This window comes from Oryzias latipes, chromosome 3 (genome assembly GCF_053564925.1).
Source record: "Oryzias latipes strain Hd-rR chromosome 3, Olatipes_Hd-rR_3.1".
NCBI lineage: Eukaryota > Metazoa > Chordata > Actinopteri > Beloniformes > Adrianichthyidae > Oryzias > Oryzias latipes.
In genome coordinates, this window is record NC_136239.1 from 11579850 (window position 1) to 11644866 (window position 65017).

Sequence of the window (65017 nt, forward strand, 5' to 3'; positions counted from 1 at the left end):
CCTCTTTTTTGGCAAGCAATAACAACAATGTCATTATCATTCATACTTGAAGAAGGTTTTCTCCTGCTCCCAAGTCATCAGGTATATCACTGACTGGGTAATTACTTATGGATGTTGTAGAGTCGCAGATCTGTTCATTTTAAGGATTACTGACATTGGGTAAGTCATCCAGCCTAGGACGTTTTTCCCGTCCCGGTGGTCTGAAGCCGCAATCACTGTCAGCATCACTGTCTGAGCTTGTATCTGGAATGTAAAAATCTGAACTTGAAGTGGAGTTGTAAAGCTGATCAGGGTCCTCCAGATTCAGGTCTTGGAGCTTAAACAAACAGAAAGTTCAAGAGTAACAGTGCGTTCTGCAACAGCTGCGCTAAAGCAAAATAGAAACAAATAATGGCATTCAACTTTCTGCTATATATAAGGGGAACGTGTTAAAAAAAATACATAGCTAACCTAAAATAGAAATAAATGTCTAGAAATGTGAAATTTAACATTTTATAATTTTTTAAGCCAACAGAAATAGAGTTTAAAATTCACAATGACACTTTTAGCTCTTCTTAATCGTGGGACAAAAATCTCATCATCGTCAGGGTGCATCACAAGTATGTAAGTCTGTATGTATGCACAAGGGTTAGAAAATGTTAGAAAAGTTTATAGTATTACAAAATTGGTTACATTGTCAGTGAAAGCTTTAAATTTCTTATTCATACATATTTTTTATATAAATTGAACAAGACTAGACTAGCCGGTTGAAAAAAATAGTATACAAGAATAAAATCAACTTTGGGATATAGCAAAAAGCTAGATTTAGACACACCTGTAAATTTACATTAAGAAAAAAGAAAGTTTTACCTCAGATGAAGATGTAATGTTCGATTCACTGGCTTTATCTGACCAGGGAACTGGCAGTGTGGCCTTCGACTGCATTCATGTGAACACGATCTGTTGGTGACTGCAGGACATTTTTTAAAATGAAAAAAAATTATAAAACTTAATGTTTAGTGTAAGAATAAAAAGATGCTAGATAAAAAATAGAAGGTGTGTTAGCTTTAATTGTTCATTGAAAAAAGTGTTATGATATAAGAATTAGATGCTTTTTGATAATATGTAAATATTAATAATTTCTATTTTGAGTTATTGAGAACATTTGCAAATTATGGCCAAGACTACAATTTTACACACATTGGATTGTACACACATCGTGGGGACCAGCTATATTCATCACAATCATCCATGGTATTTCCTTAGAAACCTGTCTTTTGGGGACGTCGTCAGAGTCAAAACTAAATTCAAACTAAAATCAAAACCCTACAAGTCTAAATGTTCAAAATCACAATAAATGTTTCATCAACGACCATTTATAAATTGCATAATCCAAATCTGTAGATAGCCACTTTTACTCAAATGTAACACAACACATCAGCTGGTTAGGCCCTCTTAACTGGTCAGATATTTCACAAATGTGAGCAAAAAAGGGCTAAGAAACTTTCAAATTACAATCTAAACACAAACAGAGCTGCACCTGAAGGAAAAAGCTGCACAGTCCACCGGCATCATCTGTCTGGATCTCTGGCAGTGTTACAGGGTTGCCTTGTTAATTAATGAAGTCTTCTAATTTTTTTTATTAAAAAATTGTTAATTTTTACCAAAATGTTTCCTTTTTTAGTATGTTCTAAGTTATTGGGAAATTTTTTTAACTTTCGCAAAATAACATTTTCCCATCTCGGGCATTATTTTTATTTTATAAATTTTCGTTATTGCTAGTTTTGGTTTAAGTAAATTTTCAACCCTGTTCGTTCACTATGGAATCTCCATGAATGTTATAATAAAAATTGTTTATTAAAATGTCAATATGTTTAAATTATTCACATGTCCCCTGTTCTAATTAAATAATTTCAAACTATAGTTCTCATAATTTTAGACAAAAGTCAACAACCAATTATGTACTATTATTATTTTTATTAATTAATGTTATCTGACAATTGTTGTGTTCCATCAATCCATCCATCCTTCTCCACTTATCTGGGACCGGGTCGCAGGGACAGCAGTCTAAGCAGAGATGCCCAGACTTCCCTCACCCCGGCCACTTCTTCCAGCTCCTCTGGGGGGACACCGAGGCTTTCCCAGACCAGCCGACAGACATCAGCCGCGGTTACATGGGCAAAATATCTTGATCGGATCAATGGTCGGGTTAAAATTCAACCGTGCACATGGGCCCAGAAAACCTTTTTCCGATTAGAACAAACGTTCCCATGGCTCACACTTTCGGTCGGAATGACTCATCTGGGCATGCGCAGTAGTGTTAAAAAACATGGATGAGGAAATAGATCCCGTTCTAAACAAACAGCTGCCACTGACATTTATTTTATGCAGCAGCTCGGTAATAAACGAGACGATCTTCCAAACGTGCTTTTATTAATGTTATGAATGTTATGAAGCGCCTGTTTGCTCATTGTTTTATTTAATCCGTGTGGTCAGTGCTTTTTTTGTGGAAGAATTGTGCTGGAAGAAGGGTTAAGACAGGCTATAAACATGGGCTAACAACATTAGCCTGATGGACACAAAATCCAGGACCATGTGAGAAACGCAGCAATCTGCGTCTTGGCTGCACGTAAATATGTGGGAATAACATCAGCCTTTATTTTGTTGAGACACGACTGGAAACACAAATCCACGTGATTGTTCGAACAGTTTCTAAGGACTGAGCGACATTTATGTCAGCTCTGAAAAGTTCACACACATCGTCCCAAAGCAGCGGTATGCTGGCGGTTCCTCCCGGGTACTGCAGCTGCTGACCCAGAGCAGCGGGACGGCTCGCAGTCTGAATTCTCCCACACAACTAAACAACAAAACGCACACGTAACAAAGCATCCTCCTCCCCTCAGACACGAAGTTATTAATCCAGCTGCTCTGCTCACTCAGGTGCCAGAGGACCGAGTGAGCGTCGGGGGGCACGATACGCTCCTTCACCGCATCTCCCTCTTAAAGGGTGTAAGAGAGGCGAAGAGCCAGCGGGGTGAGAGCGGAGCGGCGCTTTGCACGGGGCGTCCGCAGAGCAGCTGGTCGGTCCCGTATGCGCTCTCAGCGAAACGCCATCTATGCGTGACGTAAACCAGAGCAGTAATGACACACGATCGGAATGAACTGTTTACATGGCCAACGATCGGATAAACGATCGGTATAACCCACCTATCTCGGTCGGAAAGAAATTTTGATCCGAACGAGTCTGATCGGGGCAGAGTATTCTGAACGGCGTGTTTACATGACACATTTTCTTTCCGATCAGGCGTTCTTTCCGATTACTTTTGCCCATGTAAACGCAGCTATCGTCTCTCCAACGTGTCCTGGGTCTTCCCCAGGGCCTCCGCCCACTGGGACATGCCCGGAACACCTCTCCAGGGAGGCGTCAAAGAGGCATCCGGACTAAATCCCCTATTTACAAATAAACAACCAACAAGAACTAAAAGTGAAGCTAAAAGGCTTCAGGGTGAACCCAGGCCAAAACAACAAACAAAACCCCAACTAACTGCAACATGTAATCTTACCTGCAAAGAAAGAAAAGGGAAATCAAAGACAGAACGCTAACCTCCCTAACCTAACAAAACCAGGAGAAAACATGTACTAAACAAAATGGCGGTTCACCCCTACAGCTTCACTTAAACAAAATCATAAACCAAAGGACTAAACAGAGTGGGCACAGACAAAACTACAAAGAACTACGAAGTGCAACACAAACTAAAACAAGTGGAGAAGACATAAACAAAAATGGAGAAGAGTGCCAAGCTGCAGTGGAGACTGTTGCAGCAAGGCTCCCTTCCCCCATCAACTGGCTCCTTTCAATGTGGAGGAAAAGCAGTTCTACTCTGAGCTCTCGGCGGGTGACCGAGCTTCTCGCCCTATCTCTAAGGGAACGCCCAGCCACCCTATGGAGGTAGAAATATTGGGCATGCAAAATTATTCAGCCCCTTTACTTTCAGTGCAGCAAACTCTCTCCAGATGTTCAGTGAGGATATCTGAATGATTCAATGTTGACCTAAATGATCAATGATGATAAATAGAATCCACCTGTATGTAATCAAGCCCTGAGAAATTAAAAAGCCATTTCCTAAAGATATCCATAAAAAGTGTAATTTAAAGTTTGCCACAAGCCATCTGGGCGACACAACAAACGTGCTCTGGTCAGATGAAACCAAAATCAAACTTTTTGGCAACTATGCAAAATGTTATGTTTGGCGTAAAAGCAACACAGCTCATCACCCTGAACACACCATCCCCACTGTCAAACATGGTGGTGGCAGCATCATGGTTTGGACCTGCTTTTCTTCAGCAGGGACAGGGAGGATAGATAGAATTGATGGTAAGATAGATGGAGCCAAATACAGGACCATTCTAGAAGAAAACCTGATGGAGTCTGCAAAAGACCTGAGACTGGGATGGAGATTTGTCTTCCAGTAAGACAATGATCCAAAACATAAAGCAAAATCTACAATGGAATGGTTCACAAATAAACATATTCAGGTGTTAGAATGGCCAAGTCAAAGTCCAGACCTGTATCCAATCGAGAATCTGTGGAAAGAACTGAAAACTGCTTTTCACAAACACTCTCCATCCAACCTAACTAAGCTCCAGCTATTTTGCAAGGAGGAATGGGCAAAATGTCAGTCTCTCGATGTGCCAAACTGCAAAAGGTGCTACAAAGTATTAACTTAAGGGGACTGAATAATTTCATATGCCCATTTTTTCAGTTTTTTTATTTTTATAAAAAGTTTGAAATATCCAATAAATTTTGTTCCACTTCATGATTGTGTTCGACTTGTTGATTCATCACAAGAAAAAGGAGTTTTATATATTTATGTTTGCAGTTGAAAGGTGGCAAAAGGTTAAAAATTTAAAGGGGGCCGAATACTTCCAATTAATACAATAAAATTAATACAATTACATTATTTGTTACTTTCATTTTCAATTTGGTTGTATTGACAAAGAAAACAAAATTCAGTTTTTGTTCAACAGCTTAGTATTTTTTGGTAATTTTATTTTATTCACAAATTACGGTTTTTGAAAGAGAGTCCCAACTTTGCTTTTCTAGAAATGAGTTTAATCTTTTATGGTAAATATCCCTCCTGTTATTTTGTGGTTCAAATTGACCCGTTTTAAAGTTTGAACATCTAGGAAAAATAGTTAAAAGTATTTTTTCAGCATGAAACTTCATCTGCTTGCCTTAATTAGTGTAATCAACATATATTATGAAATGGTTCATCTCACATATTTGCAACACCCCCCCCCCCCCCCCCCCCCCCGCATGTTTATATCACATAGATACTGTTCGGGTCAATTTGACCCAGCAGTCAAACTGGAGGTACAAGGATGTCTTATTATATAATACTTTTATTACCGACTCAGATGCGGTCCATAGAGAAAGATACAGATACAGCATACATAATAAAAAGCAAAAAATAAAAATTAAAAAGAGTATAATCGCTGTATCCAGTGTTTCCTCAGGGTAGAATTGTAGCGGCATGAGCTTCTTTTGGGATCAGTCTGTCATGACTGACTAGGCTTGGCAGACCCAGATGCTGGAACCCGGAAGGATGACAGGAGGTGAGTAGTGCTAAGTAAACGGTTTATTAGTTCCGCTAGTGAGGCTGTCTTGATGCGGCAGGGAGGGGACGTGGCTGGAGAGAGTCTGTGGATCTGAGGTGAAACAAGAGGGCGTCGAGGACTGGAAACGTAGCATGAGGGTCCGGCTAAGACTTTGAAGATGGCATGGGTTCCGACAGCGCTCCACTGAAGGAGGTGAGTGAGGATGGTATTCTGCTTGGCGCGTCTGCTTGACTGTCCACTCGTGGATTAGGATTTTCCTGGAACAGGACAGAAAGTCGTGAGGCGAAGTGCAGGAGATAATTAACATGGGTTTCAAGAGGCTAGAACATGCACCATTAGAGGCAACAAACTCGCGTTGAATCCTGGTCGTGGAGCTCCTTATGAAGGTCTGGCAGCTGATGAGATGAGTGGCGGCAGCTGAGGTGAATTAGGCCAAGCAGAGAGGAGAGGGGGAGGAGTCTGACAGAGGCACCATGACACAGTCAGAGACATGATAATTGAGTTCTTAGATTTGTCCAGGCGTTCCATGAGGCTGTATGTAAGCTTACGTAGTAGTGCTTCACAGGTGGGGATGTGAGCATCCACAAACAGCTGGCTGTCTCTGTACCACCTGGGCACCTGTAGCAGAAGCCTAAAAGCATTATTATAGACCACTAAGAATTTGTGGAATGTCCCACGTCCATAGTTCCACCAAAGAGGAGCCGTTTACAGAGGTGTACAGTAAGCTCTGAACAGCGAAATCTTCACTTGTATTTTTGTTTTTGTATTTATTTATTTAAGGGACAATGCATACAACAAACATTGTAGAATACTCTAAAAGTAACGAGACTCTGTAAATATGAAGAGAACACTTACTGAATTTTCTCATCAGCATGTTTGCCTGGGCATAGAGTTTACAGTACTGTCTCTGAATGTCTCTATCATCCCTCCAATCATCAGTAATGAAATGTCCAAGATATTTGATAGTTGAGGTTTATTCCAGAGGCATTCCACAAAGCTTAAAAACAGGAAAGTTTACATTTTTGTCATCTTTGGTCCTTGCAATCATTACTTTGCTTTTAGAGGGATTGTATTTTTTATCAAAGTCTCTGCCATAGTCAGAACAAACTTTTAAAAGTGTTTGTATCCCAGCACTATAGGGGCAAAAATGACAAGGTCATCAGCGTACATAAGGTGATTAAAGGTTTGGCATCCAACAACACACCCAGTTTTGCACAAATTCAGATTAGTGGATAGATCATGAATATATACATTGAATAAAAATGGAGAAAGGATCCCTCCCTATTGAACACCATTGCTTGCATAAAAAGGCTCAGATAAAACTTTGCCCCATTTGACTATCATTGTTTGATTAACGTACCAGAAAGCCAGGAATCGTACAAGATATTTCCGCACACCTCGATTAATTAGCTTCTGAAATAGCTTGTGGTGGTTCACCCTGTCAAAGGCCTTAGTGGCATCAATAAAACACAAAAATACAAATGTATTCAGATGCAGGTATTTCCCGACTATTTCCCGTAACGCGTAGATACACATATCAGTGCCGAGGCTTTTTTTAAAACCAAATTGATTCTCACTTGTTAAAAGATGCACTTCGAGTCTAGTCAATAAAACATATACTAAAATTTTTGGAAATTTTGCTGGCAAGGGCAATCGGTCTGTAAAATCAACAGACTATTTAAACTGGCAGTCTTGTCTTTAATGACAGGAACCAATACAACTGAGAGAATTGAATCAGGCAGGACTCCATGTGTTAAAAAGCCAGTGAAACACATGGCCAGCAGAGGCAGTAATTTAAAACTTGAATATTTTAAATGCTCGACTGTAATGTCATCTCGACCACATCCTTTTCCTTCTTTTATCTTTAAAATTGCATCTTGAATCTCACTTGCACGAATTACCATCGTGTCGGTAAGATCCACATTGTCAATTGAAACTGCATGACTTTTTACAAAATTAAGCAGGTCAGAATAATGCTTTCGCCATAAATCAGCAATGTTATCTGCACCACATACACCTTCAATGTTGGATGGCAATGAAGTTTTACGATTATTCATAGCATAAACCTCCTTCCAGAATTTATGGTAATCCTTATTTTGTAAACCTCTGGCCAGAGAGTCTGCTCTCATCATGTTTTCTTGCCTTTTGATAATGCGAAGTGAATATTTGAATCTAGCAGTAGTCACTTTCTTGCTCTCGAACAATGCACCTTGTCGAGGTTTCCCAGCTTCATGCCAGAGTGTGAAAGCATCCCTGGCTGCAGCATGATGTTCAGCTACAAAGTCATTCCAGCCTGGCTTGACAGTCCAGCTTTTAGGACTCCTGCTTCGTAAGCAAAGACTACTATCTTTTACAGCATTGACTTTATTTTCATAGAGTTCACACAATTCATCGCAATGAGTAGCATTTTTACAGTTTGGATCACAGCATGCTAGTGATTCCCTGGGTATTTTTACAGCCTGCAGCTGAGCATCAGAGGTTGCTGTGTATTTATTGATGTCCTCATTTGTAACTTTGGACCAATCAAGTTTATCTGTAAGATCATTATTTTCTTTCGTCACAAGAGATGGTATATTTGCCACATTTAAAGAGAAAACTACTGGTATGTGATCTGAGGTAGCCAAATTATACAGGATTTCTATATTTCTCAGAGAAGCATGAGCATCTGCAGTACAGACACAGTGGTCCAGCCATGAGGTGGAATGCCAGGCATCACTGATATAAGTAAAGCTTGTATCTGGAAGAAGTATTCTACTTGATAAGGTGAGATTATTTTCTTCACAGTAAGAAGTTAAATGATTACCAAATATTGATGAGTCATCTGATAGATCAGCATTAAAATCTCCCATAACAAACACACAAGTGGAGCTGCAATCCTCAATGTATGCTTTTATGAATGCTAATTTGTGTAAGAATTCCTCCTCCAATAGATAAGACTCATAGGGCATGTAAACATTTAGAATTGTAAATTTCTTGTCATCAATGTTAATTTCCAAACCCAACAGCCCAATCAACATTAAGCCTCACAACATTAACAGCAGCATCATACTTAACATTCCAGAGGATAGCCACACCCCCAGGAATTCTACCTCGAACAATTCTTGTGCTCAGATACTAATACTAATGGATTCACCATTATTAATATTATTATTAGTATTATTCCTTTATTTGCAGCTGTGATACATATTTCACCCCAATCACACACAAAGACACACACACGCACACACACACACACACAGGTGCATAGGTGTTATGACTTTTGACAGGAACCATTTATGTTCTAGCTGGAAAACTCACATTCAGTGGACATTCAACAGGGGAGGGGCAAAACATATAAAAGTTTCTCTGCATGGGACAACATTACACTCTGTCAGGCAGAGCTTTACAAAATGAGCAGCAGAAGCAGAAAGATGACAGTCCAGGAGGCTCTGGAAGTCATCACTGATCATGATCAGAAGAAGACTATCTTGAGCTAAATTCTGATTCTAATAGTTCTGATTATGAACCAGATGAGGGAATTGCTATTCCTGTTCCTCTAAGCAAGACATTCATATCAAAGAATGGTGAAGTACATTGGTCTTCATCCCCAAATATGCGTCAGACAAACCTGTTTGCAGAAAACATAATAAAGACAGTGCCAGGGCCCACTAGGATGGCAGTGACTCATGTGACTATGTCAATTCAATTCAATCTAATTCAATTCAATTCAATTTTTTTTTGTATAGCCCAAATTCACAACAACAGTCATCTCGATGGGCTTCGAATCGGTAATTGAAAAAGTAAAACATAAAATTAAATCATGAATACATAGAATTCAATAGGAAAATACTAAATTGAACTAACAAACTGACTAAACTAAACGGTCATCTCTTCCCTTAGACCCTCTTTCGAGGTAAGGAAAAACTCCTAAAAAACTGATTCCGGAAAAAACAAAGAAACCTCTTTGGTGCCCACATGAAGGAGGGATCCTCCCCCAGGACAAACAGGCGATTTAAGAGAACTCATAGAGAAGAATTAACTTATCTAACTCTAAAACTACATATTTAAAGTCCAGCAAATGAGCTTCATCCAGATGGAGTTGGGGGGACGGCCGGGGGCGGGAGTCGAGCCGGAGACAGGATCCAGGTCTAGACAAGCATGACCTGTGCGAAATGTGCAAAAATAATTTGCACAAAGCACAGTGTGATGACTGTTCACTCTTGTGCTGTGTAGATATACAGACATACACACAACTTCATATTGCGATTGCTTGTCTGTTGTATTGTGATTTTTTTTTTCTGGTTCACAGTGCATGTATGTAAAACAAAATTTCAAGATTATATTTCAGTGTTATGTAAAACTATTGTATTTTACATGTTAGTCTTTCAAAAGTAATACAGTAGTGAAAAATTTAATTAAAAGTTTGAACACGTATATTTGTAAGAAAAACGAGTGAATTATCTAATAATTGAACCACTACCTGTTTGAGGTAAGGAACGCTATTTCACTAAGTTTTGATAGAATAATTAGTAATGAAGTTAATAATGAAATTTTCACACTGCTTGTTAGGATTTTTTGGGTTTCAGACATCTTTTAAGTAATAAAACATGCACCGGGTCAAATTGACCCAGGAACATCATCTCTGTTCCTCACAAATGAACATAACAGGAGGGTTATAAAGGTTTAAAAAAAATTAACTCATATGCTAGTTCCTTACCATTTAATTTAAGTTGGTTTCTTTATTTACCTATTTAATTCATGTCGCTGAAAAAAGTTTGGGACTTTTTTCTTTTCATGATGTTAATTGTTTGTTCAGTGTCATAATTGTTTTTTTCCCCTAATGCTTAGAGTTGGATTCATTTCTTCATATAAATAATTTTGATAATTGTTTTTTTTTCCCCTCATACTTAGAGTTGGAATCATTTCTTCATATAAATAATTCTGATATAATGACATTCTTTGCAAAATTAATATTTTTTAATTTGTCACTAAAAAAACAATACGTCCGTCTTTCACTTCTCCATTAACAAAGGAGTTAAACAAGGCTGTCCCATCTCTCCTTTACTTTTCATCATAGCAGCTGAAATGTTATCCATTTCGATAAAACACTCAAAATTTTAAAAACGTAATGCTTTAGGCCAGCAAATAGCAATCACTCAGTTCGCTGACGACACAGCTATTTTTATGAAGGACAGCAGTCAGATTTCTGTGATCCTACAATTAATAAATTTTTTCTCCAGAGCTTCCGGTCTGAAACTCAATCTGAAAAAATGTGAATTATTGCCAATTAAATATTCCACTTTAACAACAATTCAAAACATTCCTGTTAAATCCCAAGTTATATGGGAATTCACCTAACCAAAGACTCCAAATCATTGGAGGATCTTAACTTTTGGAAAACTTTAGATAAATGTAAATTAAATCTAAATCTGTGGTCCCATCGAGATATTTCCATTCTTGGTAGAGTTTTTCTAGTAAAGATGGAATCTCTATCAAGATTAATCTACCCAGCATATTCTTAATCCTTCCCTAAATCTGCAATTAACGACATAAATCAAATTAATTTTAAGTTCATTTGGAAATACAAAACTCATTATATTAGAAAAGTGTGATGTTAAAGGATTATGAAGAGGGAGGACTTAAAGCTATTGATGTTGAATGTTTAGACGGAACGATTAAAATCCACTGGCTGAGATCTTTCTTAAAGAACGAAAAAGGTTTCTGGTTTCAATTCCCCTCTAAAATATTAAGGGATCTAGGTGGAATTAACTTTCTGCTTAAATGCAACTATGATCTAAAAAAAACTGCCAATCAAACTTTCTGCCTTTCATCAACAAATTTTATTGTACAGGAAACTAATTTATAAGCATAACTTTAGTCCGCACACCACGCCTTTCTGGAACTGCCGTTATGTGTTACGAAGAAACAAATCCTTGTTTTACAAAAACTGGCTGACTAAAGGGATATGTTCTGTTCTGCATCTACTGGATCATTCTGGAAATATTTTGACATTTGAAAATTTTAGTTCTGAATTTCAATTATTTGATAGGAAACAATATGATGCTGTGATTAAAGCTCTTCCTCGGTCGTTGATCCAATTATCACAAAATCTATTGTTAAACAAAGTTCCATTAAAACTTCCTTCACTCCTATTGGACGGACAGACGGTTACAAAGACAGAACTACCAAACAGCTTCATACGAAAATTGTTTGTGAAAGAACTCTTCCAAACATCTCATCAGAAAAAAAAAAAATCTAAACACTTCTCTAAAGAAGAGGTCATTGAATTAAGGTTGAATATCTTTAAATTTTGTATTTTACCAAGAGACATTCATTTTAAAATAATTAGTGATGTTTACCCATCCAAGGAATTTTTGAGACTTCGTTTTGGATTTGAGGAGAATGACTGCAGTTTTTGTTTAAAGGACATTGAGACGGTGGATCATTTATTCTTAATTGTGGAGTCATAAAAACATTCTGGGAAGAGTTCTGCTTTTGGTATTCTTCCAAAATTGCAATGACAGTTCATTTAGAGGCAAAAAATGTTTTATTCGGGGTGGTTTCACCTAATAGACCAGAAAATATGGTCCTTAATGTCCTGATAATTCAAGGAAAGTTTTATATTCACAAGAATAAATATTTGATGACCAAACCACTTTTTATTACATTTCATAAAGAGCTCTATTTTTGTTTTCAATCACTTCACTATATGAAAAAGAAGAATGGCTTGAAATTGCCTAGTTTTGTTCAAAAATACAAACTTAATGAGTACCCCTGACCAATATCAAACCTTTTGGATGGATTTATGTTATTTTATTTTTTATTTTACTTATTTATTTTAATTATTTGTGTGTGTTATGTTCATTCGTTTTTTCTACTTTTTATGTTTATATGTTATGTTTGGCAATGGTGATTGCTATTCTAGGTAATGTTGATTATATAGTTACTGTTCGTTATGTTATGTATGATACCTCAATTGTCAATAAAGTTTATAATTTTTTAAAAAAAACCTCTGTCTTTCACTTCCACTTCCGGTGGTGCTGCTACTTGTCGGTGTCGCTCATTAGTGACGTAACGCAATCTTCAGAACGAGCTGTGTTTACTTTTGTGTGTAACCCAGGGAAAATTCTGCGAAATATCTGAGGTAAGCAGCCACATGTTTTTATGGCCAGCAAACTGAAGAAAACAGTAACAAATGACGTCGTTGTTTTGTAACAGACGACACACAGGCATTAAATTTAAATAACACGTAACGTACTTACTTGGCAGCTGTTTTGCGTTTTATTTCCTTCAAGTTTTGTTTAAAATTTCAAAATGACTCAGTCCTTTCTTATATAATCATGTCGTAATTGAAAACCCTTTTTTTATTTACCACATGGATGGGTAGGACATAAAACTAAAGCACTGAAATGTGAATTCTGGGGGGAAAAGAAACACTACTGTTGAATTCTGACTGAGCCCTTATCTTCTTAACCTTTTTCTTTTTATTAGTGGAGAAAGGGTGAATTTGACTCCAGGGGCTTTTACTTTTTGCAGACAAAACTAAACACTGACTGGACTTTACCTGCTAAAGTTTTAAGACAGAAGTCCTAAAGGAGCTAATCTTGGTGGAAAGGAATATTTAAAAAATAAAGTCAGTAAGTCCATCTGTGCTGTTATAATGGCCGTAAAAATCTGTTATTTAAACTGAGTTTGTTTAAATAACTAATAATATGTATAGTAAGTATAGTGTCATTTAAAAAAACTGGAATATTTCTCTTAACATTTCAACTTATTGACACTTTTGAACTCACTGCATACTTAAATTTGGGGAGTATTTTGATGGGGATTCCTAATTTCCCACATTCGGAGGAAAACTCCTTTAACCGTCAACAGTTCTTGAGAAGTTTAGCTCAAAAACAGTTGTCTTACTTTTGCGATGATTGGAAAATGTAGGGAATTCCCCTTTTATACAAGCGCTCTCATTTAGTGGACATGAAACAGTCATGTTAGTGCCACCCCCATCCAGGTGTCAGTTAGGAAATAATCAATTGTCAAAACTGGTCTGTTTCATGGCAGGAGATGTCAGCTCTGTGTGACCCTAGCAACGGCTGCCAAGATGCAGGACAAGCAGCTTCAGAGAAAGAGGCAAGTATGACATCATGTAGAAACTTTGGTGAATGTTTGGTTAAATCTGTTTAAATGGAAAATCTTCAGAATACAATCAGCACTCTGTGTGCACTCCCCAACCAGGTGGATGAGATTTTGGTTTCTGCACATTGCTTCAGACTGACAGGGTTAAGCTCGTCCTTGGATTCATGCGTTCACAGCGGGCATGTGTCGTACATTTAAGAACATGCTGAACGAGGGGTTCTTGAACGCTTTTACACTCAACTGTCACTACCCGATACTATCGCATGCATCTACAGTTGGACGAGGCTTGGTGCGAAATGTCAAAGTAGTGCAAATGTCACAACCATTGACTGTAAAAACAATGGACACCTCCCTTCTCGTGTTCCCAAATAGGAAGTACCATTGCTTCCTGATGCGGGCGCCGCCACGTTGAAACGTATCAGGAAGGGAGGAGAGCTATGGGTGACATCATACCTCGATTCGTCTGTTGTTTTTACAGTCGATGGTCTCAACTCTTGCTCCAGGCTTTTTCTTTCACAGCTCTATTCTGACATATTATGACAGATTTGGTGTTGTATAATGCCGTCTAAGCACAGACCTCAACTATTCATTTATCCTCCATGATCAATTTTCAAAGGGTTGGCATTTCAGTGAGTGAAAAAAGGACGCTACCCATATGTGGCTCCCAAATCCGACACTCTGATTGGTCAAACATTTAACGCGTGTTCAATGGCTGCACGCTTTATTTAAAGAGCCCGAAAACAGACTTAAAATCTTGCATGGCGATGCGTTAACGTGAGAGTTTTGAACGCGGAAGCCCGAAACATGCATATGTACCGTACATAGACTTTTTATTTGAAATGGTTGCTTCAACGCGCGTTGCTAAGGCCGGTGTGATCGTAGCATAAAAGAAAAACACAAATCACTGAAACTGTATGAAGATTTTAAAACATAAGTCATAAAGTCTGAAAATAGATCAAAAAAATAACAGTCATTTACAGAGACTGTAGCAGTTCATGCTAATTGTTTGAGAATTTGTCACCTCAGATTAACCAACCCATATGAAAGTGGTAACAAAGTGGTTATAAAATTATTTGTGAACATCAGACCTTTTAATAATGTTTAGTTTTTTGTTTGTTTTTTTCTGACAGATTTGGTCTTCATAACCCTTAGCAAAAAGTAGTACACTTGCCGTATCTTTGAGTAAAGCAAGTCTACTATAACCTTGTCCATGAAGTATAGGAAGCATACTAACTAAATACTTTTAAGACCACATTTGAACATTTTTTGGCAACTTGAAGTATTTAGGCTGCAAGGGGGATACTTTGGTGCAGCGGTAGGGCAGTCGAAGAAGATCTGAAGATTGCGGGTTCGATTCTTACCTTGATGTGTCTTTGTGCAAGACACGGAACCCCACATTGCCACTGGTGAAAGGTTGCCGCCATTGTCCATCAGTGTGTGAATGGGACTGTGACTGTAAAGCACCTTGGGCCTTCATGTTGTTGACCAATCGGATGACCCGCCTCCTTGCCGCACCTCTTATGTAGACTAGGATCATTTGGAGTGTAATTTAAGTTATTAGATGACTTTATTAATCCCACAATGGGGAAATTCATTTATCTGTGGCAGCTGCGAAAGTGTAAAAAACATGTGATCCACTGCAAACATGTGATCAACTGTCAAAAACACGTAAAACTTTTTTTCTTTTTCTTTTCTTTTTCTTTTTAAATACAAAAATAAGTAAGTAATAAAGTACACACCAAAACAAACAACCGTTCAGGAACAAAAACTATTGAAAACTGCAACAACTGTAACAAAAGTAAATGAATAAATGAGTAAAAGAAAGAAAAAACACCCCTGGGTTCGTGGAGTGTCACTTTGACACGGTGTTGTACAGTCTGATGGCTGTGGGGAGGCATGACCTGCGGTAGCGCTCCTTCTTGCACTGTGGGTGCAACAGTCTTGTGCTGAAGCGCCTCTACAGTTTGGTGCAGGGGGTGGGAGGGGTTATCCATGATGGATGTCAGCTTAGCCAACATTCTCCTGTCCGCCACCTCCTCCGTGGACTCTAGTGTGCAACCCAGGACAGAGCCGGCCTTCCTAACCACTTTGTTAAGCCTCTTCATGTCTCTGCCTGCACTGCCCCCCGCCCAGCACACAACTCCATCAAGGACCACTGAGGTGTTGTTGACTGGTTATGTTGACTCTTATTTAAAGTGAAATAGAAATGATGTTTTTGTTTTTTTTGCTATTTGTGCATGTATCGCAGGTTATATCGTGATCACAGTATTGATCACTAATATCACAAATTGCGAGTTTTCCTTATATCGTCCGGCCCTAATTGTAGTTTACTTAAATCGACTACTTTTTGCTAAGGGAAGCTATATAGTCAATTTTACACGATACCTAATGAGCTGTAAAAATGCAGTTTGTTATTGCAGTTCAAATGACACAAATGATGCATTTTTTTAAATGAGGAAAACCACAGAGTGCATTAATGTAACTTGAGGAAACAGTTTTACTTCTGTACTTCTGCCACGGTGGTGCAGTGGTTGGCGCTCATGTCTCACAGCCCTGGTTCAAGTCCCAGCTGGGGGACCTTTCTGTGTGGAGTTTGCATGTTCTCCCCGTGGATGCGTGGGTTTTCTTCGGCTTCCTCCCACCGTCCAAAAATCATGCTTCATAGGTTAATTGGTCACTCGTAATTGTCCATAGGTGTGGATGTGAGTGTGTACATGTGTGAGAATGTGACCCAGAGGATGCTTCCTGCCTTCACCCGCAAGTGGCAGGGATAGGCTCCAGCAGCCCCGTGACGCCGAAAGGGATAAAACAGAATAGAAGATGAATGAATAGACGATTAATTTCTGCCAAACAGCTTTTAAAACAAGAGTCACAGCTGCTACAGATTTTGGCAGAGTGACCATCAGGAAATCAGTTTGGGTGACAGAAACCCAACTGATGTTTCACAGGGTTTCACTGGCCTTTTCCCAGCATTCATAAAATGGGAGCCAAAGTATGCTTGTCTGTTCACGTTTTATTTTTAAGAAAACATTTTCCAACGTTCTTTGTTCCAAAACTATGGCTACCCACTTCAGTGACTTGGATGTGGTCGTTTTGAAATAGAATAGTCCAGCATGGTGAAGGCTCAAACCCAGAACCCAGCCAAGTTCTGGAGCTGCTTTTAAAGACCAAAAATGTCAAGAGGCTTTCCAAAATGTAGCCTTTTTCTCAGATGCATCTGATTTGACACCACACTGCATTTGAAAGGATCTGTTCTGCAACAGAGGAATATTTGGGTTGGTTTTTGATCCACCCCCACAGGTAGAATCAGAGCTGGAACTGAACTGCAAAACAATAAAAGGGGAAAGTCCGAACATCTGAGGATTTTCTCGTCAATTTCTTTTTATGAGCAGCAAATATCCTCTGTTTAGTATTTATATTGCTGTTAAAATGAACACAGCTTCAAAACGCCTTCATAATATCAATAATTTTGCATTCACATGCACACTATCAGCTTTTAAATGTAAAGTTGTATCGTGATTTATTGGGACCTAGATCATTTTCTCCTATTTAAAAGGTAAAGAAGTTGGAGTCTTCAGTCATCCATACAAGGGGCTGGTAGATAACATGTTATGATGGGAATATGCTAACTAAAATGATGCCATGGTGGATTTTAGGAACAATCAAAAGATGTTTAAAACTACAAATGAATACAGAGTCATCATCACACACTCAAGTTTTATATTCTGGATCTTTTTCAGGAGAAGGAGCATCCCCGCACACTCATTCCAGAATTATGCCGTCTCTTTTATCAGCTGGGATGGGTGACAGGAACGGGTGGTGGGATCAGCCTTCGGCGAGGGTTTGTATTTTCATTGATTTCTTCCAAAGACGCATAAACTGTCAGAACTAGGACTGTATATATGCTTTGTCACTTAGTTCCACTCGTGAGCTTAACATCAATTGTTATCGAACTGAAATGTCTTTTAACCTCATTCAAAATAACCAACATATCCATCTTTAGGTGTGCTGGTTTTAACATACCAGCCAGCGTTGACTGAAAGTATTAACAAAAATAGAAAGTTCAGTTATGGTAGTTGGAGCTCAGTTAGCTTCTGCTGAAAGATGAGACCTACATTATAAAATTCTAATGTGAAGGTGAAAGTTCTGAAACTTGGCAGAAATGCCTTGAAGGCTTTGACAGGTCAGGGAAGGCACTTTGGAAGAAGATATTTATTTTAGAGTTTACAAAGAAAAACACCTGTTATAGGAAACTTACTGAGCTGCGTTTTATCTGGGAGGCATTTGAAAACATTCCACAAGATGTTAGCTTTCATGGTAAAAGTATCAAACCTCTACAGGGGCCTGAAAAGTTTTCAGAGTAGGAGGCTACTGGGCGCAGGGGTCCTCCCCCAGGAACATTTTGGCTGCATTTACACTGCAGGTCTTGATGCACAAATCGGGTTTTCTTACTATATCCGAATTTTTTTTTTTTGACGACCCGCTTACATCATTTTTTAACAGTGACCCGTATCCGATTTTTGCATTTACACTATACAATGCTGAAACTATCAAACGTAGACGTTCTGAGGACTATGTAGCAGCATTTCCACCTTCTGCGGACCTCCTTCTGACTTTTGTGTGACTGCGGTTGTCATGGAGGCAACGCAGCGACGGAAGGAGGCGTTGCCTTGGGCCCTCCAGGATGAGGCAGGCGCACGAGAGGGGATGTGTGGGAGAGGAAATGAAGGGCTGCTCGGCCGGCTTCTGTGCTCTCTCTGAGTTTTAAACGAGGAAGTGTTTGCAGACGTTGTGCTGTACTAACAGTCCGATCCAAGCAAAGAAATAAACGGCTTCTAGCCTGTTCCAGAGCAACGGTGTCCCGCTTGATTAGTTACCGTTTGCGTCCCGACCGGGACCGGACCGGAAATCACAGCGGTTTCCGACTACGGTCTGAAGCCTGAGGCTGAAAGGTAACATGCTGATGGGGCTCCAGGTGTCTTCAAACAGCAAAATCAGCGCACAAAAGCACCTATAAGTCATGTGATCTCAGTTTGTGGTTTCCTGAGTTGACGTCACTAACGTACGACTCGCATTTACCGGGGAATATCCGATTTGTCTGCTTACATGGCACACGCAAATGCACGTATCCGATTTGTATCCGATTTATTTCCACATATGAACGAGGCCTGAATCCGATCTGAGAAAATTGGAATCCATGCGCTTTTTTCCTGCTTACACGTTCACCGGTCATATGAGATCTGTGCCACATGAGAGGAAAAAATCGGAATTGGGTCACTTGAACCATGCAGTGTAAATGCGGCCTTTTAGAATCAAGGCCCTTTATGTGGATTTTCCAGACACCTGGGGAATTTTTTTAGAAGAGGGGGGATTTAATACTTAATTTGGTATGAAGACGTTTTTAGAGTCGTCCTAACTTTAGACTCAAATAAAAAAAATACCAGTTGGTTTTTAATGTCTTATGAATTAGTTTTGTTTGATTTATCTAACATTTCTTAATATGCCGTCACATAGCATCAGTGCAGTCTGTATCTAATGGCACCGCTGTCTCCAAATCAACAGTTTTTATTGAACTTTCTGTTGCTGCTGTCAGTTTATCCTCCAGTTTTGTCTGGATCCTGGTAAAAGTCGCCATATGTTCCGCTGCTTCATCAGCTAAACGCTACAAGAAGATAAGTCGACAGAGGTGGTGGTGGTGGTGGGGGGGCATGCACATGTTTGCGGACAGTAGAGGAAGAGGGATAAAAAGGAGGGCTAATGAACATGACTAATTTGGCACAACTATTTCTCAAAGGAAAATTTTATTAAAATGAACACGAATCAAACATGGATTATTTGCTGCAAGGTGCTAAATGAAACTGGTTTGTCACAAAAAGTGGGCGCCTACTGGTTCACTGGTTTCGTTATTTCACATTACAATATTAAATGTTTGCAGAAAGCTCATGGGTTATTGGATTAATTACAGAGTGGAGTCAGAAGTTTAATACCTCCGGCGAACTCCCACAGAGGCCTTTGGTTTTAGGTTTGAAATGACTCTGTGCCTGAAGGAGGCCTTGTACAATCTTGGAATCTAAGTAGAGCTGGGCGATTGATCGATTAAAGGATGAATTCATATTTGTTGTTTTAGACGGATGATTTTTGGGAAAATCGAGATTTTACTTTCCCAGCTCTCTGCTTTCTTGCCCTTTTATTGTACGGAGTAAACTCAGTCCCCCGGTGTCTCGCAAAGAAAGCCCAGATGTGAAAACAGCAGCAAGCAAAGAGGAGCTTATTTCGCGAGGCTGACAAAAAAAACCAACATAAACTAGCACACGTTACTAATTTTATTAAAATCGTTTTTATTTGATAGATTTAATGTTTTGGCCATTTGGCCAGCTCTAACTCTAAACCAGTTATGTTCTTCTTATCTGGGCAGGTTTGCTTTGGGGTAAACCCTGCAAAGATTTTCAGTGAAACAACTTGAGCTGACTTTAATGCTCTGGCTTTCTTCCACATTTTATATAGATCAGTGGGTCATAGATCAGTGGATCAGGGGTCAGCAACGTTTATGACCTGAAGTGCCAATTCGAAATTTTCTCCGTAGCAACTTTTAATTTATTCATTTAATTTAATTCACAAACAGCGGGTCAAGTAGCTTTTTTAAACATACAGTACAGACTAAACATTTGGACACACCTTCCCATTCAAATGAATGGTTTGGTCTGTACTGTATGCTTTCATAACAATATTGCTAAAGGAAAATAGGTCACAGTTTAACTAATATTGCAACTTTATGTGTTTGAAACCATAAGTACTGCATTTGTGGTATGTCACGTATCAAATAGGATTAGATACGTCAGAACAAAAAATCATCAATATTTCTAAGAACTTCACAAACATTGACATGAAAAAAAATAAGTGAATGCTTGCGGCTTATTCATATTTTGTTACATTATGAGACAGGACCTGAGTAACTTAACGTATAAGTTAATTCTGTGATAGTGCTTTTCTTGCATGTACAATTAAATGTTTTTACTTTTTCGTTAGTTTGCGAATTATAGTATGTAGTGATTATTCATATTTTTCACCCCCAGTAAATGGAGTGGTGATCAGCTGTAGTTTAATTTTCAAAACTTGTTCACATTTCATTTTTACATTTTGCAGAGCAGAACAGAAAGAAAGTCTGGGTATATTCCGACCTCGCTTGGTTATTATTCAACAAACGGAATAAATGTAAGGGTTAATGGCCGACGAAGTGTGGATTATCAGAAAATAGCGCAGGACGTGGAGGCCAGAACCATCCATCGCGAAGTGTGTTAATTTCTGATAATCCACACCTCGAAGGCCATTAACCCGCTTTTATACCATGGTCCGGGTAAATACTCTATTCTGATTGGCTGCTGGGTGTGGATTAGAAAGTGATATACTACAGTGATACACCATGCTTAAAAAAGTAGTTCCGGTCACATAGCATAAATGTTCTATATCACTGCGCTGGCTTCTGTAAAACAAACTAGCTTCATCTGGATAAAAACAACCGGTAAGAGTTGAACTTTCTCTCTGAACTCATGCTTTTCTTAATACATTGTTACGATCAGCACATGTATCATTTTCCTTTGCCGCTGCAGTCCAGATCGGGGCCGCACCACGCAACAAATAGTCCGCTTTTTGCAAAAAAAGCGATTCCGAAGAAATATCAAGAACAAAGTCCTAAAAACTGATTGAATATTTATTTCACTCTACCTGTCATCTCACCAGCAACAATTTAGAAACACACTCATTAATACCATGTCTTCATTTCACTGTGGCAAACCTTTTTTCCCCCCACTGTTTGCATTTATTGAATGTTGATGCGAAAAAGTGGCAGTATTTATAGAGTAGGAGGGGATTGGACCATTACTTAATGATGCCATGGAAGAAAGAAAAACGTCATTGTGAGAAAATAAATCACTCAAACCCAATTATTTTTTTCCAATCTGAATAATGCAAACGGACGACAGATCAAGGGCTAATGGTTGTCACACCCTCGCATGCGGGCGTCTTTCCCCCAGGTTGCTGACCCTGCTACACACCACTAAAATGTAACATATCTTTACAACTATTAAGACTTAATGTAAAAATCTTGGTCATGGAATGTTAAGTATTGTTTGATCATTGCAAAAGTGTACAAAAATGGTTTACCCTCTCAAAATAAATGCATTTGATATCCTGCAAACAGAAGAACTCTGTTTAAAAAAAAAAAAAAACAGATTCATGTAATATATAAACCAGTAATATTTAGAAAGCCTAAAATACCACGGATATCTAATTGTGGTTTGGTCTCTGTATGTACGTACAGTAACCCTTTATATAGAACTCATTAAAATCTATGAGTGTGGTCACACCACACGTATATCTCCATTTTTGCGAGGCAATAGTAAGCATCTCTATGTGCTGTAGTGCTAATGATAAACAGGAAGTCCATGCTTCCATTCTGCAGCGACTAAATTACACTGATTAACATCAAGAGGATTAAGCAATAAGGATGTCTTTATAAAAGAGGGAAACAAAGGCAGTCATTACTAAGGGCATCCACTCAGATTTCTAAATAAAATGGCTTATTCAGACAATACTTTCTGATAAACTCATGAGTTCTCAAGATTTGCTAAAATGGACAGCATTACCCAGTGCACTGGGAGAGTGTGTGTTTTGCCTTATGGTTTTAGGACTATGAGTCACAATGAGTCATTACCAATGAACAGAGAAAAACCTGGAACAATGGTAACCTTACCTAGAGTTGCTGACATAACAATTTAAGACCAAGAACATTGCAATGACTCATCCAGGTTGTTAATGAGCACCCCAAAAACTTGATGATTGGCCTCCCTTCTTTTGGTTAAGACCAGTGTTCCGCACTTGACAAAAAGAAAAACTCTAACCTAACGAAATTAAATCTTGGTCTTTTTCTGATGATTAAACCAAAATGATTCTTTGCTGATAACTTTTTAAACTTTTTGGGTGCTGGGGGTTGTAATAGAAAATCGATTCTGGTGTATACATGTTTAAAATGCTTAAACCCGTGTTGCTGAGAGTATCCACTTACAATGAAAAGTCCATGTAAACATGCTTTTATGCATTTTGGGCTTCTACGTTCAGAATTTTTGCATTCACACGTGCTATGAAAGTTTCAACAACTTTAAATGGGGCTCTACGTACAAAGCAAGTGGCCATTGAACGCCTGTTAAAAGTTAAAGCCAGTCAAACTTTGACCAATCAGTAACTCAGATTTACTGAATTCACAGAGGTGTCACAGAGGTGTAAAATTGAAAATGAAAAAGAAATTAATATAAGCGGTTTGTGTTCTGCCGAAATTATATGACATCAAGTCTTTCCTTATGTATTGGAATAGAGCTGTGGACAAAAAAGCCTGGAGCAAGATTTGCGAAATTTGCAGCGCTTGACATTTTGCACCAAGCCTCTTCCAGATGTAGGCGGTGGACATGTGCTAGTAAACGGTAACAAACGGAAAAGAGTCCCCTCCCTGGTTGTCTAGTGTGAACCATATGCCAAATGTGCATTCAAGAAGGCGCTAAAAGCGCACATGCCTATCACAGTGTGGCTTGAGCAGTTTCCCTGCTCAGAAATCGTAAAAACAATGTATTGTGTTTATTGTAGAGATTTTGAGAAAATGATAGCTGCCAATAGTGCATTTTTGACAGGTTCTAAAACATTTTGAGTTGAAATGCTTCCAAAGCTCAATGCATTTATAAAACACATTTCATGCTGCGATAAATGCTATGCTGCAGTGTCCTCGTTCCCTTTCACCTGCAGGCAGAAGCAAATAAACGGCAATGCAGAAAGTTAGTCTAAAGCCCTCTTCCCTGTAACCTCACCATTTTCCATTCACACAGATACTGTCTCATTGTGGCTGACCCTCATTCCTGTCTTTGTGGAGCAAACCTTCATCTCTCTAGATGTTCCCCCACATGCTCTCTGTTCTCACTACGAATCACAATGTCATCTACAAAAATTAAGATCCTGGCTAACCTCATCTGTCAGTCTGTCCATCACCACCGCAAACAGAAAGGAGCTCAAAGCTGATCCTTGGTGCAGTCCCACCTCTTGGCTCCTCTGTCACACCCACAGTACACCTTACCACCGTCTTTCAGCTCTCATAGATGTCCTGCACTTTCTTGCCACTCCAGATTTCCTAATACAAACCTCAACTCCTCCTTTTGAACAGTCATAACCTGTTATAGGCTTTGTCTACATCTTCATAGACAAAAAACTAATTCTTCTTGCTACCTCTGTACTTCCTCCAGAGCATTTTTTATTCAAATTTAGTTTCTACCACCTTTTGACCACTTTGCCCTTCCCTGCTTCATCTTCTTCACCACCACAGTCTAGCTATCAGAGCAGTAACTTTGCAGTCATTGATATCTACGTCTGAACAAGATTAAATTTACTCGATTGCTCCTTTCCCCACTTTTAAGTGTCACCCTATGTTCCTCTCTGCTAGAAAAATGTATTCACCACTGCCATTTCCATCATTTTAGTTTAGTCCACCTACCATATGCCCTTTGATCCTGCCCTGAACACCAATATTACCCACCGCTTTCTTGTCACCTCTGGTAAACTTATATTATTCAAAATAAATATACCAAAAGAATCATTTTTATGGAGAATAGAAATATCCAATATAAGAATCTTACCCTCTCCAGGAAAGTGTTGCAAATCTGCAACAACCTGTTGCCTAATGTTACTGTTAATTTAACCCAAAGAAAGTTATTAATAATAATGCAACTAATAATAATAATATTAAAGTGTACTTATATGGCGACTTTCTGGGCACCCAAGGTTGCTTTACAGGTACAAAACAGTCATAAAAGAATGACAGTTGTATTGACAGTTATAAGAATAAAACAGTACTTAAATTCATAAAATTAAAGTATAAATTAATTAGGCTAGATGTGCTAGTCTGAAGAAGTGGCTTTTGAGATTTGTAGCTAACCGAGGGAGTGAGTCCATCTTCTGTAAATCCCAGGGAAGTGAGTTACAGAGCGGCTGAATTCTTTGCCCCCCACGGAGATGAGCCATGCAGTAGGTGCGACTAGCTGGAGGGAGGAGGAAGACCTTAGGGAGCGGGTGGGAGTGACAAAGGTCAGAATAAAGGCCTGAACACACCGGGACGAATATTCGCCAGGCGTTATTCGCCACGTTTTTTGTGTTCACACCCAGGCGATTTTCGCTGACGATGAGCTGAGCGAACATGCAATTTCATTCCCTGACATTAGATGGCGCTTAATGTAAAACAGAAATACTCCTGTACACAAGGTGGCGCTGCACAACTTTACGCTTCTTAAATTCGCTTTTCACTCAGAAGAAGAGAGCAAGTATTTACGCGCTTGTCAGAATCATACAAAGAAAACATGAATATTTCCAGCACCTGTAGCTCCAGCTGGTGCTTGGTTCGGGGATATTTTAGAATGTCCGTCATTATTTCTTCGCGACAGTGTAGACGCTACTTGGTGTCTATCTTTCTTCGCTGGTATATGTGCTGAGAAAGGCAGTTTTGTGTTTGAGCGCCCCCAAGTTGTTTTTTACTGTAACTTCAGAAGCTCCAGACACGTGTGCAAAAGCGCCATTCTCATTGGTCATATAGTTTTCGACGCGGCGCGTCAAACCAAAAAAACGAACCCGAGGCGTTTTTTAAAAAGTGACGCTTTGACGCATGGCGTTTTTTCGCGTCGGTGTGCACACTCACATTGGTGCCCTTTGTTTAGTCACGAGGCGTTAAACGACGGCGAATATCGCGCGCAAAATTCGTCCCGGTGTGTACGGGCCTTAAAGGTTTTTTAGTTGATCCAAAGAGGCACTAGTAGTCAGTGGAGGTGCTCCAGGATGGGTGTGATGTGAAGAGTGGAGGGGTGGTTTGTGTTATGAGCCAGCCAACAGAGGTTTGGAGTAGTTGAAGTTTGTGTATAATAAAAGGGAGTTGCAGTAGTCCAGGCGGGAAGTGATGAGACTGTGAACTAGAATGGCTGTGGAGTGAAGGCTGAGAGAGGGACGGAGACGGCGGATATTGACTGCAGCTTTTGAATAGTGAGACCAGTTTTTCTGTAAAGGTGTTCTTATTGAAGTCCTTTAGCTTTGGGTTGTCTGAGGTTGAGAATAAACCAGGGTGCAGAAACATGGAATGGGATAGACCTAGATTTAAGTGGGAAAAAAATATATAGAAGATTACGGAGGTTACAATTACAATTACAATTGTAGTGGGAGATCAGTTCATCGGGAGTGGAGAAACTATCAGGACTGGGCAGGCTATGGATAGGTGAGGATAAATTGTTCAGGTTGATATCTGTGTATTTTACCAAAAGTTAAGGTGCGTGGAAGTTTGAATTTGGAAACTGAGAGGCTGTCATGAAAAGCATATAATCAGAACCACCTGAGCAGCAAACAAGATCTAATACATGTCTCTTAATATCGGTGGGAAAGTTGATATGTTAAATGAGACAGAAGCTGTCCAAACAGGAAACAGAGTCTTTGGTGAAGGAGTTGCTTACATTGTCCATATGAATATTAAAATCCCTTAAAATTATTATATTAGAGGAAAAAGTGGAAAGGTGAGTCAAAAGAGCAGGCGCAATCCTCCAACTATGATCTATCGCAAGCCTTCCTATGCTGCCGGAGCCACGAGGTTTCGCGATGTAAACATACACTGGAGGAGTGGCATCGTTCAGCGAAGTGAAGTCATTTTGGACTTACGGCCGCCAAACCCGCCAGTGTAAACTGGAACCTGGAGGCCCAATAATATGTATTTTTTTGGTGGTTCTTGGTGAAGGAAACGGTTCATTTTTCTAATTTCAGATGGTACAAAAATTCAAGATTGGTTTATTGTCATTTCACAAATACACAGGTGAGACGAGAAGTTGTTTCTCACTAGTATGACGGTGCAAAGAAGCAAGCAATAAAATAGCAATCAACTAGAATACAAATAGCAATAAAATAAAATAGAGAACAGCATTCAGTGTTAACAGTCATCTGTCAGTAAAGTCACTGTGTACATTTAGCAGCAGTCTTTTTTTATGGTGGGGGTTGTTAGAGTATGTATCCATCTATTGTGTCTTCAGGTTGTGTGGGGGCTGGGGTAATCAATTGGGTCTTATTGCAGAGTGGAGTTTGTAATAGACTGTATGCATAAGGAGGGCCAGAGTAACGCAGTAAATGAACTCTACTAAAACATGTAGTGAACCATTTATGAACTTGCAAAGTGTTGAAGCAGACTGCTGTGGTTCAATGCAAAATTCCAAATCATTTTTTGTATAATTTACAGAGACCAGATTTACATTGCACCATCAGGTGTCCAGAAAGAGAGAATTCAAGTAAGTGAAGTATTCAGAACATTATGGCCTTTGTTTAATATAGATAATGTCTCAAATGCTAGATTTGTTTGAAGTTTCTATATTATACATTTTCCCAGCCAGAGGATATGTTTGTGTGTGACGTGGAAGAGAGAGACATCAGCTTTCCTCCTGCCTGGAAGAAGTTGAAGAAAAGTCAGTGCACGCCACTTTTCATGAATGCCTACACAATGAGAGGTTGGTAACCTACTCGCATCACACAATATCAGTAGGTACAGACAGATAAAGCAGCAGGGATTCGTCTGCTGATACTAAAACGTCTAAAAGAAATCTAAAAGAAACTTTTGTGAAGATTGTGTTTTGTTTTTCAAAGTTTAGACACTCTTGTTTCTTCTGTTTTAGCAACTTTTTTTATGACACTTTGAGTTAGACCTGCATTAGTGATGTCAATGTTTAAAGAAACCCTCCTTAATTTTACCTCTTGCTTTCTTGCTGTATTCCTGCTTGATTTCCCAGCTATAGAACAAAAATAAACTAAATATATACAGTGGGGCAAAAAAGTATTTACTCAGCCACCAGGTACAGTAGGTATGGTGTTCTTTGGATCCAACTCAACATTCTTTCTCCTTCAAACACCAAGAGTGGAGTTCTTACCAAACAGTTCTATTTTTGGCTTCATCTGACCATAGGACATTCTCGCAATCCTCTTCTGGATCATCCAAATGTTCTCTAGCAAACTTTAGACAGACCTGCACATGTACTGGCTTTAGCAGGGGGACATGTCTGGCCCTGCAGGGTTTGAGTCCCTGGTAGCGTAGTGTGTTACTGATGGTTGCCTTTATTACTTTGGTCCTTGTTCTCTGTAGGTCATTCACTAGATCCCACGTGTGGTTCTGGGATTTTTGCTCACCGTTCTTGTGATCATTTTGACCCCATGGGGTAAGATCTTGCAGGGAGCCCCAGATGGAGGGAGATTATCAGTGGTCTTGTATGTCTTCCATTTCCTAATAACTTATTTCTTCACACCAAACTGCTTACTTATTGCAGATTCAGTCTTCCCAACCTGGTGCAGGTGAACAATTTTGCTTCTGGTGTCTTTGGTCTTGGCCATAGTGGAGTTTGGAGTGTGACTGTTTGAGGTTGTGGACAGGTGTCTTTAATACAGGTAACCAGTTCAAACAGGTGCCATCAATCCAGGTAACGAGTGGAGGACAGAGGATCTTCTTACAGAAGAAGCTACAGGTTTTTGAGAGCCTGAAATCTTGAAACAAATTATGCTGGAAACCAAATACTTGTTTTCCAGCATAATTTGGAAAAATAAAACAATAATTCTCATTTTGTCTCTCATAGTTTAAGTTTACCTATGGATAAATTAACAGGCCTCTTTCATCGTTTTAAGTGGGAAAACTTGCACAATTTGTGGCTGACTAAATACTTTTTGCCTTTAGCCCCACTAGATTTAGATGTCCTTTATCAATATTTTGGTGGTAATGGTTTTTCTTAGACATTTGCCTTATGTCTAACCAAGAGAAGCGTTGATAATAATAATAATTAATGCGGTGAGCGGTGAACGTTTTACATTACAAAACAAACCAGTGTCTGATAAAAAATAATTTAAATAAGCAGTATAATTTCATAGACACAACGAACCTCTTTGAATCAATCAAATAAAGTTGCTGATTTGTCAAACTTGCAAAATAGACATTGATGAATTTTCCTACAGGGTGAATTAGGCAGACATCTGTTAATAAACATCAGCACAGAAAATGTTTCTTTGTGTTAAAAAAAAAATACACAATGAATCAGGATTTCTGTAAAAACAAAATATGATCAATCTTTTTGCCCTGAAAGATGATCTGAGGCAGGTTTTTTTTTTTAATCTTTTGGTGAACTTGGTTATATTAGTAAGTCAAAAATTTAATTTCAGCATCTGGTGTGTAGATTTTGGCTTGTTTTTATTTTTATTTTTTATAGGTACACTGAATAGTATAATAAAAATTTACAAGAAACATCACGCTAGTTAACAAAAGATAAAACAAAGAAATATAAAAAAAAGTTCAAATAGTCCACTTTTGTATAATCTGCTTAATTCCTTGCTGTTAAGGTTTTTCACTCTCTTCTGTTTACAATCACTAGGCTATAGCATCAAGACAAAAGAGAAACTTTTTTCTGTGACATAAATCAAAATGCAAGTTGTAGGTCCAATCCAAAAAGCTGGAGAGCAGCAGGAAGCCCTAACAGGGAGTTGGATCAACAAAACGAAAGCCAGTTAGCTGAAGGCTCTACCTCCCACTCTGCAGTCAAACTTAAGATCTTTCCAAAATCAAAGTGAAAGCCAACTGTTCAGTTTTATTATGATGAAGTTTTCAGACCTGTAAGGCGTGTTCAGGCTTAATTGTTTCATAAAGATCTTCCAAGAAAATATTTAACCTTTAAAAGAAAGTATGTTTGGTCATTTGATAAATTAAATGGCCTCCAAAATATTTGCATTTTTTGACTGTGATGATTATTACCTAATACATCATTGTTGTATACTGTATGCGTAAGAATGACTCTGTTAAGCCTGGTTAAACACAAAACTACCTTTTCTTTCTAAAACTCAGGGGCACAGGCTGTTATTCACACCCACTCCAAGGCTGCTGTCATGGTAACACTTTTGTATTCTGGCAAAGAGTTCAGGATAACACACCAGGAGATGATCAAGGGGATTCGGAAAGGCACCTCAGGCTCTAACTATCGGTATGTAATCAAGCAGTAAACATTCCTGAAGCCTAAAGACGATTTTCATTTGCTCAGCCCAAGAAAGAATAATGAATCAAGACAGCGTTCTGGCACGAGAGGAGCATCTGTCAAATGTAACAGGAAAGTTCCCGTATCAGTAGATGCAGCACCTGCCAAATTTTCTCTGGAAGCCAACATGTTTGGCGTCTTGCCTGCATCAGAGTTGAGAAAAGCATAACCAGCACATTAGCAGCATGTCAAGCACTGCTTTAACGCAGTGGGTGGTTAATGGTTTTGACCATTGTACTTATAGTATTACCTCCTTTTTTTACTTTTATGTAACTTTTTAGCAGATGCTTATTAATCCCCTTAAAGACCTACTCCAATAAAAATCATGCTTTTGGTGTTTTTGACATGCTCTTTTAGCATTTATCTGAGAATGTAGACATATATAATATATAAAGAAAATTAAGCCTAAAATTGCATTTCTAAATATTTTCTTTATTCAAATCATGAATCAGGAGCAAATGAAAAAAATACTGTTTGAAAAAAAACGTGAAAATGCGCTCAGCAGACCACAATTTCCCTGCTTCGAGCTCTTAGCAAGGGGGAAGGGAAAGGGGGCGGGGTTGCTCTGGGCCATCGGACCTGTCAACACCTCAGAGGCAAATTTCTAATGAACTCCTGCTGCTCTGCAGAAACTATATTTTTTGATTTTGGCTAATAACGGCAAAATCAGAATTAAAAGGGTTTTATTTTAGTATATAGAGTATACAAGCCTGTTATCAGTAAACACTTTGAAAGGTCCCGGTCTTTAGTTTTCATGGCCACAACAGAACCTGCTTCAGATGTTATGTAAGCCTGCAGAGAATATGGTTGAATTAAGAAAAACAATGAAATGAGCTAATTATACTGCAGACCTTGGTGCCATGTCTGTTTCAGGCTTGGGTGTACTATCCAAAGGTTTCTAAGGCTTTGTGTCATTTTGATGTTGTACCATGCCTGTGCAGGTATGATGACATGTTAGTGGTCCCTATAATTGAAAACACACCAGAAGAAAAAGACTTGAAAGACCGGATGGCCCGAGCCATGGAAGAATACCCGGACGCTTGTGCAGTCCTCGTCCGACGACACGGTGTTTATGTGTGGGGCGAGTCGTGGGAAAAAGCCAAGACAATGTGAGTATTTCTTTCCCCACGCAGTCAAACTTGTTTGTGGATGAGTATTTATGCAGTAGAAAATTGTTAAATGTGACCAAAGATTTTTTTCTTTTTTTTTGTCTGCTGCATTTCTGCAGGTGCGAGTGCTACGATTACCTTTTTGACATAGCCGTCCAGATGAAGCAGTGTGGATTGGACCCGTCAGCCCTTCCACTGGGGGAAAAAGGAATAGTCTGACATTTGCTGTTACTTCTTGTTAAAAGATGTTTTTAGCTTTTTAGCTGTAAAGGTTTATTGAGTTCAATCATAAGGGCAAAGTGCAATTCTTTGGCCTCTTTTTAAGAAATAAAAAACTGATGAAGTTTGATGTTAAGGGCAAATCTATGATTGAAGATCGGACAACTTTACCTCAGAACACCTGCAGATACACAGTAAAGCACTCTGGGAAGTCTCTCCTGGGACTGTCAAAAACTCTGTTTCTAATGCTTTACTGTTCAAGCCTTGATGCACTGAAATGTAGCTTTTGGTGGATGTCATGACAGATTGGATCTGGGATCTGATTAGATCTGTCGTGTCATCCTTCCTTTCTTTTAGTAAGTAAAGTTTGTTCCCATAAGCAATAAAAAAAAAATCCTTTTTGTATTCAGAGTTTTAGCGGATAAAAATAAACAGACGTGTGTGCCTGTGGTCATTTTGTCCAACCGTTTTTAACTAAAACGCCCCCCCCCCCCCTTTTCTTTTTCATAAAATAAAAAAACAGTTCTGTGTCAATGGACCTCTTTTAAATTCCCACACCACGATTCTATCAGCAGGTGGTTGCGTTTGGTGCAAAACATGCACAGTGCCTGTAGATCCATGCACAGCATGCATCCAGTTGTGTGCATACTCATTCCTCATGAAAGCCAAAGCTGTCGTTCTTTTAACAAGCTCCCACTGCTGCTGTCCCAGCGCTTTCACAACTGTGCTCGCTCAAAACGCAGCACTGTTGGATTTCAAACTGGGAAAAACAAGAAACGTGCAACAAAATGTTTTACTCTACCAACATTTCTCATGCTTTTGTTTATTGAAAATGTTTGAACTTTTATTGGATTACAAACCTAATATCGTATGACTGAAAGTCATTTCTGCTGGTATTGTCAGCTTTTCTGTCAGCTGTGGCAGTTTGCGACTGTGTCAAGGTGACTGGAATCTAGCACTCACATTTATAAAGCTGAAGGCTTGTCATACCAAATGTAGCTCATTTCCTAGTATTCATTTCAATCTATTAATATGTATTACCTGTCATGAAAGTTCAGCAACAAGCAGGTTGATAATGGAACAAAAAGATGGATCCAGACTATATGAGAGTTCACGGAAGGACTATGGCAAGTCCATATTCATGGAAAATAGCATTCAGACGATGTGCTTGGTACAGGCCGCTTACTAAAAAAATGTCCACATTATGTCTGGGAAGATACTCCCTCTTTGTGGGGAGAATTTTTATACCAGCTATGGATTTAATGGTCTTACAGAACAAAATAGTGAGAGCATACCAATGACATCCATATACACAGTGTTTTCCAAGGTCTATAAACCTCAACAAATGTGTTAAAGTTAATAACGGGGACATTTCTTTTTTATTCTGTGGCATACATACAAGATACCAACTTTCTATTACTATAAAAAATATTTGAGCATCATTTTAAATGATGCAGCTGCAACAAATTAGTGGATAAATTCCTTCTCTTTCAATTTACATGATCCAGCTATTTCCTACAGTCTTTTTCGAGCCTCCACAGCCACATGATTGGCAGCTATTACATTTTTGGTATATAAACAAATGGCTATTAGGCCATAATAAATGTTTCTGACATTTTTCTTTCCAGATTTTAATTTTAAAAGAAGGGCCAGAGGTAAAAATGTTCTTGGCAGTGTTCAAATAAAAGAGAAAGGTAGTAGTTTTTAAAGAACAGGAATTGGAACAGGATCAACTTAAAGAGAATGATAAAACAGATTGTAAATTTGAAAAATACTGTAAAAGAAAAATTGAATAACATTCTTAAAAACTCAATAGTACACATTGTAAACCTCAAAGAAATATTGGAAAAGTTGGAAATTTGAAACTTGAAAAAAAAACTATAAACCTAATAAAACTGTTACGAAATGAAACTATTTGAAATACGGCTTTTGGCATGTTGGAACCAGAAACCATCAGTAGGCAGTGATTGGTCGATGTTGAGTCATCGTCTCTGTGCCAACCACGCTCATCAACCACGAGTGAGCTTGTTGGAAGTCCACACTCCTACCGCTTCAAATGTTCGATGTGAAAGCACCTACTTTTACTGAGGCATCTGATTGACCAGTTTATTAAGTGAATAACTTGAACTCCAGAAAAAATATCATGAATAAAAAAAAAACATCAGCAAGATCATGTTTAAAAAAAGGAAAGCGAGAATGGTTGTTCTGACAAACAATGACTGAGTAATAGCTGATTATTTCTCAATAGAAGTCTTTGGGATTATGGCTTCTTTGGAACGTGACAGAGAAAGTCCAGTTCTCATATACAGTCAATGGCCTTAGTAGCAAGTCATAAACCTCCAAGCAAGACCTAAAACACACAACAGAAACAGCAAAACTACTTGACATGCTGTACATAGCATAAGTCCTTCACCAAGAACTATTAAAAATGGTAAAAAAGTGTTCACACTTGAGAGTCAAGGAAATGACACATTCTTGTGCACATACTTTTGTCTGGAGATGTTCCACAAATGTAAAATGATCCTGATATTGTGTCAAAGAAAAGGAGATGCTATTTGATAACTTTCCCAATTTTGTTATAATTTACAGGCAGATTTTACTATTACTTCAGTGATGTGGAAATTGCTGCTGAGAATGGAGGGAGCAGTAGGACCTAAGTGTGTGTTTGTTCATTCACAGCCTACTACTCTTGAATGATTGCAATATGGCAAATGTCTTTTTGATCGTTCTTATTCTATCAAATCAGTTAAAGAGTTACCAAATGATCACGACAAACACATCAGTGCACATGTCATATGTGCTGTCATGATAAGTTTCTAATACTGCTTTATAAGGAGAGACCTTGAAAGTATGACTGAAAGATTTATTAGTAAAGGAGGAAAAGTCAGTTGCCTTTGATGCATGGGCTCTGGGCCGGAGACATTTTGCATGTTTGTGATGACTTCAGACCATGTGAAGAGACCCCAGAGCCCAGATGCTGATGGGGGTAGTGTACCGTTATATCCAGGACTCCATTTAATTTAGCATCACCTAGAATTGAAAAAGCAATGAAAAACATTTTTTTATAAAGTTGGAAAGTACGTCAGCCATGAAGGGGTTAAATCCCTATTTCCAAAGTTTTTGTGTCCTGTTTTTAGAAATAATGAAATGGTTCAAAAGTCCTTTTTTATACTGATATGTTGATAGCGTTGACCTTCACACCGGGCACGTGTTTGCCCATTCAAGAACATGCCAAACGCGGTTTAATTAACACAGATTCAGGCCGTGGTTCCATAACCAACCTCCCTTAACCCTTGTGCTTTCTTAGATAACCCCACCCTTACATTGACGTGTTTTCCCTACCATGACAAAGGTGGATAAAGGTGGAAAGATTTCATGTAATCCATGGACACCAGTGAAGATCACAAATCATTGAAGAAAAAAGGTTCAGCGAGCTGTCTAGTGGTAGCACTGCCTAGGATAGCACAAAAGTTAACCCTTGGGAGTTGGGTCATCTAGACCCACTAGACAGTGCGCTGAACCTTTTTTCTTCAATGATTTGTGATTTTCACTGGTGTCCATGGATTACTTGAAATCTTTCCACCTTTATCCACCTTTGTCATGGTAGGTAGAACACATCAATGCAAGGGTGGGGTCATCTAAGATAACACAAGGGCTAGACTAGCAGGCACCAGCAGGGAGAGGCTTTTTCTTTTTTCCATGGTTTAGTAGCCCATTGCCTGCAACCTACAGTTGGAAAAGGCTTGTTGTAAAATATGAAAGTTGTGTAAATCTAGCTCTAGGCTTTTTCTTTCCCAGCTCTATCACAATATAAAAGACTTGGTTTCATATTCATAATTCAAGCCAGGCACAAACAGCAATTACTGATTTCTCCTTCATGGTCCTGCTTACAACAGTTGGCACTTCCATACTTTGAAAAGGACGGCATCCAAATGTCACTACTAAATCCAAGTCCTTGATTGCTCAAAGTTCAGTTGGTTGAACTTTCGTTATGCGTTCAGTGAAGTCCAAGACCGGACTTAAAAACTTGCGCATTGACGCGCAAACTTGAGGTTTGGTTTGAATTCAGAAGCCCGACGTTTGGGCATTTAAATGGTAAATGGCGTATATTTATATAGTGCTTTTCTACCTTCTTTGAAGGCCCAAAGCTCTTTTCAGTCACAGTTCCCTTTACCCATTCACACACACATTCACATGCTGGTGGTGGCTACTCTGCCGAACACTGGCGCCAACCTTCCACCAAAGGCAAGATGGGGTTCAGTGTCTTGCCTAAGGACACTTCAACACATGGGCAGGCCAGGCGGGAAACAAACCTGCAATTTTCTGATCAGAGGTCGACCGCCCTACCACTGCACCACAGCCACTCCATTTAAATAGATTTTTCACTGAAAGCGGTCGCTTGAACACAAGTTTCCGTGGTCAGTGTAAATGTCGCTTCAAGCTTTGTCTTACATTACAAGTATGACCTCTACCAACACTTGGAAACTACTTTGCTTCTTTGAAATGTTCTGTAATTCTTCTCCACCACCTCCAGTCATATGCTTCTCTAATCACAATCAGCAAATTCCTAATCAACATTCACTCCATCTAAACAGTCAGCCAACCTGGCATTTCTATTATTTAACCTTTTCAGTCAAAGGAGTGTATCACATCTTCAAACATCCAGTGGTCTTAGTTCAGTTCTTGCCAATCTGCTTAAGGCCATGTCTCTGTGCTGCAGCAGCTTTGAAATATGTAATGCTTTGCTGGCCACATTTCTAACTAAATTCAAAGCAGCTCTGCTTTAAAAGCATACTTGCAATCATAGCAAAGTTAACATCTATTCACAAATTTATATTCCAGCCTGAGGTTATGAAAAGGGTCATTTTTCAACTGGTGATGCAACAAACCTCTGTTTTCAAGCTGAAATGAATTAAAAAGTTTGGGACCAGAAACTGGAATACATTTAACCCTTGTGCTATCTTAGATGACCCCACCTTTGCATTAACGTGTTCTCCCTACCATGACAAAGGTGGATAAAGGTGGAAAGATTTCATGTAATCCATGGATACCAGTGAAGTTTACAAATCATCGAAGAAAAAAGGTTCAGTGCACTGTCTAGTGGGTCTAGATGACCCAACTCCCAATGGTAAAGTGCCTAGGGTAGCACAAGGGTTAATTTTTTATTTCTTAAATCTAACTTGACACCCACACTTTTTTTTAAATAATACACAATTTTATTTTACGTTCAGGGACACCCTCTAGTACCAGGTTGGACCCCCTTTTGCCTTTAGAACCGGCTTATATTGGCATAGATTCAACAAAGAAACATTCCTCATGAGAGTTTGGTCCATATTGACATGATAGCATAACGCAGATTTGCTACGGTCGGCTGCACATCCATGATGAGAATCTCCTGTTCCACCACATCCCAAAGGTAATCTATGGGGTCTAGATAAGGGGACTTTGAAGACCAATTGAGTTCAGTGAACTCATCTTACATTTTTCGATAGTAAAATCTCAAATATTAGACATTAGTTGAATCTAGTTATTCCTACTATCAGCCCAGCGCAGGCTGAAGCTTTAGAAGTGAAGGCATCCATAGAAACCTGTGTAATATTAGACTACTTCACTACTGTGGATCAAGCGGAAATAACATCAGTTTGTACGTCCTCCAAATCCTCAACTTGTCTGTTAGGCCCAGTTCCCACTAAACTTTTTAAAGAAACATAATCAGGAAACACAGCATTAACTTTCATTGTTATGCCGACGATACGCAGTTGTATTTATCCATTAAACCTGACCAAATGACAACATAGAGAAACTGAATGTCTGCATCAGAGATATCAAGACCTGGATGAATATTAATTCTCCTCCTGAACCCAGAAAAAACTGAAGTCATTATACTAGGTCCTAAAAACCTTAGAGATGCTCTGTCTGCTCAGATAGTCTCCCTGGATGGCGTAAGTATAGCCCCCAATTCCACAGTTAAAACCTTGGGGGTTTTATTTGGCCAGGATTTATCATTTAAAGCTCACATATCTCAGACGTGTAAAACTGCATTCTTTAACCTGCGGAATATTGCTAAGATCAGAAATATACTTTCTAAGAGTGATGCTGAAAAACTCATCCATGCGTTTTACGTCGAGGCTGGATTACTGTAACTTTTAGCAGCGTGTCCTAAGAGTTCCTTAAGAAGTCTCCAGCTTGTTCAGAACGCAGCTGCTAGATTGTTAGCAGGAAATAGCTGAAGAGATCACATCACTCCTGTGTTAGTTTCACTTCACTGGCTCCCAGTTGATTCTAGAATCAAGTTCAAGATCCTTCTGTTAACCTATAAGGCCTTACATGGTATGGCCTCAACTTCATAGTGCCTTACCACCTAAACAGAACACTTCGCTCCCAAAATGCAGAACTGCTTGTGGTTCCTAGAATTTGTAAAAGTACAGTTGGAGGTAGAGCCTTTAGTCATCAAGCCCCTGTTTTATGGAATAAGCTCCCAGCTCATGTAAGAGAGACTGACACAGTTTCTACATTCAAAGTTAGACTTAAAAAATTCCTCTTTGGACAGGCTTATTGTCAAACTAGTTAGTATTCAGTAATTATTTAGCCTAATGTTAATGTGTTTAAATTAAACTTAATAACAATAACAATTAGTTGTTAGTAGGCTGCTAGTAAATTTTGAAGCTGGGGTAACTACAGTGTACTGGGGTTCGATCTTTTCTCATCTACTTCTACCCTCCTCTCTTCTCTATGATTGATTATTATTCATCATTTAGTTCTCCTTGCCTCTGTTGCAGTGCGATTCATGTACTCTCCCTCTTTCCCACTCCTCTCCTGGGAAAAAATATAAACTACACCATTACACCAGCGCTAATCGCTGAAACAAGGCAGGATGCTTTCCTGTTTTCTGACCCCACTGTCCCAATGTTGCAGCTGAAATTGAGACTCATCAGACCAGACAAAGTTTTTCAAATTTTCTATTGTCCAATTTGGGTGAGCCTGTGTGAATTGTAGCCTCAGTTTCCTGTTCTTAGCTTACAGGTGGGACACCTAGTGTGTTCTCCAGGTGCTGTTGCCCATCTGCTCTTCTGCAGACCTTGGTTGTAACCAGTGGTTCCTGTTGTCTTTATATCAGCTAGAACCAGTCTGGCCATTCTCCTCTGACCTCTGGCATCAACAAGGCATTTCCGCACACGAAACTGCCAATCACAGGATATTTCTCTTTTTCAGACCAATCTCTGTAAATCCTAGAGATGATTGTGGGTGAAAATTCCAGTTTCTGAAATCCTCAAACCAGCCCGACTGGCACCAAGTCACTGTAATACCCTTTCTACCCCATTCTAATGCTCAGTTTAAACTGCAGCAGATTGTGTTAAACATGTCTACATGACTAAATGCATTGAGTTGCTGCCACATGATTGGCTGACTACAAATTTGTGTTGACGGGCAGTTGGACAGGAATGTCTAATAAAGTGGCCCGTGAGTTTATGTCTGCTGTTTGGCTAGACACCACAGGTATGACAAAGCTCCTAATTGTGTCACACCTACAGGTGTCACCATGGGTAAGGAAAATCCTAGGTATATTGTCTCATTTCCACTTCAATAAGTTGATTCATGTCATACATTGTTTCCAGTAACATACACTGCGGTTTGTGGCTGGTGAAGCGCTGACCCTTTCAGAGTCAGATTTATACAAATATAGTTTATTTACAGACTAATGATTGTGTTTCATATCTCCTATTTTTTTTATGAACAAAGCAGGTACATATTGGGCCATGGAAGAATGTAAAATGCATAGCTGTTCAGTTTGCCTTCAAAAACGCCAGGTGAATGTAATGTCTTAGTTACGATTTACCCCTACAGGCTGTCAGCAGGCAAAAAATTGGAAAATTTGTGCGGGACACGCAAGGTGGTCCAATGGAATTTTCTAGGTTTTAGTTCTTTCAGTGAGTCGATAGGGTGTAAATGTCTTTTCTACAGGCATGCTGTGGGCAACATGTTGTACTGAACACTTCAACAACCCGTAAGTGTACGTTGGGGTAAAGTTTGAGATATACAGGCACGTCAAATGGATTTGTTTAGTTTTCAACCCTCTAAAACCTGTGCACTGCACAAGGAGCACATTAAACCTATTGAAGTAAAGGGTGCATACTCCTTGTAGGCAGCTTGGCTGTTAGAAATGAGACAATCAGAGCATTGTTTGTGTGGGTGCCCTATGGGCACTTAGGTATCACCTGCACACCCTGTGCGTTTAGAATTTGCACACAGTAAGCAGCCTGTTCACGCACCTACATTGCCATAAGTATTGGCTCATCTGCATTGACTCACCATCAGTATTACAACACGTCGCCAGGAACTCAAATCCTGCAGTGCCAGACATGTCCCCCTGCGGAAGCCAGTACATGTGCAGGCCCGTCTAAAGTTACCTAGAGAGCATTTGGATGATCCAGAAGAAGATTGAGAGAATGTCCTATGGACAGATGAAAACAAAATAGAACTTTTTGGTAAGAACTCTACCTGTCGTGTTTGGAGGAGAAAGAATTCTGAGTTGTACCCAAAGAACACCAAACCTACTATAAAGCATGGGGGTGGAAACATCATGCTTTGGGACTGTTTTTCAGCAAAGGGATGAGGACGACTAATCTGTGTAAAGGAAAGAATGAATGGTGCTATGTATCATCAGATTTTGAGTGAAAACCTCCTTCCATCAGCAAGGATATTGAAGATGGAACGAACGTGGCTGGGTCTTTCAGCATGACAACAATCCCAAACACACTGCCCGGGTGACGAAGGAGTGGCTTCGTAAGAAGCATTTCAAGGTCATGGATTGGCCAGTAGCCAGTCTCCAGATCTCAACTCCCTCCCTTTGGAGGGAGTTGAAGTCTTTGTTACATGGAGGAATGGTCCAAAATACCAGTAACAGTTTGTTAAAAGCTTGTAAAGACTTACAGAAAACGTTTGACTGCTGTCCTTTCCAACAACGCTTTTATCTCTACATTGGCTTCCTGTTAGATTTAGAATAGTTTTTAGGATTTTGATTTTAGTTTTTAGAGCCTTGCACGGACAAACATGTTAGGTCACTATATTTCTGACCTTTTAACTCCCTACACTCCTGCACAGTCCTTGAGGTCCACTGATAAAAATATTTTATGTGTTCCAAAGACTTGTTTTAAAACTAGGGGAGACCTTGCCTTTCAGGCAGTCGCTCCCCGACTTTGGAACTACCACCCCCTGTCTCTGCGCCAGATTGACTCAGTCGAGTGTTTTAAAGCTCAAGTTAAGACATTTTTATTTAGGAGAGATTTTAGCTGACTTTTACTTGTGTTCACTTCTGCCTGTTTGTTTTTTACTTCTATGCCTGTGTGTGTTTATTGGGTCTCGCTACTGATTTTTTATTGTTTTAACATTGTGAATCACTTTGTGAGTCGCTCTCTGAGAAAAGTACTATATAAATAAAGATTTACTTACTTACTTACTTACAAAGGGTATATATAACAAAGTATTGAGTTGAGCTACTGTTATGGATCAAATACGTATTGTCCACCATGATTTACATATAAATTCTATAAAAATCGAAAAATGTGATTTTCTATGCCTATGATGAAAATTACAAGCCTCTTTCATCTTTTTATGTGGGAGAACTTGCATAAATTGGTGGCTGTCTAAATACTTTTCTGCCCCACTGTAATTTACTCTGAAAGGTTTAAGAACTGCATGATATAGGCCCTTTCAATCTGTTGAGACACACTGGGTTATAAAACTAGACAGTGCTTTTTAACTGCATTGTATCCAATGCAGTAATACACACGCCTTAATTAACTGTAAATATTTGACTGTTCACATGATCATAATCAGCTAATTATGGCCCGCAGCAGCAGTCACTGACTGCAAGGAGCATGTTGTTTTCGCAGTTGTAACATCAACCCCCCGAAGACGATGACATCACGGCGAGCGATCCCGTCAAAACAATGAATAGGCCGAAAATCGCAAATGGGGCCGAAAAAAATTTGCGTTAAAATACAGTTACGAAACGAAAACACACGTGTTGGGGATATCCCAAAGAAGTTTTGAAATCATTATGGGACGGCCACACGACCTACCATTTTGTGGCAAAATCTGCAATCTTGCCATTTTCGCGTTTTTACACGATATGAAAAAATGAACTTTTTTTCGAGGGATTTTCACGAAATTTCACACACATGTTGCTAGTGCAAGTCCAGAACTACCACTGGAGTTTCATCAACCTATGACCTCGGGAGAAGGCTGCCATCTTGAATTTTCACAAAAAAGCACCTTTAGCACCAGATACAAACGAAAACTTGTCTTTGGAAATTTCATCAATCATCTTGTAACTTTCTGGGCATCAACGGCAAGCTACTCTGAAAAAAAATTTGCAATTTAAAGTTGTAGATTTCGAACGACGTCCGCGTGGTGAGCTCGCAAAGTGGTGCACTGTTATAATTCTTATGTTTTTCAATGGAGTACTGTGAAATTTGATTGCATGCATTCGTGCCTGAAAGTGAACATATTGAAAAACACTGGATGTGGACATATAAGGAATGTGGGCGTGGTTAGCAAAAAAACACTGTTGCTAAGGACAACAATAAGTTTACTTTTTCCGATTCGTCTGAAACTGACGACGTTCTGTTCGTCATCCCCAGGCGACCAAAACATAAAATGATTGCTATGTAAATAGAATCAACAGAAAAGCCGCCATTTCAAAAAAAGTGTTGTTTTTTTTATCAACTTATGGCATATAGCTCTCACCAATGGAGCAATGTGTTTTTCTGAGTCACTTGATGATGCTGATCGCTAAGCTAACACTTTAAGCAATATTAACATAACTACCAGGGTTAGCATAATTAGCATCTTAAACAATGTGTTTTATTTAGTAAGTTGGTGATGCTGATCGCAATGCTAGCACTTTTAGCCACATTAGCATAGGTAGTATAGTTAGCATAATTAGCATTTTAAGCAATGTGTTTTTCTGAGTGAATTGATCATGCCGATTGCAATGCTAGCACTTTTAGCCACATTAGCAAAACTAGCAAAAATTAGCATGATTAGCACATGCAACTTTGACTAGCCTTGATCGAAGGTGGGCAGTGAGGGCAGCGGTGCTGCGTAGAGGTGGGCAGCGATGGCGCAGCGGTGGTGCGTAGAGGGAAGCGGACGGGGCGGGTAGCCCCTGCGGGTCATACACTTTGCTTGCGGCTTTAATTTTTTTTTTTAAATTGTCCTGTCCAACAGCTGAAAACACAGATAAGAGCTGAAGACCTCTTGTGCCTGCCCACACACATGTTCAAGTGTTACAAACATCCTTGTTGGTTCCAAAAATCTAAACATACAATCATGTCAACATGCACTCAGCACAACTACAGTTCACACACAGAAATGCATAAAAACCAACACATGTAAAGTATTTCAATCTGTCACATATACTATTTGTGCAAAGCTGAGCTGACACTTGTGCTCAGCTGGGTGTTTATGTTCTACTGAGGTGGATGATGGAATGCCAAAAGAGGGAGCGTGCCCAGCTGTCCCCACACCAAGACCCCCGCCGAAGCAGTAGCGTTAGCCAGGGCCCCCAAACATCGGCATGGTATAGCAGGTAGAGGGAATCCTCCTGCCGGGCAGTCCAACCGTACACCCAGACCAAGGCCAGCAGGATCGCCTCACCGCCCCCAATTCCAAAGAACAAGGACGCATAGTAGCACAAAGAGTGCATGTCCCAGCTCAGCCAGGAGGATAGCCCTCCGCCCAGCACGGGACCTCATCCCCGGACAGCCACCCCAACCCCATACAAGCCGCCCTCCACCACCCGGGAGTTCCTGGCATCCCCCCTTCCCCAACCCCAGGCATGGGCCAGGGCCAGGGCACCCCAAGGGAGACCCACCACATGCAGGCAACCACTCTCCCACCCGTGAAGTCAGCAGAAAGCAAAGCAGGGGCCACCCACCTCCACCCATAGCGTAGTAAATCTTGCCCAACCAGGCTCACCCACAGTTAGAATCTTGGAGGGGCCAACCAGAAAACTTAGGGATCCCTCTCCCTGCTGCCGCGGGCAGGGCTCCCCCCACCAGGGACAGGGTAGAGGACAGATGATCAGAGGGTCCACCTTGTTTGTGTAAGGTATGTGTTGTTTGTTTGTTGGAGTGTATGTTGTTGAGGCGTAAGGGGTGTGTGTAATAAAGGGTGCGGTTAAAATTGTTGGGTAAGGCACTGAGAGGACATCGCCTGATTGCTCACAGTAATGTCCAAACACCTTCCCACCAAGAGGCCCTACATGTCTAAGGTGTAGTTAAAATTGGCGGGTGGGGTGCTGAGAAGACATCTCCTGCTTGCTGGCAGTGATGTCCAAGCACCCCCCCTACCAAGTATTCTTCATGTCTTAGGTGCAATTAAAACCGAGAGCGGAGGAGCCCAATTCCATTCGGCAAACATGGGAGGGGGGCCACTGCCAGGTAGCCCCCACCTGAAGCTCATTAAAGGCCCCTCCCCTAATAAGTGCTTGTAAAAGGAAGGAGGGTAGGTTGGGGACACCTGGCAGGCTGACCCCCGATTGGTGAGGCAGCCCCCCCTAAACACACCAGTGTTGGGCCCCAGTCTTCCCAGCCCAGGGGCCCCATTGGAAGGAGAGCTGATCCTCCAGGCCTAACAACCCCGTAACCCCACACAAAGAGAGAGAAGCCAAGAGATAGACGGCCCCAGGGGAAAGCCCAGGCCCCCGCACCCAAGCTCTGCCCCTGCAAGATCGCTGGTCAGGCTCTGACAGGACTGAGGCAGCCCGACCAGTCAGGGCCCCCACTGATTGCCTCAGGGGAGATCCCCATCCACCAAACCTTGGAGGTTTGGCCTCCCCCTCCCACAGAAAGCCCCCTGGGAAGGGGCCAGCTCTGATCCCACGGCACGGAATGTGTGAACACGTGGCACACCCGCCTGCCCCACCCAGGCGCCAAAGTAGACACCTTGACCAACGGGGCCTCCACTGCCCCCACCGGACACCAGAAGGCCCCATCTCCACCACAAAACCCCCAAAAAATAGACTAGGAGCAGCGGTGCCCAGGCACCCCGCATACTAAGTTATGGAGTTAACTATGGGAGACTCTATTCTTTTTAACTTACTTAACTTAACCAATTTTCAGCTAAATCTGACCCAAAGAAAATTGAAGTTTCATATTGACTTTGCACCGATTTGCAAATACGAATGCAATGTTTTGCATAATGACGCAGAGCCGCTTTTCAACGCACAAGAATAAGCTAATTCTGCAACGTGTTGCATGTCAGCCTAGAGCTGCTTTTCTACGCACAAGAATTCTGTTGATTACATCAATGATCGAAAGAATGTAGTCGAAAGAATGTCAACACTAGAGCAAAATTTCTGAGGTAAAAAGGGTTAATTCAGCTAATTTGCTGCTTCTGCATGTACCTAAGCCCAAATCAGACGCTTGGGGGGACCATTTCACACTAAGCCATATATTTTCTGCCTGGCTTTTGCACCATTTTAGATGTTGTCATTATTTATTTATTTTTTGAACTTTGAATAGCTTGTTGTGTTTTTAAGTGTTTTTCCTTCTGCAATGGACTGGTGCCCTGCAAAGATCTACCCTGCCTTCTCTCTATAGTGCCTAGTAGGGATAGGCTCAAGCAACCCCTGTGCACCCACACACCTACACTCTTGTAATGTACCGGTATACTATGTGCTAATGTGTACAGCACTTCGGCTAGACTTTTTTTGTAATTATACTTTATTAAATTTTCAAGAAAAGAACACAACACAAACCAGCACAGCAGATATCTAATAGTAAAAGGTGCACACACAATATAGGTAAAACAGTTACTAAATACTTAGAAATACAAAATGTGAGCCTCCTTTACAAAATATATCAGATAATTCTCGAGGAAGGTGATCCAGACATCTTGTTGAAAATGTTTCAGTTACCCTTTAACAGAGAGCTGAGGCGTTCCATTGGAAAAACTTTCAAAGTCTCTCTGTACCACTCTGTAATGGATGGAGGTTTCATTTGTATTCATTGTAGTAGTATACATATCCTAGCCAGGAGTAAAATTTTTTGGAGCAACCTCATCTTTCCAGGTAACAGAGGCAACCTCCCTGACTGGCCTAAAAGAAACAAAATAGGGTCCAAGGCAAAGGATCTAGGAAAAATTGAGCAGAGCTCTGCGGCTAGACTTTTTAAAGACCCACTCGTGTTTTTAACATGTTCTTGTGACATTTTTTTGATGATGGAGAACATTCATAAAGAAATTTTAATTTCAGAGTATTTTTTATTGAAATCGTTGTGAATGAGCAGCAGACAAAAAATGCTGTTTGAAAAGGATCATATTTCTGACATAGAAAATACACTAGTGCTCCTGTACTTGGCTGTGGTCCTCCCCTCTGGCTCATCTGTGTCACTGTGCCTGACCGTGTCCCTCTTCTCTGGCTAGTCTCTGCTCCTGCTCTTACACTTGGCTGTGGGTCCTACCTCTGGCTTGTCTCACACCCCGAGCCATCCCCCAACTCTATTTGGATGAAGCCCATCTGCTGGACCATTTAACCCTTGTGCTATCCTATGACCCCACCCTTAGATTGACGTGTTCTCCCTACCATGACAAAGGTGGATAAAGGTGGAGAGGATTTCATGTAATCCATGGACACCAGTGAAGATCACAAATCATTGAAGAAAAAAGGTTTAGCCCACTGTCTTGTGGGGTCCAGATGACACAACTCCCAATGGTAAAGTGCCTAGGATAGCACAAGGGTTACACATGTAATTGTAGTGTTGTATAAGCTAATTATTCTTTAGGAGTTCTGGTACAACGACTGCCGTCCTGGGGAGGATCCCTCCTTCATGTTGCCACCCCTGAGGTTTCTTCCTTTTTTGCCTCGGAATCCATTTTTTTAAGGAGTTTTTCTTACCGAGGAGGGTCTAAGGCAGGGGTCTCAAACTCAATTTACCTGGGGGCCACTGGCGGCAGGGTCTAGCTGAGGGAGGGCCGCAACTTCAACGCACACACGCAACTAGTGAGTGTCTGAGAGCCAATAAATTTGTATGTAACATGTACTATACTGTTAACTATACTCTATTATTAACTGTTTTCTTGTCAGAATTACAAACTACTGTCCACACAAAGAGTCAAGGTGCTCTCAATCTTTATGTAGTTGTAAGGCAGAATGTGGGGAAAAATGCACCCATTGAAAATAATGTGGCAAGTCTGCAGCCTACAGTGCAGCAGCATGGCAGCCAGACATCACCAGAGAGCCTCCATCTTGAAAAGAGGTCCTCTTTTATAGGTGGTTGGCTCCACCCCTTACCAAACAAACACAATTAACAATCAAAATCAAACATTTCCTAAAAACAAAAGAACAATTACATGCATTTTCCTAATTACCAAAGCAATAATTAGACAAAGAAGTCCAAACTTTAACAACATTCTTTAAACAAAAATGCAAAATAAAAAGAAATCATTTTGAATTTAAAACAGGCCTGTCAAAGGAAACCAAAACAATAGGTGGGTCCACTGGACATTCAGGATACAGGAAGTACTCCTATGAAATCAGGAAGTAAACAGATAAGACATAGAAAACAACCAAAAACAGAAAATAAATAAAGTGAATTGCAAGAACTGTTGGAAGTTTACAGCTATACAGTGTGTGCACCCACTGATGCTGTCAGAAGCAAATACACTTTATTTAACTCAAATCGTGACAGACTTATGCTCTGTCACATTTCTGCACAAAATTTACTTATAAAACTCTCATTCAAATAAAATATGTAAAAAAAAATCAATAAGTAAATAAATCAGTAATACATTTCTGTTTATTTATTCTTCTATATCTGCTGTTTTCTAATTTAAATGTCCCTATTAACACAGTTCAGTTAACACTGTTGAATTCTAACTATTAAACACTAAAGAAGACTTAAATTCTACAGTTCTGTAAATCCATCAATGGTTCTTCTGAACACGGCTTCTCTTGTCTTCTTACTGCTGGACACTTGGCAGTACTTCCTCCCAAACTGAGACCATCAGTGTGGTTGAAGATGATTTTCATTAAGTCTGGACTTGGACTTATTGAAATTGAAGGTGGAGACGTCAGAGAGGATGTGCTCCCAATTCTGAGTCCGTGTTGAATTTTTTTTTTTTTTTTTTAAGTTTACTCTTTCAACCACAACTCAGTAAAGGAGAAACAAAATTATGTAACCATTTTTGAATTTTCTATCTTATGACTTTTTGCACATTTAAACCCCGGTCACAAGTTATTGTAGAGCAGCCGGTCAGCCACTCCCATATTTTTTTATAAAAAATGGAGGGACATTAATGTTGGTGACACTAAATATGTGCAGCCAAGATGCACAATAAGCGTGTTTGAGATGACCCAGGTGGACGAAACACGGCAACAAATCACCGGGTGTGTGACGGATGTTTTTGTTTTTGCATAAACATCACCTGTCAATCATCACAAAAATATTAGGAGAAAGGGACGGGAGGAGCAAGGCCCCAACCTGAGCGAACGCAGCTGGAAATGTACTGACTGCAAGCCGCAATTGACTACAAAACAATGCATTGTGGGAAATGTGTCCTGATGGTTTTTATAGTTGAGTAAACAATTAAAATCATTTAAAATACCTATGATTAAAAAATGGCTACATACATTACAAAACATTAAAATCAATATAAAAGATATAATAACAGATCATACTAAGGGGGAGAGGCATATTAAAACATAATTGAATTTTAAGGACAACTCCAACTTCCTGTCCTCCTTCAGTCTCACTGCAGATTCGCCCCCCCCGCGCCTGGTCTCCCCAACATACAGGCGCGGCGCTGGTTCATCTCAAACACGTACTGTTGCATTTTCACACGTCACACGTATTTTCAGTGTGTCTCAGACTAAATCGTGTTGTTTTCTCGCACGTGTTTAATTTTAGAGCCCCGTTAGGTGTCACGCATGTACGTGTGGGGACATTTTTCTGCGCACCTCCTGCGGGACCGGAGAGACCCGTTAGGTCGGGGTTGAACGCCGCCGCGCGCCTAACCGTAACCATAACCCTCCTCCGGGTCCATGCGACCCAGAAACAAGTTCAGCAACCGCTGCATGGATTTAGAAAATTACGAGCGAATAGAAACGTTCTAAAAAGGAAAGTAAGGAACTCCTTAATGTGATCCGGGGAGGGGGCTGTCAGGTTTTCTTGCCTTAAATTTTTCCTGCTTTCAAGCCCGGTAAATGTCCCGCCCCCAAGAGTCATATACCCCACTGTGATTGGTTGTTTGTCAGCTCCGCGAACACTGAAAAGGTGTCATTCACACAGACTGGCTGTCCGCATTAACATTAAACTTTCATATTGAGGCGGGGGCCGCAAAAACTCATCTTGGGGGCCGCAAACAGCCCGCGGGCCGCGAGTTTGAGACCCCTGGTCTAAGGCTTTCTTAGACTCTAAGTCTTAGACCCTTAGACTTTAAGGCAGGGATGCTTAGTTTAGCTTAGTCTGTTTAGTTTACTTTAGCCATTACCTATTGAATTTTATGGCTTCATGTTCTTTATGCTTTCTTGTTTACTATACAATTACCGATATGAAGACCATTGAGATGACTTTTGTTGTAACATTGGGCTATAAAAATAAAACAAGACAAAATAAGAAAACAACGGGTAAGGGAAGCGGGGTAGTTGCTCTGTACCAACAGTCCCACCCACAACTCAGAGGTAAATTTTTAATGAACTACTGCTGTGCTGCAGAAACTATGTCCTATTGGACTAACATTTTTCTTTTATTTTAATAAAGAAAAACAGCATCATCATAATTAATAGACCACTGGAAGCGGTTTGAAAATGGATCAAAAAGATAATCAGAGTGGGCCTTTAAAGTCGGGTAGGTTGACAAACCACTCACAGTCATACCAGACTTATTTCTAATTTAACGACTCTTTAAACTGTTCTTTCATCAGACACATCCTTCTGCCACCGCTTCCTTAACCAAATCCAAGCCGCTGCTTGCTTAAACAAAGACTGCAGGGCTTTTACCCAGGTATTTTACCTTAGTCATACACTGTGACCTAATTTGGTCAAAGGATTTATATCCTCACAACTGTCAACCTTCTTTTCTTCTAACACACTTTTATGAAAACACAAAGTAGGCTAAGCTACTATCTTATTAATGGTTTTGATATACATTATGTGGAAGTTTACAATGAGAAGTAACAATTTCTTGTGGAAAAGCTTATTAAACCTTCTTCCAAAAAGCAGTGAATCCTCAAATCCAGTAAGGAGGCAGATATCAAAAATAATCCTTGAGCAGTTTGGAGGTTTAATTTGTAGATTTATTTTCATTGAAACTTTCTTATCCAGCAGGGACATGCTTAAACACAGGTAACACATGTGTAGTCATCGCAGTGGTTTCACCTGAATTAACACTTGAACATAACAAGACAAGACATGTCCTCTGTTGAAATCAGGAAAAACGTAATTACTGGATTTCAAACTGTCATGTTATCTTGAAGCTGCATTTTTGTCTACCTGTCACAATTTTGCAGTATCTATTTGCTACAGTTACAGTTGTAAAACCAAGATAGTTAAGCGGCTGGCTGGCCGGCAAGTGCAAACCTTGACAGCAAAAGATGGAGAAAAAATTAACAAAAGGGAGCAGCTGCTAACGAAAAGGGAATGCCCTTACTACTGGATGTGACACAAAAACTTTACCTTGCTAATACATTGTTGTAATTTTTATTGGAGTAATACAATAAAGAAATGCTTTTGGACTGTTTCGTTTATTTAAAATGTCCACATAAAGAAAACAGTAAGAAATGACTTTAAAAAGTCATACATGATTGGATTTATATTAAGTTCCTTTTTGTGAGAAGCTGTGTCTCGCTTTTGTTGTTGTGTTTCTGGATTTGGTCATTTGTAGCGGGGTTGTTTTTTGTAATGCGGCATTTGGTCATTTGCACCCGTATTTGCGTTTGTGTTTCAGGACTTTGTTATTTGTTCCGTGATTTTCTGTTGTGTCTCGTGATTTGGTGTTGTGTTTCATCATTTGTTCATTTGTACTGGGATTTGTTGTTGTATCATAAATGTAAGCGTGTCTTGAACCTCTCGGCCACCATACTTTTTAGACAAATCCAGACACACAGGGTTGCAAAAGTAAACCAGAAACTCTAATTTGGGCTTTGTGATCTCCTTCACTACTGTAGCCCTTAATGGTTATCATTGTCCGTTATCAGTTCCTACAGAGGGCCTTTTTTTTTTTACAAGCAATGCACACAGTGTTTTCTTTTTTTTCCAGATTTCTTTGTAGGGATGTATAAGCACTAAAATAACGTATTGTCATTTCTGAAGCCATAAATGATGTATTAGTTTGTTTGACGCCCATGTCTGGACAGAAGGGGAAACATGACATGATATTTTTATGATATTGATTTGAGTGTAAATGTGTTTTTGATTTTTAGCTTCAGTAAAAGCACTGTGAAAATAAATAATTAAATTAATAACAATGACAATTAGTTGTTAATAGGCTGCTAGAAGTTTGAAGCTGGGGTAGCTATGGTGCACTGGGGTTCTGTCCTCTTTTCTCATCTACTTCTACCCTCCTTCTCTTCTCTATTTTTTTGATTATTATTCATCATTTAGTTCTCCATACCTCTGTTTGGTGCAGTGCGATTCATGTACTGTCACTCTTTTATCACTCCTCTCCTGGGGAGTAGGAGTCCTTCCAGATTCCAGTTTTCTCATCCGTGCTCCTGTACCTCACCGTGTACCTTGTCTCTGGCTCGCCTCTACTACTGCTTCTACACCCGGCTGTGGATCCTGTCTCCGGCTCAACTCGCGCCCCCGACTGTCCCCCCAACCCCCCATCTGGATGAAGCTCGTCTGCTGGACTTTAAATATGTAGTTGTAGAGTTAGATAAGTTAATTCTTCTCTAAGAGTTCTGGTAAATCGCCTGTCCGTCCTGAGGGAGGATCCCTCCTTCATGTGGGCACCCCTGAGGTTTCATCATTTTTTCCAGAATCCGTTTTTTTTAGGAGTTTTTCCTTACCGCCAAGGGGGGTCTAAGGGCAGGGATGTCTAGTTTGGTTTAGTCAGTTTGTTAGTTCAATTTAATATTTTCCTATTGCAATCTGTGTATTCATCATCCTTTTGATTTTATGTTTAACTTTTTCAATTTTCATCGAGACGACTGTTGTTGTGAATTTGGGCTGATAAGACGATAAGAGACGATAAGAAACAGGCTCAATAAAACAACAATTAAAGCAATATATATTCCTTCGTAGTGTTTTCCCGACAACTTATATTTCATAAACACTTAACAGCGCACCTTCAGCGCACGTCTCTTCAGTAACTGCCCTGCAGCATGACTCCGCCTTACAAAAGCACCAGGTAAAAAGTGTTATACCTGATACAGATGTTCAAAATTGGTCAGCAAAATATAAAGTTTGAATAAGTAAACTATCTGGACAAGGACAGCAAAGCACAGTTCTTCCATAATTCTTTCTCATTGTTTTGCTCTCCCTCCATAATTACTGGCCAATGATGAAAAGACCTTTAGTCAGGTGGTTTGGTTTACAAGCTTTGGTCCGGAAAAGGAATGTCCGCTTGACAGCAGTCTCAATACAAACCAAGCACAAAGGTCCTGACTCAATCCGGACAAAATGAAGCAGACTTTTTCAGTCTGAATACAATCTTATTATTAGATTTCAAGATTCCATCTGCTAAGGATTTGGATGGAGATGCAGATTTCATCTCCAAGTAGGTCCTGACCCCTGCCATTGACATTCATAAACAAATGTTTTTTAAAGGGTCTGCATTGTTCCTTGTTTTCGAGACATTGCATCTGCTGCAAAACAAAAATGAATGACAATTGTTTCCCTTCACCCTTTGAAGATACGGTAGAGTCTTTGTGTTCAACACAATCAGATGAGCCACTGGACATGGTGACCTTTATCTGTGTAATAACAAAGCAACCTGGATTTTTCTTTTTTTACCTTTGTGAACTCTTTTATTAGCAGGAAGAAAACTGAACAGCATCACCACCCATGAGTTAAGGTAAAGAATGACTCCTTTCTTAGATTCATTTTTTTATTTTATTTGAATAGGTGGGGCAGCGCATATTAATAAACATTTCTGTCAATATGCCAGAGTTAGCCAAAGGGCTATTTTTCATCTGCAGTCCCTGGGAAGATGTTAAAAATCACCCTAAAAGATCAAAGTAAAATCACATATTTACATAACATTACATATATATATTAAACAATGCATTCAATAAAATAAGCAGTTAACCTAAAATCAAATTAGTGAGAAAACAATCCAAAATCAGAAAAATGTAAGAACATACATGCACATAAAAGACATGACAGTAGCGAGGATCAGTGAGAGGAAATGTACTCAGTGTTGACAGCTCTGATTGTCAATGTAGGAGCTAAAGGCCTAGAAACTATTTAACTAAGTTCTAGCTCCTTTGATACACTGAGATGTGCGACGCCAGAGTTGATTGACGCGCCAAGCGGGCTGTCGTTTCCTTATACGACGAAGAAAAATGAGCCTTTTACTCCGATCAACTTTGCATTACTTTGTTTCTTTTATTAATTTACACTACTGAACGGATTGGACTACTCTTTTGCTTCATTTCCCGCACAAGCGGTCAAAAACCATTTCTCCATCTGGCTCATGCACACCTGTCTGTGGTCAGATAATCAACAAATTTATAATTGACAGAAAAACATGAAAACAGCGACACCCACAGGACATGTTTCTCAATAGGGCTCCTACAGTCAATGAGCCATTTCTTTAATTGTGTCTTGAATAAATGATGTGTTTTGATTTCTGATACTAACAGGTGTGAAGTTCCACTCAGTAGCAGCTCTAACAGAAAAAGCAGTCTGACCAAAAACGCTTTCTGTTTTCTTCAATCGTGTGGCTCTTGTTAATGTGAAGGAAGACTGTGTATTCTCCCCTCGCTTCTGCCACTTTTTACTCCATGACAAGATGTTTCTAGAATTATTACTCGCTTTTGTTGCCTGCTGTAATATTGAACTGTCATTACATCAGAACTCTTCTAGTTGGTTTTATTGTCAAATACCTCCACCCCCTGCTGGTTTAAGAGCTGGTAATGCACTGAGGATCCCTGTTGTATTTTTCTTTACTGATGTGAACGGTTAACAGCTACAAAAGGTAATGGAATGTAGAGTAATGTAAACCATTAAAGCTATATCAGACATATGGATGCAAAGTAGACTCACCCAGGCCTGAAAATAATTCTTGAATCTATTATATGGGTTGAAGCATGCAACAGAGGAGACTACAGATTAAATTTTATTCAATTTAATTTTGTTTTTTGCTATTCCTAACAAAAATAAAATAAATTTCGGCTTTCATTTATTATTTTAGGTAAACTATGTACTATTAAAAATAAAATATATAATGCTAAAAATAGATCAATAAATTGAAAAATATTGAAAAAGAAGACCTTTTTTTATCATGTCGGCCTTTCAGAACCCTAAAAATAGCCTTATCATTGTGTCAATTTATTTTTTTTTCTTTTAAAGATGGGAGCAATAATACAATACATGTACATCCAGAATACATATTAATTTTAAGCTACATACACATTCTGCTCATTTCTTTGAAGAAAAATATACATTGAAAGAGGGTTAGGGTTATATACAGGCAAGAAAAAATGTGAGTGTATAAGCTGCCTTTATATAACTTTATTACATGCAACATTTTTACTTTAATTCAGAAGTTTATCATTAAGTTTGCTTTTTTTTATGACTCACATTTAATTGTTAGCGATTCAATGTCATGCATGAAGCTTTCATTACCTTTTCAGTACCTGGCTTACTCTCATTCATTTCGGCAGGGATCTGAGTCACAACATACAAACAGTGGCTTGAAAAACCAGTTCTGAAAATGCGGTTAATGCAGGCTTTCATGTGTGTCGTGGTACACGCAATGTAAGATTCTGAGATTAAAAGCTTAGCAACAAAGTAAGAATAAATGAATACACAATAAAGGAAACTTTTACTGACATCTAAGTTAAAATAAAATAACAGAATAACTAAAGTTAAAGTGTCATTGACATTATTTCATTAAACAAATGAAATGTTAATAGTTTGAGTTCATTGGGTTACATATTGCTTTCACTTTCCCACACTGTCAGTTTACCTTTATTTATTTTAATCCTCACTGCTCTGAGCTGGCAGCATTTTTTCTTTAGAGACCCACCCCTATCATCTTTAAAAGTGTTCACAGTGGTCTTTTAATCATGGTGATGCCATTTTCAGTCAAAGTAAAACGAAAAAAGCTGTTGTTTTTTGGGGTCATAGTTTCTGCAGAGCAGCAGTAGTTTATTAGAAGTTCACTTCCGAGTTGTGGGTGGGGCTGTTGGTGCAGAATAACCCTTCGCTCAGTTCCCATCATCTATTTGTCCACATGCTTTCCCACTTGCTTATGCCCCTAACTTCCCCAACCTAACATTAGCAGTGCAACAAAAACGCTGAGCAATATTGGAGCTATCCAGCTGTACAGTTTTGAGCCAGATTCGAGGTAAGACAAGGAAAACAAAAATCTATTTGTCTATACATTCATGCTTCAGAATGGAGCAGTGCAGGGAACTGGTGGCCCACCAGCTGTAACACCTACATCACTGCTTCAGGCTTTTTCCAAGTAGAGATGCAACCCATGCCAAACTGACGTGTGGTTAGATTTTTATCTGGTAATGCTCTGGCTGTGTTTCACATCTTATATTAGCTTTTTTTTTTTTATAAACATAGCAGGTAAATATTGGACCTGAATGTAAAATGTATAGCAGATCAATATGTCTCCCAAAAAACCCCAAGGTGAATGCAGACATACTATAGCATAATTTGCGTACTGGGCTAACCTTTACTTGTAAATGAATTCATCCTTCTGTATGAAAATGTCTGGGACTTCTTTTAGTTTTAGACGTCTTCAAGTCTCAGTGTAGATGTGTTGGTCCAGCATTGATTATCCATTCAAATTTATGACTGACGGACCACATGTTTTAATTATCTGATTCATCCACCTTTTTCCCAGTGAGTCAGAGCAAAACATAAAATAATGCTCTGTACTTTATTACCATCCACCAAAGAACAAAGTTAAGCTCAGGAGTGCCTTCTTCATTCCAACTTGTGTCTTTTCAATGTGACTTCATGTCAGATCTGAACACTAAACAAACAACATGAAATGCATTACCTATTCAACGGAAAGTGCAGATATGTAGAAAAAAAAAAATACCCCAAAAAATGTTACTAAAGCATTACATTATTAGCATACGCTGAGGAAGCTGAAGGCATGCCATCAACTCAGTTTCTACAGACCTGCAAAATCTGCTGTGAGGCAGAGCTCTGTGCTGCCTCCAGTATACAGTTGACCTTCTAATGTAGCCCTTGTGCTATCCTAGGCACTTTAACATTGGGAGTTGGGTCATCTAGACCCACTAGACAGTGCGCTGAACCTTTTTTCTTCAATGGTTTGTGAACCTTACTGGTGTCCATGGATTACATGAAATCTTTCCACCTTTATCCACCTTTGTCATGGAGGGAGAACATGTCAATGTAAGGGGGGGGGGGGGGTGTCATCTAAGAAAGCACTAGTGATAAACAGGAAATGTGGAAAATACAGCGATTTTGAAAACAAAAATGAACACGATAATTAGAATCAAGAGAATCAATTAGAAAGCTGAAATATTTTAAAAAATTTTTGTACTTTCTATTAAAAAGTTCTTTTAACCATTGTGCTATCCTATGACCCCACCCTTACATTAAGTTTAGTATTTGATTAATATAAAACTGAATCGAATCGAATCGAGTGGATCAAAGAATTCGAAGAAATCACGACTGATTTGATTCAGGCTCTGGTGAATCAAATCGATTGGATTTTGGAAATTATTGGTGATACCCAGCCCTAAAAATTACCTTAAAATAAGTGAGCAAAGCTTTTACTGTCCAATCGATTATTTGGGTTTTATTCAGTACCAATCCCTGTGACCAAAACATAAACATGAACTGTTTCCTGGTCCCTACCAAAAATTTGGCTTTGCTGAAGAATAAATTAAACCCCATGCGTAAAAGTGGCTGCTCATGAAACATTGTGGTTTGCTGTTTTTTTTTTTCGTTTGTTTTTTTCAGCAAATTATTTTTCCTTGTAATTTGCCTACATTTGTGTACTTTGGCAAACAGCCTGGAGAGAATATACAGTATGTCCCCTCACTAAGATTCACCTGAGAAACAGACATCTCCACAGGTGAATTCTCACCCATCATTCAGTATGGTTGTGCCATGCTGTTGTAGCACAACATAGGACGGCTAATGGCGTCAATTCAAGCTGAAGCGGAATGATCCAAAGACTCTAAAATCTGCAGTGGGTTTAAACAAATGTTTAGGAAAGGAGAAGAAAGGAAAAACAAGTGAATCCATCATAGTAAATGGCATAATGGTGTATACTTATATAGCGCTTTTCTACCTACAAGGCCCAAAGCGCTTTACACTCACAGACCCATTCACCCAGTCAAACACACATTCACACACTGTTGACAGCTCCGCTGCTGAACACTCCCACCAGAGGCAAGGTGGGGTTCTGTGTCTTTCCCAAGGACATATCAACTCATGGGCGTGCAAGGCGGGAATTGAACCTGCAATATTACAATCATGGGTCAACCGCCCTTCCGCTGCACCACGGCCGCCCAAATAAGCAGAGGATCCCCCTAGTTCATTCCAGTTCACTAATGACACAGAGCAGTTGTGCCAGGTTCTGCTCCAACCAGAGCACAGATCTTGTTGACAACCCTCCATTTGCCATCAGCAGTGAAGATGAGTCAGTTTGCTGGATTGAAGAAGAGCAGCTGACAGCCTGTTGTAAATCACATTGCCTCACTTTTGGAAACACAGACAGCGACAGTGTTTTACTTTAAGAGGCGAAAGGCTAAATCACCAGCGTCCTCTGACCTTCAGAGTGTTGTTAACAGAGTAAAATGTAAAAACCCCCTGAGGTTTACCACAGCTGTTGTTAGGAAAGTCAAACCGTGCTTCCATTTTAACATTTCACCAAGGGACCAATAAAAGCATCCTACATCTATTTTTTCCCCTCCCTGGTTAGCACCATAACAGGATCCCTGTGAGCCTAGATTAAAAGGACTTCATATGGATGGTGACATTTCTTCACTTTAGTCTGAGTTCAGATGCTGTTTGATCATGAGACTTGTGAACGTTTTGTTTCTGTGTTAGCAGCCTTTGACATTCTCCATATCATAAGGCGGAAACACTGAGAAACCTCTGAACGTTTCAGATCAGCCTTCAACTACCTTAAAAGATCAGAGTCACCATAGAAACTGAAGACACGTGCCTTCCATAAAATACAAATTTAATGTATTGAGGATAAATTAGACTGACAGATGTCTGATTCTTAAGGTCTTTTTTGTTAATTCCTATTTTAAAAACTGTGTGAGTGAGGAGGACAAAGCTAGATGGAGGAGGATGATTCGCTGTGGAGACCCCTGAATGGACAAATCAAATGGTATCTGATTTTTTTTCTGTTAACATCATCAAAGAAAGAAGCTGAAGAAAAAACACACGATGTATTGCAAATACACAGTGTTCGTTGTTATATTACGGTTTATCTATCACTGTTTTGCAGATTTCTTTTCTGTTTTTTCTTTTCTTTTACAGTACATTGTATTCTGCATCCTGATTGGCTGTTGAACTTGTCAATCAATATCCTCCATGGCATGTCTCCTTTACACAATGCATTAAGTTTGCCAAATCTACTGTATTTTCCACATTATAAGGTGCACCGTCAATGAATGGTGTATTTTTGAACCTATGTCATATATAAGCGCACGGAACTATATTGCTGCATTCAAACCGGATGCGATTTGCGTGTCAGGGGCGTCAAGTTTCAATGTTAAGTCAATGTAAAGACGCGGTCTAAGTTCCTGTAGCGCATTTTCGGCAGCATGATTAAGGCAGCAGACGTGGCAATCAGGGACTGAGCTTTAGGCACGTGACGTTTTCAGTGACCTGTGCTTGAAAAAAAAAAGTGAGTGAAAAAAAATTCCAATATGGTCGCTCGATGTGGCAATTTTCATCCTGAACTTCCATCCATTTTCTTAACCCGCTGGGGCCCCTGGGTGGCCGGGACTCTCCCGATTACCGTTGGGCGAAGGAAAGATACACCCTGGACAGTCGCAAGCCTGTCATGGAGCCCATGGAGTAGGAGTGATCAGGCCCGCTTTGACGGCACCCGCAGCGGCAGAGTTCACAGTAAAAATTGTTTGTAGCAACTTACACTTTAGCTGTGTTAGAAGTGTTAGCCACGTTAATTCACAATACCTGTAACTCCCAACCTTGTTTGCAACTCGCAAAAAAACAAATTGATACAGTTAAAAAATAATGTAACTGTGACTACGCTAACTTCCAACCTTGTTAATACCACCTAAAAAAAAAAAAATCAGTCCAACACTGCTACACATTAGTAATATTAGCATACCGGTATTTACAATCACACTCAAACTTGTTTGCAACTCGTAGAAAACAGACGCTTTGTCCGAATTACCAACCTAACCCCTATATAGTGCACTATATAGTGCGTTCGCCATTTTGTAGTGATGTCTGAAACTGCAATTTCCAAATCGAGTGCCCTGGTAATTTCCCAGAAGTCTCTGCGAAAAACCAGTGTGCATCGATGCTCACTAGATCAGCGATAATAGACCACAATGCATTGCGTCGGAACTATTTTTGCCCAAAAATGTATTTAAACTTACTTTTTTAATAAACCGTCAACACTTTTATCTTCAAAAGACAGTGGACTCATAAATAATCATCGCAAAACGCTCATGTTAATTAGATTTTAACTTGGATGACGTCATATCTGCAGTTAAAAAAAAAAAAAAGATGTTGTGATCGTGGTGTTCGAATTGCTTTTAAAAATTCAGGGCACTACATAGTGCCGCACTATATAGTTTTTTAGTAGTTAGGGGTTAGGGTGGGAATTCAGACACATCCAGACTGATACCGCTAAACGCAAACGTTACTTTGACAATGCTAACTTCAGAAGTGTTACTAACCTTGCTAGTAACACATTACATATTGTTTTCTTTCCACAATAGCCCACTGGACTTATTATTATTTTTTTAAGTTGAAACTTTGAGAGTTTAAACAAGAGAGAAAAGTGTGAAAATGTTCATGTATGTCTGAGAAAAATGTAAAAAGTGTGTAGAGAGGGGTTTTACAGCCTTAAATCATCTGTGATCCTATTGTGCGGTTTTAGCTTGTGAAATACTGTATTACAATTAGCAATACATTTCACTGAGATTTGTAGAGAAATGTGGGCATCACTCGCATGATTGCATTTCAAAATTGCGACAGCTGCCATTTCTTTAATTCGAAGTGTAAGAAAATGTACAAAAACAAATGTGGTTGGTTTGACTTTCAGAATGCAGCTTTGACTCTGTCTTTGTTTTTTTCTTTAGCAGATGGGCTTTTCCTCCAGGCTTGGAAGGGATTCTCAGATAGATAATTTTGAACTGAACCACAAAAGACCATCCATAAAAATATCAAACCCTTTACTTTTAACTTTTTCCTTTAAAAAAACTGTCATTTTAACAATCATTTACTTACTTTGAGGAGTTTGGGATCCATGTGCCTCCTCAAGCCTGCTGAATAATGGTCAGGTAAAGCGGCACCAGTTATTTTCGTCCAGAACAATTCATTTTGGAAATGTGCTATCTGTCTTAAATGCTTTAAAAGCCAGATTAAATTAGCTGATGATAAATACAGACCTGACAAGCCAATGTACTGTAGTAAGTCATCACTCACTTCATCAAGTGCCCCTATAGCTAAAGTTATGATGTTAAATTGTCCTTGAAACCACTGAAGCAAAGTGAAAAATGAGTGTAACCTGACAAAGTTAAAATGGATAGTGATCATAAATTCCATAAAATGCATTCTTTCTCATTCCTCAGATTTTCTCCGGGGTGGTCACAACCTGGAGTTCTTTTGAATTTTCCTCTTTTATTATTACAATACTGACATTTAAGATGCTGCTTTAACATGACTCAATCGTTCCAAAAAGAAACAACAATTACATTGATTTTCCAAAGCCAATTCCTGTCCTAGAAAAAAAAAAAACAGTCCTTTTTCCCCCCAAAGATAGTGAAAAAATGTATTACCTGGAAAATTATCTTCACCAGATCTCAAAAGTCCTGTTTTTGTAAGTTGCTAAGAATGAAACCTCTAAAGGGAGCCCTATATGTGCAACCATTTAGAAACACAACAGAAACTTATTAACAACCTTAATACATTTGAGGGCCATATATGTATTTTACATTAATTCTAAGCAAACTATGCACATTTTCAAGATTTATATGCTCCAAAAATACTCTTCGCACAGCCTTGGGCTCCCACGGGTAGCTGCATAGGAGAAAGGGGAACAGACTCACACTGAACACTTCTGCCAAGGCTGAATTTAACAATTAAAAAAAAAAAAAAGACAGGAAATAGTGCAGAAAAGTTTTTGCTAATCAATCCATGACTTTTACAGTATTTTAAGTATCTTGTTGAATAAAGAAGAAACCATGAGAACTTGAACTCTAACCATTAATTAGAGCAAGTGAAAGCTAAACAGAGGAAGAAAGCTGTACAAGAATAACAATTCTTACTCAAACTACCTTTTTCTGAGTTTCTAATGATATTATGCATGCATATAATTAGATTGTGACCATAAATAAATCACATAAAATAAGAGGTCTGACAGAAAAGAACACTTTGTACTTTAAACAAATTGTAAGATGGTTGACATGTCCTATACTAAGGTCCCAGAATTCAACATGCATGTTTATTTCAATTTTGTTTTTCTCTTTAATAAGTTTTAATAAGTACAGGGAGAAAGGATAAGCAATGAGTGTTTATATCAGATTTGCTGCTTCTTTTTTAAATTAATTTCTCCCACTCTTTTTAGCTATGGTTCACATAAATCCATAAACGTAAAGATGAAAGAAATCTGTCTGTTTTGTTCTTAGTCAAATGTACAGCAGGGTCAGTTTGTTCTGAAGTGTTGAAGGGAGCAAAGCCCAGTTAGCAGGTTTGGATTGAATAAGACAGCATTTCACAATTGTGTCAAAGTAGTTTTATAAAAGATATTCTGAGGGAAATGAATGAGAATCTGCTGGACTATTTGCATGTGCACATTAAATATGAGTGTTGCATGCATATAAAAGTAACATGACACAATGGCATAAATAAACTCAAGCAACCACAACAACAAAAATGCAAATCAATCTGACAACAAACCAGGATACTATGAACTTACAATAATAACTCTAGTGATGGACAACTATAGCCTTGTCTGAATATTAAAAGGAAAAAATAATAAAAATACAATATATATATATATATATATTGCTCACACATTGTTGTGTGAGCAAAAACACACCAAATCACCCAACGTATCATAACTGATACAAGCTATATCTCATTTAAAAATAATAACGGATATTTTGTGTGAATTTAATCAAAACGAGTTTTAAAAAACATTCAGATTAAACCAACAGATTTGGAATTTCTGTCATCTCTTTTGTGTAGTGTAATTTACAGGGTTAAAAGGAATTTCTTTTAGCATAAGCAAAATATTGGTAAAAAAAAATGACTTACTTAGTTTTAGATTAGGAGAAATATTACAAATGCAAATAAAGATTCATTTGTGATACAGGAAAATATGCATAAATCAAGCCCACAATCTTTGTTGTTAGGCCCTGGGCCAATAACGTCTCGCGTACTTGGGATGAACGCTGACCACAGATGAGTAAGCCAGAGCCTAGATGCTGATGGTGGTTAGAGACCAGACCAAGCTAAAGCATCACTCTAGAACAGGGTGGAGGAGGGCTGGCAAACCGTCTGGAATGCAGAGACAGCCATTCATGAATTTTAACCCTTGTGCTATCTTAGATGACCCCACCCTTACATTGACGTGTTCTCCCTGCCATGACAAAGGTGGATAAAGGTGGAAAGATTTCATGTAATCCATGGACACCAGTAAAGATCACATACCAAGAAGAACAAAGGCATAGCGCACTGTCTAGTGGGTCTAGATGACCCAACTCCCAATGTTAAAACGCCTAGGATAGCACAAGAGTTATAGATGAAATGGATTGGCTGAGAAGAAATGCAAGTTATTTAGCTTGTTCAAAGTACAGACCTAACAACCCAGCGTACCTGTAAGTGAGAGTAAAGCTTCACTAACTAAAGTATTTGATTTTTGAATTATATCCATACATATTTCCCGATTCCTGATTATGTCTGCATTCAGTCAACATTAAAAAAAGGAAATAAAAAAGTTTTTGACACTTCTGCTAAGGGTGATTTTAACAAAAAAAAATGACCTTTTGTTTTACATTTTGTTTTTGGTCAATCTAAAACAGAACAATTTCCTCATCACTTTCAAGAGAAAAAAAGCTATAAATAATACTAAGATAGTTTTTATCTTCAGTTGCCCTGTTCAAATTAGTCTAATGTATGTGTCTGAAATTGTTTACATAAAAGGCTAAAGAAAAATCTCAGCCATGTCAGATTTGAGGATAAAATAACACGAATTTGTGTAATGAACATGAGGAGCAACCATTTAGGATTGTTTCCTGCATAAGACCTACTATGTATCCATGTCAGAAGGGTATTTTGACTCACGGATCTTTTTCAAGCATTGAGAAGAAATACACAAAAATTCAAAAGAGGAAGCAGCTACAGTCAGTCCTGACTCTCCTCTGGAGTGGAGCTCTTTATCTTCTCTGTACACTACGGAGTAAATCTAAATTTGAATAAGGTGCCATTTGAAAATGGGATATTATATTTATCAGCAGAGTGTATGCTGCCTGCATGCAGTGGAATTCTCCTCCTGACTCATTTAGTTTCCCGGGAATGTGCGTCATTCACCTCCCCCTCTTCAACTCCTCCAATTGAAGCTCGAAGTTCTGTCATGCAAACTACTTTTTGCCAAATCAAATTTGAATGGATTGGAGGGATGACAACCATTTCCAGTGAATGGATTTGCAAGGAACTTAGTTCATGCTTGGCACAGAGGCCTGCTTCAAGAAGCCGCACTACGTTCCAAGAGGCAGCCACACAAGTGCCTGTGCAGCTGCCTCTACCCATCTCAGCTATCACTGAAGAAATATCCTGTTTTCCTGCAATGTGTTTCATACATAATGTGATTGGATACATCCAGAGGAGATTTGGCAAACTGGCCCCTAATCTAGTTACTTCCACATCTGGATTAAATGAACTGCAAGCCAAGTAGATGTTCGATGATACACTGTCGTACAGATATTTCATTATCAAAGAGCTGCCTTGTTCTCGTGACATCTGAGAAATGAAGGTTGTTTTCCCCGGAGAACGTCTGGATTTCGACATCAGTGCATTTGTCCTTCATTTCAAAAGTAAAACAGGTTATCATAAGAGGCTGACACAGACAAGAACTAGCCGTGGGGTGTACGCTTTAACAACTCCACATTTTTAAACAGGGTAAAGAAAGCAGTGCATGATTTTGAAGCCTGAGTTGTTGTGACAGAGAATACTGTCCAGTTGCTTGCACTTTTCGTTTTTGTGCAAGCTGACAGCTTCACCGCTGTTCCACAGCATAAAATGACAGCAATATGTTAGACCAGTGAAGCTGTCAGATTTAGATCCCTGAAGCATGTGACTGCCCCCCAATGTGCACCTTTTTTTCTCTCCTTCAGGGTCTTGTCAGATGTAACTGTTAGAGGTGCCCTACATTTGGTTTGTGTGGGAGATGGGGACTTTGTTGCCCTCTGCTGGTGCCTTCTCGATTCTAAGTGGTTGTTGGCTGTTATTTCCACATCTCTAATTATTACTTTTGTTTCAGTTGTGTGACCATTTTTAAGAACAACTGACAACACAACCTTGGGTGAGATCTGACCTTGCCTCCTACGTAATTACAGACTTTCCTTTTTAAGATAAAAAAGATAAAATCAATAATAAAAAAAATTACCATACCATTACTACCTTGTTAACATTGCATTTTTAAGCCTTAATAGTCTGGCACCATTATGAGCATTTTTTCTTTACAATCTGCTCTAATAATTTACCTTTAACATAGTTTTTTTGACCAAAGTGATTGGAAAAAGCAGAGGTGAGTTCCCAGGCTACTAAAGGTTGAAAAAAAATGACCAAACTGTCAAGTACTGTCAATGAGATTAGAACAAAAATCAGTTTACTCGCACATCACACTGAACAAAGCTTTTGCTGACCTCAGTTCAGCCACATGAAGTAAATCCTAAAAAGCAATTGTGTCTTTTTCTTTTACGGAGCTATGAGTAACAATATTTCACCCTCTGGTTAGATGAAATCACATTATCAGAGATTTAAAGATAATTATGAAACCTTTTATTTATCTTCTTCCACCTGGGATGAGGATAAATGCAAATTCTAATTTGATGTTTGTGTCAAGGTTTATCCAAAACGATGCCCTGCACAGCAATTATTGTAATTTGTTTTTAGCATCACAGTAGGGATTTCCAGAGCAATTCCCCACTCTTACATGAAAATTCAAAAGAGCCACACATAATTACATAAAAGGAAAAATGTCTGTATTTGTTGTTATATAATTTAAAGACACTTTGAGCTTAATTTTGTTTGTTCTTTATGTAAATAAAATTTGAAGCCTTAAACATCTTTAGTTAGTCACTGTAATTAGTTAGTTATCTAATTTTAAACCAGGTGGGATAAAAAAAATAGGGATAAATTATGAATAAATAATTAAAAATAAGTTCTCTACAAAATAAGGAGAGTGTCCCTTAGCACGGCTGTGGTGCTGAGGTATCCCTTGTGCTATCTTAGATGACCCCACCCTTACATGGACGTGTTCTCCC

The 65017-nt window shown here is 39.3% G+C and overlaps 1 protein-coding gene across 1 annotated transcript; it reads left to right on the forward strand.

Moving 5' to 3' along the window:
• Positions 1-12582: 12582 nt before the first annotated feature.
• Positions 12583-31597, forward strand: apip (APAF1 interacting protein). The gene is made up of 8 exons (XM_004066845.5): positions 12583-12721; positions 13636-13704; positions 17451-17551; positions 27002-27050; positions 27149-27266; positions 29633-29768; positions 30761-30928; positions 31048-31597. The coding sequence occupies exons 2-8, from the start codon at positions 13639-13641 to the stop codon at positions 31145-31147; spliced, it is 738 nt and encodes a 245-aa protein (XP_004066893.1). The 5' UTR covers positions 12583-12721; positions 13636-13638; the 3' UTR covers positions 31148-31597.
• The last annotated feature ends 33420 nt before the right edge of the window (positions 31598-65017 follow it).

Excerpts from the sequence above, each read along its gene's own strand:
- apip (XM_004066845.5), top strand. The coding sequence starts at position 13,639 with ATGTCAGCTCTGTGTGACCCTAGCAACGGCTGCCAAGATGCAGGACAA. Across the intron at positions 17,552-27,001 it reads GGGATCAGCCTTCGGCGAGG|AGACCAGATTTACATTGCAC; the intron begins GTTTGTATTTTC and ends TATAATTTACAG. Across the intron at positions 27,267-29,632 it reads GAATGCCTACACAATGAGAG|GGGCACAGGCTGTTATTCAC; the intron begins GTTGGTAACCTA and ends TCTAAAACTCAG.